Source organism: Chiloscyllium plagiosum, chromosome 6 (assembly GCF_004010195.1).
Source record: "Chiloscyllium plagiosum isolate BGI_BamShark_2017 chromosome 6, ASM401019v2, whole genome shotgun sequence".
Classification (NCBI taxonomy): Eukaryota; Metazoa; Chordata; class Chondrichthyes; order Orectolobiformes; family Hemiscylliidae; genus Chiloscyllium; species Chiloscyllium plagiosum.
Window position 1 is genome coordinate 58,265,808 of NC_057715.1, and position 67,576 is coordinate 58,333,383.

At 39.3% G+C, this 67,576-nt stretch overlaps 1 protein-coding gene across 4 annotated transcripts; it reads right to left on the reverse strand.

Annotated features, from left to right (window-relative positions):
- Positions 1-19,359: 19,359 nt before the first annotated feature.
- pcf11 (PCF11 cleavage and polyadenylation factor subunit) lies at positions 19,360-57,760 on the reverse strand. 4 transcript variants are annotated; one of them, XM_043691646.1, is made up of 16 exons: positions 57,371-57,760; positions 51,490-51,615; positions 48,188-48,376; positions 47,783-47,980; positions 39,824-41,022; positions 37,795-37,978; positions 35,081-35,267; positions 30,672-32,392; positions 29,982-30,084; positions 28,342-28,458; positions 28,124-28,244; positions 26,117-26,300; positions 23,926-24,081; positions 21,894-21,986; positions 20,279-20,314; positions 19,360-20,002 (listed from the first exon to the last, which is right to left on the reverse strand). In XM_043691646.1, exons 1-16 carry the CDS (start codon positions 57,539-57,541, stop codon positions 19,790-19,792), a joined length of 4,998 nt encoding a protein of 1,665 aa, XP_043547581.1. In that variant the 5' UTR covers positions 57,542-57,760; the 3' UTR covers positions 19,360-19,789. The 4 variants fall into 4 exon arrangements, with proteins under 4 accessions (XP_043547581.1, XP_043547580.1, XP_043547579.1 ...); XM_043691645.1 differs by having other exon boundaries at positions 30,672-32,395; XM_043691644.1 differs by having other exon boundaries at positions 34,385-35,267.
- Between the last annotated feature and the right edge of the window lie 9,816 nt (positions 57,761-67,576).

The following is a 67,576-nucleotide window of genomic DNA, read 5'->3' on the forward strand; positions in this document are numbered from 1 at the left end:
GTCTTTGAAGAAGGAGGCCATCTGGGTTGTTTGGTATTGGAATTGGTCCTCCTGGGAGCAGATATGGTGGAAGCGAAGGAATTGGGAATATGGGATGGTAATTTTACAGGGGGCAGGGTGGGAGGAGGTGTAGTCTAGGTAGCTGTGGGAGTCAGTCGGTTTATAGTAAATGTCCGTGTTGATTCGGTCGCCCAAGATAGAAATGGAGAGGTCTAGGAAGGGGAGGGAGGAGTCTGAGATGGTCCAGGTAAATTTGAGGTCAGGGTGGAAGGTCTTGATAAAGTGGATGAACTGTTCAACCTCCTCGTGGACATTGGTTGCCGAAAAATTAGGCTGCAGAAGTGATAACAGAAAATAAAGAAATTATTTGGTATTTGCATCAGTTTTCACAGCAGAAGATACCAGCCACATTGCAGAACTTCAAGAGAGTTGGGGGGCACATGTGAGTGTAGTGGTCACCTCTAAGGAGAAGGTGCTGGGGAAGCTGAAAAGTCTGAAGGCAATAAATCACTCAGACTGGATGGGCTACACCTCAGCATTTTGAAGAAAATAGGTGAGGAGGTGGTAAAGGCATTGGTGGTGATCTTTCAGCAATCACTGAAGTCAGGGAGGGTCCTAAAGAATGGGAAATGGATAATGTAACAGACCTGCTTAAGAAAGGAAGGAGGTAGAAGACAGAAGCTATAGGCCAGTTAGCCTGAGCTTGACCTTTGATAAGATTTTAGAGTCAATTAATAAGGATGAGATTGCAGAATACTTTGAAATGTATGGCAAAATAGGGCAAGTCAGCATAACTTTGTCAAGGGGAAATCATGCTTGTCAAATCTGTTAGAATTCTTTGAGAAGGTAACAAGCAAGGTAGAAAAAGAGAGCCAGTGGACATGATTTATTTGGATTGCCTGAAGGCTTTTGACAAGGTACCAGACAGGAGGCTGCTAAACAAGATAAGAACCTACGGCGCTTGGGGCAAGTTACTGGCATGTATAGAGGATTAGCTGATTAGCAGAAAGCAGAGAATAGAGATAAAAGGGTCTTTCTCAGGACGGCAACTAGTGACTAAAGGTGTTCCGCAGGGGTCAGTTTTGGGACCATAACTATTCACAACATACATTGACAATCTGGAGGAAAGAACTGAGGACATTGTTGTTAAGTTTGCAGGAATGCACAAAGATAGGTGGAGGTTCAGGTAGTATTGAGGAAGTGGAGAGGCTGCAGAAGGACTTGGACATGCTAGGTGAGTGGGCAAAGAGATGGCAGATGGAATATAATGTGGAAAAGTGTGAGGTTATGCACTTTGGGAGGAAGAATTAATACATGCACTATTTTCTGAATGGGAAAGGCTTCAGAAATCTGAAGCACAAAAGGACTTGGGAATCCTAATTCAGGATTCTTTTCGGTTTAACATGCAGGTTCAGTTACGTAGGAAGGCAAGTGAAATGTTAGCATTCATTTCAAGAGGGCTAGAATACAAGAGCAGAGATGTACTTCTGAGGTAGTATAAAGATCAACTAAGATCACATTTGTAATATTGTGATCAGTTTTGGGCCCCGAATCTAAGAAAGGACTTACTGGTGTTGGAGGGAATCCAGAGGAGGTTTAAAAGAATGATCCCATTGATGATAGGCTTGTCACCTGAGGAGCAGTTGAGCACTCTAGGTCTATACTCTATGCAGTTTAAAGGGGATCTGTTTGAAGCTTACAGAATACTGAGAGATTTGGGTACAGTGAATGTAGAAAAGATATTTTCATTATTAGGAGAGTCTAGAACCCAGGGGCACAGCCTCAGAGTGAAGGTACAAACCTTTTACACTGAGATAAAGAGGAATTTCTTCAACCAGAGGTGGTGAATCTGTGAAACTCATTGCTGCAGAAGGCTGTGGAGTATAAGTCATTGAGTGTATTTAAAACAGAGATAGATAGATTCTTGATTAGTAAGGAGATCATGGTTTTGGGGAGAAGGCATGAGACTGGGGTTAAGAAACATATCAGCCATGATTGAATGGCAGAGCAGGCTTGATGGGCTGAATGGCCTAACTCTGCTCCTATATCTTATGGTCTTCTGGTCTTATGGCAATAAATGGAAAAGAGGTTAATGTTGGAAATGAAAGTGAGGAAATGACAAACTTACAAGCACATAAAGAATGACATAAATATATATTGACTGCAAAAATTAAAAGGGAAAAATTAATGTAGAGGAGGAATTCATTGAATATTTTGGAACAATTTCTTAGGCCAGCATGTCATAGCACCAGCCATAGAGCAGACTCGACTTGGCCTGGTTTTGCCCAGTGAGATGAGATTAGTCACTAACCTAAGGAAATTGTCCCTGGGTAGCATTTTATGTACAGATTACAGGACAGCAGTATGGATCCAAGCTAACTATTTTGAATTTAAACAAAAGCAATTATGAGGACATGAAGGCAGAACTAGCGGAGGTTAACTGGAAATTTAGGTCAAGGGATAGTCAATAGAGATGCAGTGGCAAACATTTAAGGAGGTATCCCAGAAAAAGCAGATTAGATACATGCCAACAAATAAGAAATATTCTAAGGGACAGACCCCACCTCTTAAGTAAATAAAGTCAAAAATAGAATCAAACTCAAAGACAAGACATGTAATTATGCAAAGATAGGTGACAGGTCAGCAGATTGAACAGAATTTTTAAAATAGCAAAGAATCACTAAAAGATTAATAAGAAGGAAACATTACAGTGCAAGAGAATTTTAACCAAAAATATAAAAACAGATATGAAACATTTTCTCAGGATTTTAAAAAAAAGAGAGACTTAATAAAATAAATGTTGGTCCTAAGAAAATGAGTCCGGGGAATTAGTGATGGAAGATAAAGAGATGGCAGGCAAATCGAACAGGTATTTTAAATCAATGTTCACAAGTAGCATCCCGGAAATAACTGAAAACTGGGAATTGAAAAGAGTGAGGAATTCAAGAAAAATCATAGTTACCGATGAAAGAGTACTGAATAAACTGTTGAATCCGTGAATTGACAAGTTCTTGGATCCTAATCCTAGGGCCTTAAAATAAGTAGTTGGTGAAATAGTTGATGCATTGCTTTTAATTTTCCAAAATTCAGTGAAGATTCCTTTAGATTGGAAAATAATTAATGTAACTCCTTTATTCAAAAAGACAGAAAGCAGAAAACTAGAGGACAGCTAGCTGTCCTATGGAGAATGTTAGGAGCTATTTTTAAAGACATTATAACTTGGATAGTTTTGAGCTAATCAGACAGAGCCAACATGTTTTTTTCAAAGGGAAATCATGTTTCCTAATTTATTGACATTTTAAAAGAAGTAACTTGTGTTTTAGATAAGGGCAACCAGTGGGTGTATTGTATTTAGATTTTCAAAAAGCATTTGTTAAGGTGCCACATCGAAGATTATTGTGAAAAATAAAAGTTCATGACGTTGGTGGTAACAAATTGGCATGAAAATTGGTTGAATAGCAGGAAGCAGAGTCACTATAAATGGATCTTTTTCAAGCCGGCAGAATGTCACAAGTCATGTGTCAGGGGGTCAGTGCTGAGGCCTCATCTTTCACAATTTATATGAATGATTTGAATGAAAGGGTCAAAAGTATGATAATCAAATTTGTTGATGACACAAAGATACCTAGTTGTGAAGGGGACATAAGGAGCCTACAAAGGAATGTAGATGGGTCAAATGAGTGAGCAAAATTCTGGAAAATGGGAAAATACAAAATTGTCCATTTTGCCAGAAAGAATGAAAAAAAAACATATTATCGAAATGGTGAGAAGTTGTAGAGCTCTGAGATGCAGAGAGGTCTGAGTGTCCCACTGCATGAATCACAGAAGATTAGTATGCAGGTACTCATCAGGAAATCATGTAATCAAGAAAGCTAACAGACTGTCATGTTTTACTGCGATGGATTTCAATGCAAGAGTAGGGCAGTTATACAGGGAATTGGTGAGACCACATCTGAATATCATGTACAGTACTGGTAACCATGGTTATGGATGAATGTTAATGCATTGGAAGCAGAGAAGGTTTATTAAACTAATACCTAGAATGAACAGATTACTTTATGAAGACAGGAAAGGCCTCTGGAGTTTTGAGTAGTCTGAGGTGACTTAATTGAAACATAAGCCCCCTGTGGGGGCTTGGCTGGGTAGATGTCGAAAGGATTTTCCCTCTTGCCAGAGAATCCAGAACGAGGGATCATAGTTTAAAAATAAGGGTCTGCTCAACACAGATAGGAAACATATTGTCTTTCAGTTCTGTATGTCTTTGTAATTCCCTTCTTCAAAAGGCAATAGATGTAGAATCATTAAAGAATTTTAAGCCAGAGAGAGAGAGATTCTTGATTATCAATGGAACAAAAGATTATCAGGGATTTTCAGGAATATGGTATTGAGGTTAAAATCAGATCAGTCATTTGCTTGTTGAACAGCAAAGCAGGCACAAAGGGCCAAGGGGCTTACTCTTATTTCTTGATTGTATGTTTGTAATGATGGCTAGGTAAGGATGCTCTGGTCTGTACAATCTGTTTCACGTAATTGTAATATACTGTGTATCACAATTTGAACTATTAACCATCCAAAACCACATGATTTCACAGGTGGTATAATAAAGCAGATGAAAAAAAACATTATAATGTTAGGAAAGTGTCTTATGAAGTTTCTCTACTGTCAATCTTGTGGTGCAGTGGCAGTGTCCCTACCTCTGACGGGAAACCAGATTCCAGCCCCAGCTGCTTCAGAGCTGTCTAATAACTTCTCTGAACAGGTTGATTATAAAAATCTCTCAGAAGAATGAGAAAGAAAAGAAGGGATTAGCCATTCCAACAAAACCTGAGATATGTGATTCAGGGGTCTGCAACTGTGGATGAGCAAACGGTCTACTAAATGACAGGGTATCCAAGGTGTTGCAGCTTTTAAAAAATTCATTTATGGGATGTGGGTGTCACTGGCTGGTCAGCATTTATTGCGCGTCCCTAGTTGCCCTTGAGAAAGTGGTGATGAGCTGCCTTCTTGATCCACTGCAGTCCATCTGCTGTGGGTTTACCCCAATGCCATTATGGAGGGAATTCCAGGATTTTGATCCAGGGACAGTGAAGGAACCACAAAATATTCCCAAGTCAGAATGGTGAGTAGCTCGAAAGGGAGCTTTAGTTAGTGGTGTTCCCATATATCTGCTCCTCTTGTCTTTCTAGATGAAAGTGGTCATGGATTTGCAAGGTGCCGTCTAATGATCTTTGGTGAATTTCTGTAGCACATCTTGTAGATAGCACACACTGCTGCTACTAATTGTCGCTGGTGAGGGAGTGGATGTTTGTGGATGTGGTGCCAATCAAGCCGACTGCTTTGTCCTGGATGAGGTCAAGCCTCTTGAGTGTTTTTGGGGCTGCACTCATCCATGCAAGTGGGGGGTATTCCATCAACTTGTAGATGGTTGATGGGTTTTGGAGAGTCAGGAGGTGAGCTACTTGCTGCAGTATTCCTAGATGCTGACCTGCTCTTATAACCACCATGTTTATGTGGCAAGTCCAGTTGAGTTTCTGGTCAATGGTAAACCCAAGGATGTTGATATTGGAAGATTCAGTGATGGTAACACCATTAAATGGCAAGGGTATTTTATTTGAAATGGTATTGCCTGGCATTTTAATGGTGTGAATGTTACTTGCCACTTGTCAGCTCAAGCCTGGATATTGTCCAAATCTTGTTGCATTAGAACATGGACTTTTGACTATCTGAGTAGTCGTAAATGGTGCTGAACATTGTGCAGTCATCAGCGAACATCCTCACTTCTGACCTTATGATGGAGAGAAGGTAATTGATGAAGCAGCTGATGGCCTCAGATACTAGCCTGGGGAACTCCTGCAGAAATGTCCTGAAGCTGAGATGACTGACCTCCAACAACCACAATCATCTTCCTGTGTGTGAGGTATGACTCCAACCAGTGTTGACGTTTGCCCCCGGATACCCATTGACTCCAGTTTTTCCACAGCTGTTTGATGCTACACCAGGTCAAAGATGGCCTTGATATCAAGGACTGTCACTCTCATCTCACCTCTGGAATTCAGCTCTTCTGTCCATGTTTGAACCAAAGCTGGAATGAGGTCAGGAGCTGAATGACCCTGGTGGAACCCAAATTGAGCATCACTGAGCAGGTTATTGCTGAGCAGAGTTGATCACCTTCCATCACTTTACTGATGATTGTGAGTAGGCTGATGGGATGGTATTGGTTGTGTTAGATTGCTCCTGCTTATTACAACGCTGCCCGGTGACTCAGTGGTAATCACTGCTGCCTTACAGCACCAGGGTCCCAGGTTCGATTCCAGCCTTGGGTGACTGTCTGTGTGGAGTTTGCACATTCTCCCTGTGTCTATGCGGGTTTTCTTCGGGTATTCCGGTTTCCTCCCACAGTCCAAAGATGTGCAGGTCAGGTGAATTGGCCATGCTAAATAGGTGCATTTGTCAGAGGGACTGGGTGGGTTACTCTTCGGAGGGTCGGTGTGGACTTGTTAGGCCGTAGGGCCTGTTTCCACACTGTAGGGAATCTAGTCTAATCTTTATATACAGGAGGTACCTGGACAATTTTCTCCAATGTCAGGTACATGCCAACCACATGTAATTTCACTGAAACAACTTGGCAAGGGGAGCAACAAATTCTAGAGCACAAATCTTCATTACTATTGCTGGAATGTTGTCAGGGCCCATAGCCTTTGCAGTATCCAGTGCCTCCAACCATTTCTTAATATCACGTGGAGTGAAACAAATTGGCTGAAGACAGGTATCTGTAAAGCTGCATACCTCTGGGGGATACTGAGATAAATTATCCACTTAGCACTCCTGGCTGAAGATTGCTGCAAATGTTTCAACCTTTTCTTTTACACTGATGTATTTGTCTCTTCCATCATGGAGGATGGGGATATTGTGGAGCATCCTCCTCCTCCAGTGAGTTAAATATCCACACTATTCATGACTGGATGCAGCAGGACTGCAGAGTTTAGATCTTTTTTTAGATTAGATTACTTACAGTGTGGAAACAGGCCCTTCGGCCCAACAAGTCCATACTGCCCCGCCGAAGCGCAACCCACCCATACCCCTACATTTACCCCTTACCTAACACTACGGGCAATTTAGCATGGCCAATTCACCTGACCTGCACATCTTTGGACCGGAGCACCCGGAGGAAACCCACGCAGACACGGGGAGAATGTGCAAACTCCACACAGTCAGTCGCCTGAGGCGGGAATTGAACCTGGGTCTCTGGCGCTGTGAGGCAGCAGTGCTAACCACTGTGCCACCGTGCCGCCTTGATCTGTTGATTGTGGGATCTCTAAGATCTGCCTATCATATCCTGCTTATGCCATTTGGCATGGAAATAATTCTGTTTGGTATCTTCATCAGGGTTGACACGTCAGCTTAGGTCTCCCTGGCACTGCTCCTGGCATGCCCTCCTGCACTCTGCATTGAACCAGGGTTGATCCTCTGGCTTGATGGTAATGGTTAAGTGGGGATATGCCAGGCCATGAGGTTACAGATTGTACTGGAGTACAATTCTGCTGCTGTTGATGGCCCACAGTGCTTCATGGATGCCCAGTTTCAAGTTGCTAACTGAGTTCAAATGTCTGTTCCATTTAGCACAGTGATAGTGCCACGCATCATTTTGGAGGGTATTGTCAAGGTGAAAATGGGGCTTTGTCTCCACAAACACTGTGCAGTGGTCACTCTTACTGATACTGTCATGGATAGATGTATCTACAATCAGCAGATTGATATGGATGAGGTCAAGTATGTTTTTCCCTCATGTTGGTTCCCTCAGCACCTACCGCAGATCCAGTCTAACAGTTCCATCACGTAAGACCTGACCAGCTTGATCAGTGCCATCGAGCCATTCTTGGTGGCATAGTTAGAATCCCCCACCCAGAGTACATTTGCATCCTTGCCATCCTCTGTACTTCCTCAAAGTGTTGTTTAACATTGAGGAGTACCTGATTCATCAGCTGAGGAGTACAGTATGTGGTAATCAGTAGGAAGTGTCCTTGCACATATTTAACCTGAAACATGTTTAACCCATGCTTGACCTCATGGTGTCTGAAGGCAATGTTGAATATTCCCAGGGCAAGTCCCCTCTGACTGTATACTACTGTGTCATAACCTCTGCTGGGTCATAACCCAGTGAGACAGGACACATCCAGGGATAGGGATGGTGTGTTTGGTGTATTGACTGTAAAGTATGAATTCATGAATATGATGTCAGGCTGTTGCTTGTGATACAGTCCTTCCAATTTTGGCACCGGCCCCTAGATGTTAATAAAGTGGGCTCTGCAAGGTCGACAGGGCTATTTTGGCCATTGTCTTTTCCATTCCTAGGTTGATGCCAGGAGGTCTGTCCAAATCTATTTCCTTCATAGAGTCATTGAGACGTACAGCACGGAAACAGGCCCTTTGGTCCAACTCGTCCATACCGACCAGATATCCCAACCCAATCCAGTCACACCTGCCAGCACCTGGCCCATATCCCTCCAAACCCTTCCTATCCGGATGCCTTTTAAATGTTGCAATTGTACTAGCCTCCAACACTTCCTCTGGCAACTCATTCCATACACGTACACCCTCTGAGTGAAAATGTTGCCTCTTAGGTCTCTTTTGTATCTTTTCGCTCTCACCCTAAACCTATGCCCTCTAGTTCTGGATTCCCCCACTCTAAGGAAAAGACTTTGTCTATTTATCCTATCCATGCCCCTCATGATTTTGTAAACCTCTATAAGGTCACCCCTCAGCCTCCGACGCTCCAGGGAAAACAGCCCCAGCCTATTCAACCTCTCCCTATAGCTCAAATCCTCCAACCTTGGCAACATCCTTGTAAATATTTTCTGAACCCTTTCACAACATCCTTCCGATAGGAAGGAGAACAGAATTGCACGCAATATTCCAACAGTGGCCTAACCAATGTCCTGTACAGCCGCAACTTTCTGTACCTCCCAACTCCTGTACTCAATACTCTGACCAATAAAGGGAAGTGTAGAGAAAACAGCTAATCTTATTTCTATTTAAGTGAACAGAATTACAATTTCACATTTTGTTTGATTTAAGACGATAAGATTGGAGATCAGTGTGGTTTGTGGTTTCAAATTAACTCCATAATATGCTATTAAGATTAATTAATTTTATCCATCAGTTATGTCTGTAATGTAGAGGCATAATGAGTGACAAATTACCAAATGAAACTTTAAGACAGCACAATCTTCTTTGTTACTTCTTCAAAACACTCAATCAAGTTTGTGAGACATGATTTCCCACACACAAAGCCATGTTGGCTATCCCTAATCAGTCCTTGCCTTTCCAAATACATGTTCATCCTGTCCCTCAGGATTCCCTCAACAACTTGCCCACCTCCAAGGTCAGGCTCACCGGTCTATAGTTCCCTGACTTGTCCTTACTGCCCTTCTTAAACAGTGGCACCACGTTTGCCAACCTCCAGTCTTCCGACACCTCACCTGTGACTATCGATGACACAAATATCTCAGCAAGAGGCCCAGCAATCACTTCCCCAGCTTCCCACAGAGTTCTAGGGTACACCTGATCAGGTCCTGGGAATGTATCCATTTTTATGCGTTTGAAGACATCCAACAATTCCTCCTTTGTAATGTGGACATTTTTCAAGATGTCACCATCTATTTCCCTACATTCTAAATCTTCCATGTCCTTTTCCATAGTAAATACTGATGCAAAATACTCATTTAGTATCTGCCCCATCTCCTGCGGGTCCGCACAAAGGCCGCCTTGCTGATCTTTGAGGGGCCCTATACTCTCCCTAGTTACCCTTTTGCCCTTAACGTATTTGTAAATACCCTTTGGATTCTCATTTACTCTATTTGCCAAAGCTATCTCATGTCCCCTTATTTGCCCTCCTGATTTCTCTCTTAAGTATGCTCCTATTGCCTTTATACTCTTCTACCCTGTCTATACCAGACATATGCTTCCTGTTTTTTCCTATCCAAACCCTCAACTCTTTTAGTCATCCAGCATTCCCTATACCTACCAGCCTTTCCTTTCACCCTAACAGGAATATACTGTCTCTGGACTCTTGTTATCTCATTTCTGAAGGCTTCCCATTTTCCGGCTGTCCCTTTACCTGTGAACATCTGTGCCCAATCAGCTTTAGAAAGATCTTGCCTAATACCGTAAAAATTGACCTTCTTCCAATTTAGTACTTCAACTTTTAGATCTGGTCTATCCTTTCCCATCACTATTTTAAAACTAATAGAATTATGGTCGCTGGCCCCAAAGCGCTCCCCAACTCACACCTCAGTCACCTGCCCTGCCTTATTTCCCGAGAGTAGGTCAAATTTTGTACCTTTTCCAGTAGGTACATCCACATACTGAATCAGAAATTTTTCTTGTACACACTTAACAAATTCCTCTCCATCTAAACCCTTAACACTATGGCAGTCCCAGTCTATGTTTGGAAAGTTAAAATCCCCTACAATAACCACCCTATTATTCTTACTGATAACTGAGATCTCCTTACAAATTTGTTTCTCAATTTCCCTCTGACTATTAGGGGGTCTATAATCCAATCCCAAAAAGGTGATCATCCCATTCTTATTTCTCAGTTCCACCCAAATAATTTCCCTGGATGTATTTCCAGGAATATCCTCTCAAATTACAACTGTAATGCTATCCCTTATCAAAAACGCCATTCACCCTTCTCTCTTGCCTCACTTTCTGTCCTTCCTGTAGCATTTGCCCCCCCCTCCCGAGCAGCTCGAGCAAATCTCCCTGGCAGTTTATTAGTCCCCTTCCGATTCAGGTGCAATCTGTCCTTCTTGTACAGGTCACTTCTACCACAAAACAGCTTCCAATGATCCAAACACATGAATCCTTCTCCCATACACCAGCTCCTCAGCCATGTTGAGACTTTGATGTGATTGACATAACTGAGTGGCTTGCTAAGTCATTTCAGAGGGTAGTTGAGAGTCAATCAAATTGCTCTAAGTATGGAGTCCTTCTAGCCCAGATCAGGAAAGGATGGAACATTCACTGCATTAGTGAACTGGATGGTTTTTCCGACAGTCATTAGTAGTTTCTTAATTCCAGATATCTTTTATTAAAATTAAATTCCATCATCTGCCTTAGCAGGATTCTAACTCAGCTCCCAAATTAGCTGAATTTCTGAATTTTGGATTCTTGCGAAAATCACCTTCCTTTCAATCTCCCAGCAGTTTGCTGAAAGGCAATGCTGGAGGTGGCTTTGCATGACTAGAGAAGCTGTCATCTACATCTGTCACCTCTAGAAGGCAAAATGCTTGGGAGGCAGCACTATGTCTGTGGCGCTAAAGATCACAGCTATAATGAACTTGCTTGCCACTGGCTCCTTTCAAATCTCAACCAGTGACACATATGGAATCTCCCAATTAGCAGCCTTCAAGTGAATTAGTGAGTTCACTGATGCCCTTTATAGAAAAGTGATATAATTTGTCCAGTTCACCATGGATCATGACAGTCAAGGTGATTGAACTGTCAGATCTGTAGCTTTTGCTGGGTTTCCTCAAATGCCAGGGACCATTGACTGCACATATGATGTTCAGAGTCCTATGACATAATTCAGCTAAATTCCAAAACGAGAAGGAATTTCACTCAGTATCCAACTGGTTGTGACCACGTGCAACATTCCTATGGTTGTGTGCTCATTATCCAGAGAGCTGTCAACAAGTTTACATATTATCTCTAGGAAGCCCATGCAGGCAATGAAGATGCAGAGAAATCCAGGACTGTAATTAATTAAGGCAGATAGAACTTGGTAGTGGCTAGATTTGAAGGTAAATCACTTTAACTGAATGTTTGTAGACACTCAGAACTATGAACGAATTATGGTGTACAGTTGTTGTTGGAATGTTTAGTTTATAACTTTAAATATTGAGCTGATGTAATTGGCATAGATTGTAAGTGCATTAACTTCCTGTTCAGTTTTCTGCTCAGCCCATATGTATGGAGTTATGCAGGATGCTTAGGGCTTTGTTTTGTTTGCAAAGGGCATTCGTCTGTTACAGACATGTAGAGGGGCTAATCTACAATGATTGACTTTTAAAGCCATTGAGTTATAACCATCAAGCTATAAGTTCCCACTTGCTAGAGGTTATCTCCCTCCTTGAGGGCATCAGTGAATGAGAGCCTCAGCACTCTTTATATTCATGCACAAAATGTGCATGTGATCATTTAGGGTGATCATCATCCCTCAAGGTAGTCTATAAAGAAAACATACACAGTCATGTCTGAGCAGAATAGCAGAATCAAATCAATTTTTTAGACACAGCGTTCTGACGTTTGCAATCATAGGCTGGTTGGGCACAGTCAGCATGCAGTTCATTGGTGAAAGGGACATTTTATTTGGTACAGTCTGCCTATATAGGGCTTATATAAATGGCCTCACCCTGGTACTAAAACTCATATATTACATTCCTTATTTATGTAGTAGACAAAATCTCTTTCTGGCTTGACAGCATTATCTTGTGGAAAGTACCGCTTGTATTTTTAATATAGTTTGCTGCACCACTGTTCTCAAAAAAATCTTTCTGTGGATGTAGGTTTGCTCGCTGAGCTGGAAGGTTCGTTGAAAATCTGTCTCACTGGGATAAACCTTTTCTGAAAGCTATTTAATATCTTTAAATCTTAAATATCAAATATTGCATCACAACTGTTCTAACAGAGATTTACAGTTCATTCTTTGGTGGCCAGTTATCTTACGTTGGTTGGATGGTTGGTTTACAATGCAGACTGATTCCAACAGCATGGGTTCAATTCTTTGACCAGCTGAGGTTACCACGAGTCTCTCCTTCTCAATCTCTCCTCTCATCTGATGCAGGGTGACCCTCAGGCTAAACCATCACCAGTCATCTCTCTCTGAGAGTAGTGCTATGGTCTGGTTGGAGTATGGCAACTTTACAGGTCACTTCAGCAAAATTTGCATTCATAACCTTTTTTAGGTTTAAAATATTAATCTTAGACCAACATTTCTCACACTTAAAGCAAATGTGAAATTCCGTAATTGGTGTCACAGAGAACCTCCTTTACTATGACATTATTCATAGAATCCCTACAGTGAGGAAACAGGCCATTTGTCCAAGTCCACACCGTCCCTCTGAAGAGCATCTAATCCTATCCCTTTAACCTGACCCATCCTGTGGCTAATCCACCTAGCCTACACATCCCTGGACACTACAGGCAATTTAGAATGGCTGATCCACCTAACCTGCACATCTTTGGATGATGAGAAATCCAAATCTTTGGACTGTGGGAAGAAACAGAAGCAAACCCACACAGACACGAGGAGAATGTGCAAACTCCACACAGACGTCACACTGAAGGGTGGAATTGAACCTAAGTCTGTAGCACTGTGAGGCAGCAGTGCTAACCACTTAGCCATTGTGATTAATTGTATCTAATTGTCTATTACCAGGTCTAGAATAGCCTAAATAAAAGCAAAATACTGCTGATCCTGAAAATCTGAAAAACAAACTAAGTATTGGAGAAACTCAGCATATCTGTCAATATTTGTGGAGATAGAAAGTTAATGCTTCAAATCCACTATGAGTCTTCTTCAGAAATTATAGAATCGCTTGCTCCCTGATTGGCTCTTGAACATGAAGTTTGAGAAGTTGTCCCACTATACTCTACAGTCTCATTTCCCAGGCAATCTGATTCATTTAATGAATTGAAATCACTGATGATCATTGCAGTACCTCTTGCATATTCATTTCTTCACATGTATTCTGTTCTGTAGTGTAACCACTGAGTGAGCCTGTAAGCTACTTCTGCAAGCGACCTCTTACCTTTCCTATATTTCTTTATCAAAACTGAATTTACATCCTTGCTGATTCCAGCTAAGATCATCTCTGGTTATTATAGTAATTTCATCCTTAATTTACAGAATTACCTATCTGTCTATCCAAAATGTCAAATTGACTATAATATTTAGACTCCTAACCTGGTAACCTTGCTTGCAATCAAGTTTCCATAATGACTAGCAAGTCATACATATTCCTTTATAATTTGTCCAGGTATGTCTGATCTCATGTAGTACCTTGACGATGTCCATATCTTTGAGCCAGAAGGCCTAGGTTCAAGTTTTTTCAATCAGGACTCCTGCCCACCTGCCGAGGACCCCTTCACCTGCCTCCAACGCACTCCATCCACCTGGACACCCTGTGCTGGACTATTACCCGCCCTCGATCTCTTAATTTCTAACTGCTGCTGAAACATTAACCGTCTCAACCTGCCTACCTCCCTCCCCCATTTCAACTTCTCACCCTCACAACGCACAGCCCTCCACTCCCTCTGCTCTAATCCCAACCTCACCCTCAAACCAGCAGATAAAGAGGGTGCAGTGATAGTTTGGCGCACTGACCTCTATACCGCTGAAGCCAGATGCCAACTCGAAGACACCTCCTCCTACCGCCCCCTCGACCATGACCTCATCCCCCACCACCAAACCATCATCTCCCAGACCATGCAGAACTCATCACCTCAGGAGATGTCCCACCCACAGCTTCCAACCTCATAGTTTGGGAACCCCACACCGCCCGATTCTACCTCCTTCCCAAGATCGACGAGCCTGACCACCCCGGCAAACCCATTGTCTCAGCTTGCTCCTGCCCCGCCAAACTCATCTCCACCTACCTCGATACTGTCCTATCCCCCCAGTCCAGAAACTCCCCACATACATTCGAGACACAACCCACACTCTCCACCTCCTCCAAGACTTCCATTTCTCTGGCCCCAAGTCCACATCTTTACCGTGGACATCCAAACCCTCTACACCTCCATCCACTATGATGAGGGCCTCCAAGCCCTCTGTTTCTTCCTCTCCCGGCATCCCCACCAGTACCCTTCCACTGACACTCTCATTTGTTTCGCTGACCTGGTCCTCACCCTTAACAACTTCTCCTTCGAATCCTCCCACTTCCTCCAGACAAAAGGCGTAGCCATGGGCACCCGCATGGGCCCCAGCTATGCCTGTCTCTTTGTTGGCTACGTAGAACAGTCCATCTTCCATAGTTACACTGGCACCACTCCCCACCTCTTCCTCCGCTATATTGATGACTGCATCAGCGCCACCTCGTGCTACCTTGAGGAGGTTGAGCAGTTCATCAACTTCACCAACACATTCCACCCAACCTTAAATTCACCAGGATCATCTCTGACACCTCCCTCCCCTTCCTGGACCGCTCCATTTCCATCAATGACAACTGACTTAACACTGACATTTTTACAAACCCACTGACTCCCACAGCTACCTGGATTACACCTCTTCCCACCCTACCTCCTGCAAAAATGCTATCTCCTATTCTCAATTCCTCAGCCTCCGCCTTATCTGCTCTCAGGAGGACCAGTTCCACCACAGAACACACCAGAACATAATTTCCCTTCCCACGTGGTTGAAGATGCCCTCCAACACATTTCATCCATGTCCCGCACCTCCGCCCTCAAACCCCACCCCCTCCATCCGCAACAAGGACAGAACCTCCCTGGTCCTCACCTTCCACCCCACCAACCTTCGCATAAACCGCATCATCTGCTGACATTTCCGCCACCTACAAACAGACCCCACCACCAGGATTATTTTCCTCCCCACCCCTTTCCACTTTCCACAAAGACCGTTGCCTCCGTGATTACATGGTCAGGTCTATGACCCCTAACAACCCACCATCTCCTCCTGGCACCTTCCCCTGCCAACGCAGGAATTGCAAAACCTGTGCCCACACCTCCAAAGGAGCCTTCCACATCCATCAAAGTTTCACCTGCACATCCACAAATGTCATTTATTGTATCTATTGCTCCCAATGTGGTCTCCTTTAGATTGGGGAAACAGGACGCCTTCTCACAGAGTGCTTTAGGGAACATCTCCGAGACACCCGCACCAATCAACCCCACCGCCCTGTGGCCGAACATTTCAACTCCGCCTCCCATTTGCCAAGGACATACAGGTCCTGGGCCTCCTCCACCACCAGTCCATCACCACCCAATGCCTGGAGGAAGAACGCCTCATCTTCCACCTCGGAACACTTCAACCCAGGGGCATCAATGTGGACTTCACCAGTTTCATTTCCCATCCCCCTACCTTACCCAGTTTCAACCTGCTAGTTCAGCACCATTCTCATGACCTGTCCTACCTGCCAATCGTACTTCCCACCTATCCGATCCACCCTATTCTCCGACCTATCACCTTCATCCATACCTCCATCCACCTATTGTACTCTTAGCTACCTTCTCCCCAGTCCCACCCCCTCCCATTTATCTCTCCACACCAGAGGCTCCCTGCCTCATTCCTGAAGGGCTTTTGCCCGAAACATTGATTTTCCTGCTCCTCGGATGCTGCCTGACCTACTCTTTTCCAGCACCACTCTAATCTTGACTCTTGATCTCCAGCATCTGCAGTCTTCACTTTTGTCAAGTCCTACTTGCTTCAGAGATATGAACCATCACATCCAAACAGATTGAGTTAAACAAAAATCTCCAGTTATGTCCTGGCCACAAAAAGCAGAGCAAATCTAATTCATCCAATCACAACTTGACCAGTGTACTCTCAATCAGCAGCAATATAATGGCAGGTGTTCTCATCAGTGTTATAGGGTTGCACTTAACCAATAATTTGCTGAATACTTGTGGCTCAGTTTAAGTCAAACCCAACTGTCTGAAATTATGTTTTGCAGAAATGTTTTTTTGTCATTGCTAAAACTAAATTATCTCAGCCAAGTAGAGAGTATTTCTTTAGGACTTTATTGCTGTATCAAACTGTTCAAACATGTCTTGGGCAGGTGGGACTTGAACCTAGGTCATCTGGGCCAAAGGTAGGGATGTTACCATGGCAGCACAAAAACCCTGCTTTAAGATTTTGTCTTTTTTTCTATTGCTTTTTTCATATCCAGAAGTGCTCTAACACACAACCAAACTTCGTTTCTCCATAATTAAACCAGCATGGTATTTTCTCATCTATCGACATTTAGGAATTTGTCCTAAACTAAGTTGTTTTATCAATGACTTGCCCTCTGCAAGGTCAAAGGTGAGGACATTCACCGATGATTGCAATACAGGTCATTATAGCATAATGCATGTTTTGTCAACACGAATTAGCTATAACATGATTGACAAATTATGGATGCTGTTTGGATAACATGAACTTTCTACTGAAAGTGCATAGTGATTTTCTATAGCACAAAATTGCAGAGGAATGCAACTGTTGCATTATACCAGAATGCCTGTATTCAGTACCAATAGTGAATCTTAAGAAAATTAAGCAGTACGTGTTTGCTTGGATCAGGAGCTGGCATATATTCAGGTATTTGATCCTCACTATAGCTGATGCAAAGAAAATGCAGCAAACATCCAAGGAGGGCACATAAAAACCAAGTACCCATCAGCAAATGGGAGAAAGACATCAGCCATGAAATAAAGTTACCCTATCTACAGAGTTATGAAGTTCAGCCAGACACCAGCATCTCCTCCAAGTCCACATGTGTTGTGAACATTTTACTTCCCACCTGGCCCATTACAAGTTCAGCACCATCAGGTCTTCGGAAATCCAGACTGTCCAAGGAGCTAGTCAAGCACGAGGTGTTATTGCCCCCTCGAGGTAATGTTCGGTTTGTAACTTTAAATATTAAGCTAATGTAATGGCATAGATTGGAAATTAATTTGCTTTCCACCAATAAATTTTCAGCTGGCCAATCAGTGTCAGATAGGACCAAGACAGTATCCAAGTACACCATCTCAAAATAGTATATATTTTTTCCCTCAGTACTTAATCACAGATTTTGGAAAGTGAGACATACCCCATAAACAACAGGCAATGACGTTGTCCCCTTCACATTCCTAGATCATGAAAATCAGCATCTTGAAGCCTCACCAATCTTATTATAGAATAATTAAAACAGGTTTAGTTGATGGAATACCATGTGGGAAAATTTGAATGTTCACTTTGAAAGATATAGGAGCTAGGGTGGCCTTTGTACTTAAAATCAGCATAAAGGTACAGCAAGTAATTAGTCAAATTAAATAATACACTGGCCTTATAAATCTATTGTATTCCACATCTACCTTTATAGTTGACGGAACATTAATGGTTCCTGAAAGCCACATTACAGTTCATGGATTCAACTTCAAAAGCAGACAATTAAGGCTGTTAATCCATGGTAATCAGATGGTTATTAAATAATTCCAAAATTTCCAGGCTTTTCATTGAACCCTCAAAAAAAAAACCCTGAAGATGCTAACACTTCTGTAATGTCACAGAACAGCTTTGTAAAATATAATCAGACAGCTGCTTGGCTTTCACTTGTCCTATATCCCTCTGTAGATGCTTGTCATCTTCTGCACTTGCCTTCCCATCTATTTTTAATCATCTGCAAATTTAACCATACCACATTCTCTTCTCTCAAAGTCATTTATGTTGTAAATAATAATATAATCACTGATTCCTTTGGCACTCTTAATTACAGGTCACCATCCAGAAAATGACCATTGCCCAACTTGTCATCTGTTAAAAATCACACAACACCAGGTTATAGTCCAACAGGTTTAATTGGAAGCACACTAGCTTTCAGAGCGACTCTCCTTCATCAGGTGATATCACCCGATGAAGGAGCATTGCTCTGAAAACTAGTGCGCTTCCAATTAAGCCTGTTGGACTATAACCTGGTGTGTGATTTTTAACGTCGTACACCCCAGCCCAACACCGGCATCTCCAAATCATGTCATCCATTAGGTTTGCAAAACTTCTACTGTGCTAATATATATTGGCTTAAGCAGTAACACTCTCCCACAAAAAAAAGAGTATTAGGGTAAGTATATGAAAATACAGATCATCTAGCTAAATGGCAGGAACTTGGCTGAAACCCTATTCATTCCCATGGAACATATCAAATAAAATCTCAAAACCAGAAATACTTGTTGCTTAATTTAGTTAATACCAAACTTAAAATGTATGGTGGCTGGAATGCTGTGCATAATGTTGCCTGATAGAAAATCTGAATATTAGCTTCAATGTTGCTCAGATTGAGAATTATATAAATAAAAAACAGAAATTTTTTGTATGGAGATGGTTTATTTAGTTCAGTACATACAAGGTTAACTTCTAATGGTTTCAACACTGCATTTGTTTCAGGTGCATAGATCCTTTAGCTGTATGAAGATTTAGTAAATCAAAACTACGAATGCAGGAATAAAGTAACTTAGGTAAATATCAAGTTTTATTTTCAGTTTTCAATAGTTCAGATCCCATAGTTTTATAATAAATTTTATTTCCTAAATAAACTGACGCATTCAATTGCACCATAAATAAAAAATCAACTTAAATACTTTGCATCAACTGTACACAAACCATATTTCAAAAATATTTTATTGGTTTTAGAATTTACATTCTTACAAAAGTAACATTTTCATTCCCCAAGTGCATTCATTCATTTGCAGCACTCGGTAATACACACCTGAACTGCACATGCAGTTGAACATACAAATACCAAAATGTATTCAATATAACTTCTGCTGAGATCCCTGCCTCAAATAATAAAAAATATAAAACAAATGGTTTCAATTTGACATGTTCCTTGAAGGTAGCATGTACTATTGCTGCTTTGCAAGTTTCCCAATGATTTCAACATAGCAAGAGGTAGTATCACTTCAGTGTCATACGAAAGTCACCCTCATACAAAAGGATACATCAAATCCAACCAGTCATCTTGCATCTGATTCTTCTTCCAATACTCAAGTTTGTAATCGTGAAAAAAAATCATTTTTCTTCATCAAAGACCTAGACTGCTTCCACTTTAACAGTTGCACTATCTTTTTCAGTTTTATTATCATTTGTCAAGACACAGCTCCGCTCATTCCCAGTATCTTCACAGCTGTTCGTGGCATCAGAAGTCTTGCTACTACCAGTCAACTGTTCCTGTTTAAGGACTGAATGTAGTGGATTTTCTATCGGAGCTTCACTTGGAGATGGAGTTGTATCAGTAAATGAAGCCTTAAAAAGGTAATGAGAAATATGAACATCTAAAAGCAGTTTTCATAATGAATATTTGATAAAACAATTAAAATCTACTTTTATCTGAATTTTATATACTTAATTACATACTGCTCTTGTAAACAGTACAAAATCCACCTCAGAATTGCTGTAGGATTCTTGGCACTACATCCAAACCTTGCTGTTCAAAATGTTGTTAAACTCTACTTTGCATATCAACTATATTTCAACTTATTTATATAGTTTCTGATAAAAATATTTCATGTTCATACTCACATTTTTGTAATCTTCATAACATGCTGGATGATATGTCTAAAAGAAATGATAGAGATATCAGCTCATATGTCAAAGGTGAAAGTAATTAGAGACAATATCTATGCTGTTAAATAGATTTCAAATTCTGTTGGCTCTGCCAAACAAACTAGATTAGAAAAAAACATTAGGTCACAGCTTAGCACTTGCAGTTAGTATAGATGGGGCCAGATCTAACTGGAAAAGTAATGGCATGATAATGACAAACTGTTTAATGTGCAACATTCAGAAGGGATTAAGAGGTAATCTCCAAAACGTGATTGTTTTGCACTCCTCCACTGTTTATTTCACATGAATTATATATATTTAGACAAAGGATAGCCAGAAGATGTGATTTAATGGAAATTCCAGCAGACCTTTCACCAGGTGCCATACAGGATGCTGTGAACAACCCAGGGTGTTAGGTGCTGGCATTGATAGAGGATTGGCTGACTGACAGATGGCAGAGAGTAGGGGGATAAAAGGATCTCTTTCAGGAAGGCACCAGTGATGAATGGAGTTCTGCTGGGTTAGGAACATAACTTTGCACATTAACAAAGGAAACAAGGGCATTGTTGCAAAGTTGGCAGATGACAGGTGGAAGAACAGGTAGTGGTTGAGGAAGTGTAAGGCTGCACAAGGACTTGGACAAAAGTGGCAGATGGAAGACAATATAGGAAAGTATGAGGTTATGCACTTCAGTAGGAAGAGAAAACATACACTTTTTCCTAAATGGGCAAAGACTTAGCAAATTGAAAGAGAGGGATTTAGGAGTCCTAGTTTAGGATTCTCTTAAGGTTAACATGCAGACTTAGATGGCAGTTATGTAGGCAAATGTAACGTTAGTATTGTAGCCATCCTGACCTGAATACAAGAGTAGGGATGTACTACTGAAGATGTATATGGCTGTGGTCAAACTGCATATGAAATATTATAAGTAGCTTTGGGCCCCATATGTAAGGGACAACGTGTTGGCATTGTATGAGGTCAAGAGAAGGTTTACTGAATGATCCTGGGGATATGAGAAATGATTGAGGACTGTTGGCTTGTACTTGAGAGTTTAGGTTGAGGAGGAGACATCTCATTGAAATTTAGAATACTGAGACACCTGGATAGAATGGATGTAGAGAGGATATTTCCAATAGGAGAGACTAGGACTCAAGGGCAGAGCCTCAGAGGGAAGGTACAACCCTTTTAGAACTGAGAGAAGGTGGAATTTCTTTAGCCAGAGGACGGTAAATCTCTGGAACTCACTGCTGCAGAAGACTGTGAAAGCCAAGTCATTGAATGTCTTTAAGTCAGAGTTAGATAAGTTCTTGATTAGTAAGGGAATCAAAAGTTACAAGAAGGCAGAAAAATGTGATTGAGAAACATATCAGCCATGATCAAATGATGGAGCAGACCTGATAGGTCAAATGGTTTCATTCTGCTCCTCTACTTTATGGTCCAATAATCTACTGGGTTAACCACCAATGAGTTTTTGATAAGACCTCAGCCAAGCTATCTTTTTTCAAATAATGGCAAACAGTGACCATAGCTCTTTATAAGTGATAACTCTGAACATTCCAAAGCATTTAATAATTGGATTTACAATACTTACTCTACTATCCACACGAATTGCATTTTTTAGATGCCACTCCTCTTCATCTTCATCCCAATACTGCTCAAAAGCCTCTTGACAAATTTCACACACCTACCAGATGAAATTACAAATGTGTTTGTTAGAATTAGGGCAAATATTAATTTTTTGATAAGCATGAATATATTTTACTTGCAAATACAATGCAGCATACATCTAGATTTAGGGTAGGCTAAACTCAAAACTCTTTTGATGGGATGCTTCCCCATCCCCCAAAATATTGGAGGGGACTCCAGTGGAAGTGCAATTTTCTTTCTTTCCTCAGAACAAATTGTGAATTTGCATAGTACCTCAGGAATTGATAAATGATTTGTACACGTCTTTTAAGCTTCTGTGTTATTATGAATAATTGGTCATTATTCTTTAAAGTGATCAAAGAATTCTGAACATAAACACTTTAAAACGTTACTTATTACAGCCCTAGCATTGTATACTTGGGAATACTGTCTTTTGTTGTCTTTATTACTCCAAATGTAATCTTTTACACCTCAGGTGCAACTAGGTCTAGGTCAGCGTTAAAAGGTATTAAAACAGGATTCTGATATGCACATAAATTGTTGCAGATTAGGGTAATATCTTTCATGCTTAGTGTGACAATATTCCTCCTGACTTCTTGTGCTGCCTAAGTAAGAATGAAATATCCGTAACATATTGTCTTTTCTCATATTATGCCCCCTTGCAATCTGAGGTGTCCATGTTGTAATGCAAGATTCTGGTCATTCCACACTACAGTAGTCTTTTGCAAATGGTACTGCATTTACCATGTTTTGAGTGCTTTGGTATCAAGTTTAAAAGAAAAACATTCATAATAAAGATGTTGATTTTTAGGTTTAAACAATTCCCTCCTTAGTTTTTAAGAAACTATAACAACAAAAACATTGATCAGCAATTTCAGAAGTTTTATATCCTTTTACAAGTATTAAAGGAAAACAAAGCCAATTCAATTAATCAACTCCCACAGTCCAACTTCAGGGATGAGGGGTTCAATTTTCTGAAAAATACAAAACAAATTCCAACTCCCATAACAAAATCTAAGACAGCAACACAATCCCTCCCACTGGTCTGTTGGTGCTTCTCTCACTATACTCACCAGAGAGACCTATTACCTATTCTTCTTCAGGAAGGGCTTGTGCCCGAAACGTCCATTTTCCTGTTCCTTGGATGCTGCCTGACCTGCTGCGCTTTTCCAGCAACACATTTTCAGCTCTGATCTCCAGCATTTGCAGTCCTCACTTTTTCCCTTACACCTAACATACTTTTAAACATCTCTGGATTTTCCTTAATGTTGCCTGCCAGTGTTTTTCACATCTCTTCACTCATCTTACTTTTTTTTTTGAATCAACTCCTGCACTGATTACAATCCTCCAACAAATGGCTGTTTTGAACGTTGGGGATCTACCTTAAGCCCCCTTCAATCCAGATCTGCTTTCGCTTTCTCTCACATTTGATTACAACGACGTATACACAGCTAGATCAAACTCCATTGCTAATGTTCATGATAGACTGACATGCATAAAAATATTCCTACTGCTGTAACTGTTCAAAGGCAATCTGCAGAATTCTCTTAAGATCACAGTGAAGAAAAAAATTCTAATTGAGGATATTAGACTCAACTGTTATAGAGTCATAGAGATGTACAGCATGGATACAGACCCTTCGGTCCAACCCGTCCATGCCAACCAGATATCCCAACCCAATCTAGTCCCACCTGCCAGCACCCGGCCACATCCCTCCAAACCCTTCCTATTCATATACCCATTCCAACAAGTCAGCTCTTTAAATATTAGACCCAAAAGAGGAATGTCATCTCCAAACGTCAGGCTATTCTGCTCAGTATGTTGCACAGAAGAGTGGCCTGCAAGTACCTAATATCATCCCCTTAAGACTGGGCAACAAGCAACCTATTGGTACCTTCTGCATGCATACAAGTAAAGCTGTATGGAAATCTGATGAAACTGTCATACAATCATATGCACTTCATTAACAAACCTACTTCATGTACTCCAGCAGGCCCAGCAGGAACACTCTGAAATTCCTTTTCCTTTGCAGCTTCTTGCGTTCTCTGTACAACTTCTTCATGGACCTTCTCGAAGAACTGACTCTTTGCACGCTCTTCCAAGTCAGCAATTTCTTCAAATTCTATCCAGTCCTAAGAACATGCAAGCAAAAATGTTTCAAAACCCAACAGTTCATTTCTGTGTTGTTTTCAAAATTTAGAACCATTCTTAACAAATAGAATATCCAATGACACTCTTAGAAGAGCCTGTGATTATAATGGTAAAAATGTACTACCAATTTTCAACTTTCCAATTCTGAACTCTACATCTGGAACCTTTTGAGGATTAAAAATGGATTTTAAAAAGTTGCAAATGCCACCTTTGAATGGAGGATAAGGAACAGGTGCAGCAACAGTGCCGGAAAGATCCCCTCTGCAGACAGTGTGATGGCTGGAAAGGACTGTGCAGCAAGGGGAAGCCTCAGCTGGACAAAGGAGCAAGGAGGCATACATGGCAGACACCATCTGTGGAGGGGAAGCTCCGCATTGTCAGTCTCAGCCTCTTGCATCTTACCTCCAACCTGATGATTTCAATGAGCACATGCACAAACACATCCAGGCACGGTAACATCAATGGCACTTCCGACAGCGTGTCACAGCCAGGTGACCTCAAAGATAGTATGTGCGCTTGCACAGGGCTATTTTGCTGTTATGAATGAGGACTCAAAACAAAGGAAACCAGTGACTTAAGATGAACACGATCAAGTTTAACTAAGCTTATGAACACATCAAACAAGACCCAGTTTGAACTGAAGCTGATGAGTCTTCAAAATGACCAAGACCAGTCATTCAGATCTCACCTCCCATTTGATTTAAACTTGTTTAGATGTTTTACATACAGGGATGAAAAACTCCTACAGATTATCCATCTTGAAGAAAACAATTATTCCAGATGTGAAAACAGAAAAAGGAAAATATATTTCAAGCAGAGAGATGTATAATAGATTTGTAACAGCAGCCCTAGATCTACCTCTCCTAACCAGAGCTTTCTCTCAGTCTCTCAAAAACAACACCACCGATAAAATGAATTGGAAGAATATTCCTTTCATAGAAACTCAGTCATCTATAAATCTTGTGACTGAAGATGCAGGCATCCATTAACAAAACTCTCAGGATACTAAACATATGTTCCTGATTTTCCTTTTCATGCTAGAAATTGTCTGCTTTTTACATTTTATATCTGCTTAATCTCACTGTTATTTTCCTTAAGGTTAGTAAATAATACTCTTTCTTTCACTCAATAAAACCTTGTAATTGGCTGTTTCATCTTCATCAAGCAAACTGTTTTTAATTAAACAGTGATTCAACTGTGTGCAAAAACTTAGAACTCTATTGTGGTCAAGGACAATTTAAATTCAGCCTCCTCACCAGGTCATGTACATAGTGGGCTCAAACAGTACATAGGGAAGGAAATTGTTCCTTCAAGAGCTGTCTCACAAAAACAAAACCTGCAATAAAACATTTTCCTGGATTTGTATAATTAAATAATGGAAACATTTGGCTGGTAATAAAATGTGCCTCAACAGAAGATAGCCCAGGCTGGAAAAGCTGGAGAAAGCCAGAGGGTGGCAAAAAGGTACAGAACTAAAGTTGTATGTAAACTTCATAAAGGGGTAGTTAAATGAAGAAAGGATCACAACATCTCTAAATACCTTCAGCACAAAATATTTGTTCAAACTGAATATTGGTTTTGAAGGCAAGTCCCAAAGGCACCTAGATTCAGAGGATGATCTGATCAATTCTAAACATCACCATCTTGTAAATGCAATCATTTTAAAATTTAAAACGTAAACTTCAGTGGGAGGCATGGTTTTAAGTATCCAATTAGAACATAAATTAAAGGGAGTGTTTCACCTCATGTTACATTAATTGTCCCGAGTTGTAGAGAACCTCATTTATATTTTCTAATTTATAAAAATGTAATCTGACATTCTCTCTGTCAATGCCAGTTTAAAAAACTTTTCTAGTCCAATCCCCATTCTTCCCCTCACATTATATCTGCTTCTTCACAATCTGGTCCAATTATACTCTAATCAATTTTATTTGTCTCAGAGTAGTCTTACATGGCCTTCACTTGTTTCGTGCTACAAATCAGCTAGTACAAAAATCTTTGTACATTTAAACTTACAGTTAAACTGTAGTACCACTTTCTGTAAGTCACTTTCTTAGTGATATCCTTTTCCATTCTGTTCATACGATAATGCCAATCTAAATGGTCTGCATAAACATCAGTTTGTGACGCTGTGAACCTCATTCCACAGGAGTAACACTGAATTCCCGTGTATAGTCGACCGATAACACCATCGTATCTCCTGTTAAGATAAATTAACAGTACATCTAATGCTCAATAATGATGCAATACAAAAGTTATTTCAATTTCTGGACAAAACATTTAGAGGTCTTTGTTCATCCCAATTCTTTTATATGCTGGAGACTTCTCAGTACTTTCAAGCTCTTCATCATAAATCAGACACACGTTTGCTTTCTTCAACAGATATTTTACTTACGCTGAAACAAGAATTTAATATAAAGCATACATCCTTTACAGTTTCTGCATATGCACAAACTTAAGGACTGAACTAGGCAAATAATTTCCTCACTAATTCTTTGAATGCAATTAATGTTCACGTGCCAATAAATAATGATCTCCCATTTGTTTTTGAAAAAGAGACAAGGATTCTCCAAATTACATTAGGCTGTAACTTTCAGTTAGAATGTGTACACTGAGTTCAATTACATTTGATGACTAAATTTCAACTTAAGAGACAATCTACAGAAGTAGAACTATGAACATGCTAACTTTTCCCCACTCTGAACTGCAATGTAAACCTTCACAATGCAGATGGTTTGTTTTCTTAATGTAAGAAAGCCAATCCCACATGTCATTCTTAGAGAACAATTCTGCAGTGAAATCAAAAGTTAAAGATTGCACAGATAATTATCCAGAAGCAGGATGTGGTGTCAAACATCTCTAAGACCAAGCACATCTTTCTTCCTCAATTCTTCAAAAATATATAAATCTTATACCTAATTGGGACCATATAAAAACAGCCCTAAATTTATTTTGAAGTACCATTGAAGCAATTAATAAAGGTCCGGAAGCACATACGTTGGAAGTTAGCATGCAGACCCTATTGAGAGAAATTGATTGGTAACAACAGAACAAAATTAAGCAAGCCTCATTTATTTCAGATAATTTCAAACAGGTTGTGATCATGCTGACAACATTTCAGCTTTCACTTAAGCATTGTTGATTGTTTTCTGTATTTTGTGTTTGACTCTCTGACATGCAGTTATATATGGAATCCTAATTTTGTTACATGGGTATCAAATAAAGTCATTAACTTTTAAGGCTTTTCTTTTAATGAAACTTAAAACTTAGAGCAGTATTAGTTCAAAACAGCTTTGAGGTCACAAAAATACTCTTATGACAGTGGGTTGCAGAACTGCTCTTCAAGCACATAAGTCGAAAATCAAGATATCTAAACTAAGTCTGTTATCAATTGAACTGAAGGTGAGTTGATCAAGGCTACTCAAAAGTTAGGTTTACTTCAACCAACAGCTGTAAAGGTGGTTTGAAAAGACCAGCATGGCTGTAGAGAAAGAACAGTCAATCTAAGTGGGCTTTTTTTTCCAGGTATGATGGGTATATATTCATCTATGCTGCATGATGGCATGCAGTCAGCATTAACTGCTAAGTTAAAAACTCAACTGGTTTCATAATTTTAAAAATGTTTAACCATTCACAAAATGCTATGTAGAAATCAACAAAATGAAAGTTGAATAAATTATTTTTCTTTCCTGAATTAATCTAATTGTTATTCACTGCAAAAAAAAAAATGGTTTCCAAAGCAAACTGTGTGTTTATTGGGTAGTGAAGAGTACATGTCACCAATCTCAAAGATGTATTATGTTTCAACTATCTATTAAGTAAACAAATAAGGAAGAATAAATTTTGAACTATCATTAATTGAATCAATGTAACATATGGTCAGAATATTTGTTTTGAAAGCTGAACTGAAAATTAACCTATGATTGCTTTGATCAGATCTCCTTCAGCTTGACGAGAATTCAATCTTCAAATCAGTTTCTCTGAATGCGAAGCAGAGTCAGGAATTAGTTAGAAATTACTTACTGTTTTAATTCCTCAATTTGAAAGCCAGTAAGATCTGGAATGTTTTCCTCATTTTCTTCCTCCTCATCATCTTCGATTGCTGCTTGAACCTGAGAATCACCTTCTGGAACCACATCAGACTCTAAATTCATTGAAATAAAACAGTTACACCTTGATTTAAGCTTTCTAAAGACAAGATATAATGCATTGTTTAAAAAATTTCTACAAAAACATCTTACGTGTTGGAGCAGAGTCTACTGGATTTGGCTTTAGAATTCCAGTCGAAAGCAGCTTTGAAAACAATTCATTAACATCCAACTGCCCCAAATGATTATCCAAAGGTGCAAAAGATGATCCTGTGATGTTATAAAATACTTTGATTACAAAAAAGGCATGTTAATGCTCTTGACTGAATGGAGTCAAGCATTTTCCTTAAATACATCAATTTTAATGGCAGCAAAAATCCAACATAAGCTCAGTAGCAAGATACTTCATGACCACACTAATTTATCAGCACTAAAATGTTATTTGCTATTCAAAACCAAGACTTCAGACCATGAACATGAATTTTAAGAGAGTTCTTGAACAATAAATTGTTAATGCAATATTTACAATACGAACATCATTCTCATTATTACCATAAAAATTACATTCTGGAAAATTTCTAAACAAAACAACACTAAGGGCAAGTCAGACAGTTTGTGTATATTTGAAGTGCACAAACCCTCATGCTATAATGATTCAGACATTTCCCTCCATATATCTGTTCCACACAGCTGGCTTCTTTGAATACAAGTCCAAATAATCACCATCCACCAGCATTCTCCTGTTTGAGCTTATTCTTGCCACGAACGTTATGAGTCAACAACTAGGTAGTTGAAAGCATGGTTGCAAATGGTGAAATGATGAAACGTGAAAATTCAAAACAGAATGCAGAGGTCTCAGCAAATTGCAGCAGGGAGGTTAAAGAAATCAGAAAACACGTTTTGAAATACTTTGTAAGCACAAGTATAAGCATTTTCAACTGTGTTGCCACACCAGGAGCCAACATAGATAATCGGCATAGGGATGATAGAGGAAAAAAACTTTGTAGCAATTTTCAGATTTGTTCCAGTTTTTATACAGTGCACAAAATGAGGCTCGCTGGTAAAATAATTGCAATAGTTGAGCCTGCAAGAAACAAAGATGTAGTTGAGAGTTTCAGTGGATGAGCTGAGACAGAATAGGCCAATAGCACTGCAAAGGTGAAAATAAACAATCTTGGTAAAGAATACTGGTTTAGAAGTTCAGCTGAGAATTAAACAGAATACTACTGTTGCATAGTCAGTTTATTTCCAACAGTGACCACAAGGAGTCAGTGGCAAAGGAATTGAGTTTGTCGTGAACCACAGGATAATGTCACTTTGTTCCCAGTATCTAATTTGAGGAAATCCTGAATGTCTGACGAACATGACACAATCGTACAGTGAAAAGCTCTCAGCGTTGAACTGGATCTGACATGTTTTTGGCTGATACCACAGATGGATTTTGTGTATATAAATAGTCAGTGGGAGGCGAGCATAGATCGCTTTGGTAGGTAATGTCATAGTGTGAAGAAAAGCTGTGGCAGATTTTCAAACAATTACCAGATAAACAGTGAAAGTACAGCTTGTGGCAAGGGAAGAAACATGAATGGATGGATCAAACCAGTCAGTTATGAAAAATACTGGAATTTCAGAGGAAATAACATTCTACAGCACTGGAGGCAAAAGGATTTTGTAGATATTAACATATATTACCAGTCAAAGACGTGGCTGCCAATTACTATGAATGAAATCAATAAGCATAAATCAAAGCAGAAGAAATTAATTGGTTCAATTCATCAGCAGAAAAGCCATACCTTGCTGAATCTGTGAAACCGGAACAGAAGACTGGGGGGTTACGTACTGCTGGCTTTGACTAAAAGGAATTGGATTGTGAGAAAAACCAGTCATGGTATTAACCTGGAAAATAAATATAAAGTTATATCATGAAAATATCCGGAGATCACACCTTAAATTTATGCTGTTTCACCTAAGAGTCTGTTATTTTTCTTTCGATTTCTACCCTCCACTCCTGAGGGTATTGGATACAATTTCATTAGTTCTTCAATGCCTCATTTAAAAGATTAAATTGACATTAACTGCAAATTCCAGTAGTATTTTGATTGTGGAGAGCTTTGGGATGTCCATGAAAGAGCACCTTCCTACCCAAATCATAGGGGGGAAATCAGTTATGCTGATTTTAACAGGTCAGTAACGTGCCATTGAAACAAATCATTGAATTTCTTTAGTCGGCATGGGCTGGTTTCATCAAAGGGTCTGTTTCCATGCTGTCTGACTATGACTTTATGGCACAAAAGCATTTCAACTTAAATCTACTGGTTAAACAGTTCCCACAATTGCTGCAGTGCCCAGATTTGTAAGTTCTGGTAATGTGAAATTAATTTTACTCCTTCATATCCAAAATATTGAAACAAACAAATAATATTCTCAATTTGTTTTTGACAGAACATGTTCCCATATAAAAGAATTAATGTGTTAATACTTACAGGCTGCAATTGACGCATATTTTCAGGTAACGATGCAGGAAGGTTGTTGTTGTAAAAAGTTCCACATGCTGAATCATATTGGTCATTATTATGGGGTCCTGCCAACCGAGGTATTGATGTCTGACCTTCAAAACAAGGACCTGTGGGCCCATAGGCTGGGTTAGCCAACGTTGTTGCTCCATGTACAGCAGATTCATTATAATGAGATCCTTGAGGCACATTAAATCTGGGTCCAGGCTGTCCATCAAATACTCTCCCTTGATACTGTGAACTTGGTGGATGACCATTAAATAAGTGACCAGCAACACTGCATCTAGGATCAGGATTCATGGAAGTGCCTTCAAACTGCGGCCCACGAGAATTATCGAAGAACGTCCCAGGTTGTGTAGAAATAATGTCATAACGAGTTCCAGCGGGACCATCAAATCGAATTGCAGGTTGTCCAGGGTGATTGCCTGAACTATCAAAATGTGTGCCAGCTTGCCCAATCTGTGGGCCATCAAATCGCACTGCACACTGTGCTGGACGACCACCAAGACTGTCAAAGTGTGTATTGGGCTGCCCAGGATGTGGACCATCAAAGCATGTGACAGGCTGCCTTAGACGAGGACCTGGGCCATCAAAGCGCATATTGGGGTGCCCAGGTTGGGACCCATCAAATCGCATACAGGGCTGACCTAAACCATCTGGACTATCAAAGCGTGTACCAGGCTGTCGAGGATGAGGGCCATCAAAGTGAATGGCAGGCTGCCCGGGGTGTGGGTCAAAGCGAGCGTGCCCTCGATGATTTCCAGGATTATCTAATTGTGAGCCAAGCTGACCTGAATGTGGGCCAAAGCGTGTGCCAGTTTGACCTGGGTGGCCACCTGGACTATCATAGTGACCACATGGTTGCCCAGGGTGTGAACTATCAATGCGAGGACCAGATTGTGGACCCTCAAAGTGTATCCCAGACTGTCCAGGATGACCACATGGACTATCAAAACATGTACCAGGCTGTCCTGGGTGTGGACCACCAAAGCGCGTCCCAGGTTGTCCTGGATGTGGGCCTTCAAAGCGCAGTCCAGGCTGTCCTGGGCGAGGACCATCAAAGCGTAACCCCGGTTGTCCCATACGAGGACCATCAAAACGTGGTCCAGGCTGTCTAGGGCGAGAACTGTCGAAACGCAATCCAGAGCGAGGGCCACCTGGGCCATCAAAGCGCACACCAGGCTGTCCCAAATGTAAACTACCTGGACAATCAAAGCATACACCAGGCAGTCCTCGGTGTGGACCATCAAAGCATGCACCAGGCTGTCCAACACGGGAACCACCTGGACCATCAAAGTGTGCATTAGGTTGTCTGGGAATACCCTCAATCCAACGACATGGTTGTTCAGGGGCACCGTCAATTGGTTGGATAACCTGTTCAGGGGGTTCTTGTAACCTTACTCTCGATCCAGCAATGCATCCATCACAGCTTGGAGATCCATTTCTACTACGGAGCCATGTCCTATCCGGTTCAATAGGTTCTTCAGTTCTCAATTTTTCTAGATTTCTTCCAGAACCAGATTTTCCTTGCGCTGGTCTATCAGCAATTTCTCTAAATCTCTGAGGTATTTCATGTGCCCCAGATCTTAACCTTGTGTTTTCAACTAGTCCACTGCTTCTCTGGGTTGCATCATAAGGTCTTTCCTCTGAATGACGGTCACAATGAGATCTTGATTCTTCTCTTTTCATATCTGCTAAAAGAGAAATTACATTGAATCATTCATTTCTAGAGAAACACTCAGGCCAGATAGGATTCTGAGATTCAAATAGCGTCATGAATTCCTGCCCAGAAAGTATTCAAAGACTTTTTGCTACTTTACTATAATAGCAGTCAATTTTATTGCCACAATAAAACGATTCTATATGTTTTAACCTGATAGGCTTAATTTCAGTTACCCAGCTGTATCTGATCTTAGTATCTGCAACACTTAGTGAACTCATTAGCTTTAAAGTTTAGTAAGTTTATGAACCGATAAGAAAATTCATGAACTCACTTGTATAGTAGAACTCTGAAACCATTCTGGAAAGATGTCTCTGCATGACTGCACAATAACTATGAGAAAGTGAGGACTGCAGATCCTGAAGAAGGGCTTATGCCCAAAACGTCAATTCTCCTGCTCCTTGGATGCTGCCTGACCTGCTGCGCTTTTCCAGCAACACATTGTTCTCCACAATAACTATCCCAGCCTAACTAGGGGATCTACTGCCACACAAATTCAACTTAGGACAAACCAATGAGCATGCAAGTGATTTTGGTAATAATTATCCAATATTACCACCTCTAACTGTAATGGTGTTCAATTAAACTTCCTTATTAAGAATTTTATTGGATTCTTGCGGACAAAGACAGCTAAGCATTGGTGACATGATTGTTGGCTTCAATGCTCATTTCCTACAAAATGGACGGTGGTGGAGTGGGGGTTTGGGGGGAGAAGAGGTGAGAGAAAGTTGGCAAAATCTATGATTTGATATCTGATTCCTAGCCACTAAACGACCTTGAAAAATGCCTATGTAGGCATTAATCAAGCTCATCTGTGATACTTGAAAGGTGGACCAGACTGCAAATATTTACTCTAGTCTGACATACAAAGATTAGACATGGAAAAATCAACAGGTAGTACTCGCAGATAAAGCATTAGCACAAGCAAAAATAGCGTCATGAATTCCTGCCCAGAAACTCCAGTGCAAGTGGCCAACCACAAAACCTGAAAGTAGCAAAAAGTGGACCTATACAGATATGTATGAGAACGTATTGCAGCCTGTTGATGTGGAAAATAATTCCCATGGTTCAGTGAGTAAATTGACTTTACTTCAACATGGAGATACTTTACAAGGCCCTGTACCACTATCAATTTTCACAGAATCCTAGAATCTCTACTGTGTGGAAACACGTCATTCAGCCCAACAAGTCCACACCACCCTCAAGAATAAGCCACCCAGATCCATTCCCCATACTCTACATTTACCCCCTAACCAATGCACCAAACTACACCTCCCTGAATACTATGGGCAATTCACCATGGTCAATTCACCTAACCTGCACATTTTTGGATTGTGGGAGGAAACCGGAAAACACTGAGGAAACCTGCGCAAACACGGAGAGAATGTGCAAATTCCACACAGACTGTCGCCCGATACTAGGATCAAACCTGGGTCCCTGGCACTGAGGCAGCAGTGCTAACCACCGTGCCGCCCCAATTATATGGTTAGCTGATCTTAGCTGGAGCTCTAGTAGTACTTTGAGAATTTAGGATCTGTAGTAAATCAAGAATACTCTATTTTCAGTCAGATTCTCACTCCTAATCACTCATAACATTTTGAACTGCACACACATCAGAAGACAATGACTGCTGGTAGTATTTCCTCTGGGTCTACTACTGTCAATTGAATAAAGAACAGCTACAACTGGTGTTAGCGCTTCAATACAAATTAAAAATTGCAAAAGCTATACTTGTTAAACTGGTGGATAAAACCTTAAATACTGAAGAAAAAAATGTACTGAGCACACACACTTTAGTTTGAACAGCATATTTTTTATTCTTTTCACAGACAATAGAGGCATTCATAAACCTCTGGGGAAGATACTGATTTGCTAGTGACTGGTAATTGTATATTGTGACCCAGAGAAAGAATAATTTTATCAAGTGCATTGAGAAAACTATCAATTATTTTTCTAAATTTACCTTGTCCATCTCTTGGACCAAACTCCTGAAGGTCTCTTTCAACCACAGGCTGATGTTTCGACCCCTGTCGCTGATCTTTAAGGTGTTCGTTCCTGGGTTCTATCCAGTTGTTACACAACTTTCCATGATTAGAATCTATTTTGTATCGTTCTTCAGGATTTGGAGAACTTTTCACTTGTTTAATTAACTTCTCATCTACATGTTTTTTGCTATCCCGTACGTTACTTTGGTTTCTCTCCTCATCTACTAAAGGATTCATACGTTGACGAAGCGGTGATACATGATCACAATGTTTTTCATGCAACTGTCTATTATCACCAGCAGGAGATCGTCTTGCAGGCTTGACGTCACACAATTTTCTTCTTTCAGAATGCCTTCCTTCACTGTAATGTCCACGTCCACTCTCACTTGTTTCTCTTTTCTCTCCAAGTTTCCTTTCCTGACAAGTACCTCTTGTATCATGCCTTTCAGTTAATGAATATGAAGGGCTGGCCACATTTGGAGACTTACTGCCCTGGTCACCATCTTCTCTGTTACTAAGCGAGAGATCACCTGATACATCTTTATTATGAGCCTCTCTTGTTTTCCAACGGGGTTCTATTTCATGTGATTGTTCTAACTGAACCCTGGTTCTTTTTAATTTAGACATGTGCTCAAGATAGCTCATTTCTGCTTCAGATAATGGTGTACCTTTACCTTGGGTTCTAGCTAATGGAGATTCTCCTTTCAGTTCAGTTTTAAAACCTCTGGGAGTAACATGGGTTCCTTGCCAGTCACTAGATCTACTCTTTTCCTCTTGATACTGGAACAGCTGATTGATTTGATGAGCAACAACAAGAAATTCATCGTAACTTATTTCTCCAGCTGCCAGTCGCTGATTTGCCTACAAAAACACAATATTATAAACTTGAATAAATGAAAAGCCAAGCACAAATAAAACACATATTTTGCCATAACTAACTATAGTTTCAAAATAGAACTTGAAACAAAACAGCAAGTGAATTTGAACTTTGCATTGCCTGGACACTGAAGAAAATGGGTTAGTTCTCTTTTAATTCACAGCACATTCACTGATATAAAATGTAAAATTACACCATGATGTCTCCACACTGATAACTGATTGCTCAAAAAGCCTATACTAATTAAAAATGCAGTGCTGTTACTGCCCATGATGACAACTAAACAGGAGTCATCACAAGAGAAAGGGAAAATAGTTCTGAGCATCAAGAGCAGACCAGCAAGGTACGGATACAAATATGGAATATTCTTTCCAAAACATAACCAATTGCATTAATCTTAAACATTAAGCCAATGACTTGTCAAGTTTTCAGCAAAACACTGAGATGCCAACTGACTTGATGATACACTACATTTCCTAACAAAAAGTTGCTTTCCTCATTCTACTGAGGTTTATCTTTCTAATATGAGCATTTTAGAATCACAATGTCTATATTTTTAACGGTCATCAACCACTCTTCCCATAAGAAAGCAATGCTCATTTCAGAGCAAGACTTCTGTAACCTATATCTTCCTCAGTCCAAAGCAAAAGTTCTTCGTGACTCATCAATGTCTGACCTTACACCAAACATCACATATCTTGTTAGGTTATATTCCCTCAATAATCTGGTCCTCCTATAAAGAGCGTAGTTTACATACATTTATCACATTCTTGCTCAGGTGATATTAACTAGAGTAGCTTTCAATATTTCTCAACTTTATGTAAAACACCCAGCGTCTTCATTCCTTAACTAGAGCTTCACAGTTCTTACACAAAAAGATTGCTGATTTCATTCATCCCAACATTTTAGATGGGTTTAGCAAAAATATATTAATTTATTTCATGCTCTGAATAAAACAACAATTTAAGTATATTGGAATGTAAACTTACCATTGACTAGGTTCCCTATATTTTAATGCCCTTGCTTAATTAAAGGTCCATTAATCTGTTGAAACTTTCAGCAGGCGTAGGCCACAACAGCTTTTTAGAATGCGTTCTAAATTTCTTCTCACCTTTTATATGAAGTGAATTTTTTCACATTACCTAAATGTTACAACTCTCATTTTAAGATCATGCCCACTGTTCTAGACTGACCCACTGATCTTGTATAATCATTACTAGCTCATCATTTACAAAATACTTTATCTTCCTTCGGCTCACTTCATACTACCTCATGTTCAACTCCAATCTATTCCGATTTACTGCATTAAGCTAGCTACAAGAATCATCAAGAAAGTTGGATGTGCAGAATTGTACAATCAAGGTCTGCTATATATGACCATGTAAAATGCTTGATAAACTGGTAATGTAACTATTGCTTAAAAACAAAACAGAACAAGCTCCTTGCCGGAAATGGTTAATCTCCAAGTGATTGTACAAGGCAGGTTACCTAATAATGCACACTATTCAAAGGTCAGACTACAAATTGCTGTACAGGTACAGGTACTTCTTCTATAACATGCTAGTCATGTTCTTGTACAACCTCGCATTATAGAAAAATCAAACTTTAGAAACAGCGCTTAATGTAATTGGCAATGTAATTGCCTGACAGCCAACACATTTTACAAATTTAAGCTTTAGAAAGTGCCCCCAATCGTGTTACAGCAAATTCACGTTAACAAAACACACATTATAGCAGAATGACCTGTACAAGGTTTCCTGATATTCATTTAGACATCAACTAAATAGAGGTGACCTTATAGAGGTTTATAAAATCATGGGGGACCCAGATAGGATAAATAGATAACATGTCTTCCCTATGGTGGGGGTGCCCAGAACTAGAGGGCATAGGTTTAAGGTGAGAGGGGAATGATAGAAGAGACCTAAGTGGTAACCTTTTCACGCAGAGGGTGGTATGCGTATGGAATGAGCTGCCAGAGGAAGTCGTGGCGGTTAGTAGGACTGCAACATTTAAAAGCCATCTGGATGAGCATATGAATAGGAAGGGTTTGGAAGGATATGGGCCAGGTGCTGGCAGTTGGGACTAGATTGGGTTGGGATTTCTGGTCGGCATGAATGAGTTGGACCGATGGGTCTGTTTCCGTGCTGTACATCTCTATGACTCTAAATAAGCCATTTACTGGAAACTGGAAATCAACATTCTTTTTTCAGAAGTTTTATCAAGAAACACTGGATGAGGCATGGAAATTTTCCACCTCCTTTCAACTGTTCACTCACCCCTTCTGTAACATAACTATGTGACGGAGAACAAGGGGGACACTTTTTACAAACTGATGAAGGGCTTTTGCCTGAAATGTCGACTCTCCTGCTCCTCAGATGCTGCCTGACCTGCTGTGCTCTTCTAGCATGACACACTACTTTTCACAAACTGGCTAACTTTATTTTTTGTTAAACATTTGACGTGTACCAACTTAACAGGTGACCAAGACATAGTTAATACATTTCTACTTACTTTTTTCAATAAATCTCTCTTGTTAGCAGATGTCAATTCTTTTGGGATTTGTAAATTTGCATCAACACTCATCCTTTGCTGTCTTGGTGTTCGAGGTGACAGAATACCTTTACTTCCAGAATATACTTCCTTCGGTTGATGAGGAAACTTTCCATGTGAAGGAGTTTCTTGTTTCTGTTTCAAGCTATAAAACAAATATTGACATATTTGTTTGTTAATTTGACATGTAACATTTTGGTTGCAGTGATTCCTTTAGAGCACTAGAGATAAAATAACCTCGAAGTTTATTTCATTAAGCACATCCCCAAAAAACAAATAATCTTCCTCCTTTTCTAGCTTTCAACCATATATTTACAGACTTCTTGGAAACCAACTAAAATGGCTTGTACACAACTGACAGTACTATTACTTCATAATATGGCAGTAGCCATTATCAGAAGCCCCAATTCCTGAAGACAGTTCACAAACATACTATATAGAGAAGTTGTATCATGCAGTAATAAAGAGTGAAGGTGAAGGCTTTCTCAAGGGTAGTTAGAACAATTACAATTTCAATTCTTGATAGATAATGTTGGGAGGAATCAACTAAATTAAAAGAAAATGACTTGGAGATGTCAGTGTTGGACTGGAGTGGACAAAGTTAAAAATCAGAACACCAGGTTACATCCAACAGGTTTATTTGGAAGCACTAGCTTTGGGAGCGCCACTCCATCAGGGTGGTTGTGGAGGTCAAGATCACACTCAGAATGTATAGCCTTTGGAAGCTAGTGCTTCCAAATAAACCTGTTGGACTATAACCTAGAGTTGTGCAATTTTTAACTAAAAGAAAATGATGCACTTGCAGGAACTCAAATAGACACAGCTGGAAATACTCAGCAGGTCTGGCAACATTTATAAAGAAACACTGTTAAATGCGACTTTCTCTTTAGATGTAAACATCTAGCATTTTGTTTACACTAACTATACAGCAAACTGTTTTAATTGGGTTCTTATGAACTCAAACCATGAAAGATTATATAACTCGAATACTGGAGGCTGGGAATGAGAAGGCTCTTTGCCTTAAATAAAACTTATTGGCAAAGTTGCAATAAGACATTTAAGCTGTAAACAAAGTATAACAGTAATGTGCATACCCCATGCATTAGTTTCTCTGTCTTATTGTGCATCTTCAAATTGATTATGTGAACCACTTGATCAACCAGTAAACTCCTCATCCCATAGGTGCCCGTTAATGTTAGGTGCATATTCTAATAACTCAAAATACAAGTGTGGGTGATGGAGATTTAAGAAACAAACTGGGTCGAACTGTAGATTAATTAAGTGGAATTGGGATGAACTGACTGATAAATGGCAGATATAATGAAACATGAGGTAATAAAACCTAGTAAATGTATATACATTCCACACACACACACACAATAACACAAAAGCTGCATCACTGCATTAAGGAGGATCCCAGGACTGACATGAACACCACAATTTCTTGGCTGTAAAGATGAAGAAATAAAACAAACTTCAGAAGCTAATTCTGGGCACATTTGACTTTGAAGTATAAGACTGGTAATATATTAAGAGGCAACATAATTAAAGAGCGAATAGGTGGGATAAACTAGATAGTTCATTAGAAGGGCAGCATATCAGCAGCCAAATGCTGTCTGCATTCTTCTGCAAGATTCTATGATCTGAACTACCAGGAGAGAATGAAGTGGAAAGTGTGGCTCGGTAAACGCCCCACTCCATTAAGGAATATTGATATAGTGAACTGTCTCAATTAACTAACCTAGCAAAGGAAACCTGATTCCTGAGTAGTAGTAAACAAATCAAGTGTGGGAAGAAATGAACAGCTTTAGACTTAGTTACTTCATACCAATGACACTCAGCGCAGAACTATGTAGAGTACAATACTTCGAAAACATTCAAGGTGAAGTTGGCTATTTTCCTGTTAAGTACATGACCAATGGATGTCAAGAGATTAGTAACAACCATTTGTAACAGTAATCTGTTCTGGTCCTGTACATTCATAACTTACCTTTTAGCTTCCTCCCACCCAGACTTCCATCTTTTTGCAGATGGCTGGTCATGCCAGTTTTCTACATTTTCTTTTGGCTCAGGAGACGATCTTGGAGAATTTCTGTTTTCAGGCCGTGCAACCTGTTGTTCTTGACATCTATCCTCCCGAGTTCTCTTCAATTTCCTTGGGTCTCTTACTTCTGGTTTGGTATTGCCTTTTTTCCTAACATCTCGACGTTCCCAGTTATTAGTATTCTGTTTATACTCATCAGAAAGGGGTCTCTTTACAGACTTCTCTTTGTCCTGGGTTTTAGAAAGTGGTGAAACACTTGCACGCCGCCTCTTTGGTGACAATCGGCCTCTTTGTCTGGCAGAGCGTGACACAGGTGATCGCGATATTGGTGAGTGAGATCTTGGGGACCGTGATCTTGGAGACCGTGACCTTGAAGATCTCGAATGTGTTCTAAAATTGAATCCTCCAGATTTAGAAGCATCTTTTCCAACTTCTTTTCCATCCTTTTCATTTTTCAACAGAATGCCATTAATTGCTTTATTTCTTATTGCTGAAGGCTTACGTTCAGCTCCTTTACTTTGATCATCCTCTTTTTTTTCAACATTTGTCCTCTTCTCTTTTGTTTCTACTTTATCAGTCTTGTCTTGAGAAGACTTGCGCAATCTTGGATCTCTTTTACTGACTTCCACTTTTACTTTCTCTGTATCTGTTTTTTTGGTATTTTTAACAGGCAACTTATTTTTCGCTGGTGATACCAATTTAGATTTTCCTTCTGAACCTTTGGACTCCTTCCTTACCAACTTCTCACTGGTTTTATCTTTTTCTTGTTTTGACGAACTAATTTGACTTTCTGCCCTTTCAGAAGATCCTCCAGCTGGGCTATTTCTTTTGCTTCCTGCTTTCTCTAATTTCTCAGTTTGGAGTTGGCTTTCTTTTTTAACAGGATCTTTTGAATGAGTTGACTGTTGACTTAGCCTATTTATCCGAGGGTCTCTATTTGACGCTTTGGTATCACTGACATTTGGTGCCTGGAGTTTTTCTAACTCTGTTGATTCTTGTTGCAAGGGTCTGACTGTAGCTGGAGTTGGCTTTCCTGTTCCTATTGAAAGCATAGGTGAAACCTTTGTGATTGGCACATGTAATTTGGCATGTCCAAGGTTTACTGCTGAATCAGGGGTTGTATGTTGTGAAGCAAGTGAGGCCATCTAGAGGAAAAAGAACATAAAAATGTTACAAAATAAAATACTTCGAACCATTTAACATTCGAATTTAGAATGGAAACATGCATTAAGCCTTTGTGGAAATATATTTTCTCATAATTCCTTTTTGCACTCATTAAATCTTTAGCATTCAAACAATAAACAGTTTTTAACCATCTGTCAGAAGTTGATACCAAGAACCATTGAAAATGCTGAAATATATAGACCACTTTGGATGTAAAGTTGTATTTTAACTTGTTTTCCATAGATGCTATCAGACCTGCATACTTTAGAAGTCTACTTTTATTCCCAATATTTGCAGTTTATTTCATGGTGCTTTTGAATGATGGTTACGTTTTATAATTCAATCTTTTCAAAACACTCAACCAGGATTTATTCATAATCTCAATCAAGATATCACCCACTTGATAGAATTTTACAGCATAGAATTTTAGAGGAGTAGGCAAGAGGAGAACCTTGGAATAGGCAATAGCTGTCAGAAGGACAAGAGACAAGCTGCTTGCTGAAAATTGTTTCGTGCAGTGTGAACAGTGACTTCACAGGAAAACTGGTGAATGCTTGCCTGGTGCATAACTGCTCTTTAAGGGATGTGTGTAAATAGTAGGAAATTAGAGGGCGAAAAAAAGTTTTGAATTGCTTTTTAAATAGTAAAAGTTTATTCTATTTACTAAGTTGTATTGGTAGTAACGGTAATAAGATGCACTATCCAAGTAAAATTTGTAAAAGGAGAATAGCTAAATAGAATAAATTATCAATTATTTAAAACACATTAAAGAAGGCAGGGAACGTGAAGTACCACATTTGCAGGATGACAGCATTTCTGGTTGCCAATGTGATCCAGAACAAATGTTTGTATTACTGACTGTAGCTCAGTAATTTAGCTGGACAGTGAGCTACAAACATCGACATTAGACCGATGGAAAGTTAGCTGAATACTTTGATTTGGGAGGCAATCGTACTTCTTAATATAATGTTTTCTAATTTGGTCAGTGGGCATGAATAGGAAAATGAGATTGCAAGTCAGGCAGTTCAAGGAATAGAAGGCAAGAGTATAGGAACCTCAGACCTCAATTGTCCAACAGGATTTTGAGGTCATGCTACCTTTTTTAGATGAGGACAAAAGTAACAAGGTGCACGAGCTAAATGACCAACGAAAATGACACAGAAAATCACTCAAGGAGGGGGAAAGAATAGTGGTGTAATGGTGGGAGAGGTTAGATGTATGTGTCTGTAGGTAAGGATCCAGATGGCGTGTGCAATTAAAAGACTGGTGTGGGAGAAATCAGGTTTGATTCATAGGGCACAGGTACTGTGAAAGAGGGAGCTGCATAGACAGTGACATGGATAAAAGGTGATCAATGTTGACGAGTATTTGATACAGCAGAATGACAAGAAGCAACTAAGTGAACGCAGAGCAGCTCTGTTAATTAACTATGACATGAATACCACACAGAGAAATGGCCTTAAATTCAAACAAGATGTTTACCAGTGCAGATATGTTGGGCTCAAAGAATCTGAATTATGGTGTAAAAAAGATGCAAAGATGTAGAACCAATTGGCAGAGTTTAAAAAAAGGCAAGAGGTCACTTCTAATACTAGTTTACAGGGATGACCGACTCCCCCCACCCACCCTAAATAGTCACATTGAAGAACACAGCACACATGGTATATAAGAAATGCAGAGTGATGAGGTGCAGGTTAGGAGAATCAAACTGATAAAGATAATATGAAAAACAAGTTAATACAAGGCCTTCTGTACAATCTAGAGCCAACCAGGAAACAGGCTCTCCTAGACCTGGCAATTTGCAATGAGATAGAATTTATCAATAGCCTCATGATAAAAGAGGTTCTAGGTGGATAGTAATCATATGAGGGATTTGGTTAGGTTGGCAAGGAAGGACTGTGGATCCATTACAAGTGCTTTCAAACCTAAATAAAAGGTGACTATGAGTAGAAGACAGCAAAGCTAGCTACAGTCGACTGTAAAATTATGTTCAAAGGTATGACAGAAGAATTGGAATGGCAGACTTGAGAGGGGACATTTAATACACTCAGCAAGGATGTAGCCTATTGTGAGAGAATGGTTAAATATGACAGTTAACGATGAATCTAAGATTAGTGAAAAGTCAGAGAACTGGACAGACTAAGAGCCAAAGAATGGCTCAAATGCTAAGGAGGTACAAAGCAGAAAAAGCTAGTTACCAACATAAACAGTATTAAGAATTTCTACAAGCTATTGAATAAAAGAGAAGCAACCAAAGCCAATACTGGCCCTCTTATCACAAGTGGGGGAATTGAAATTTCAAAATGTGAAGATGTATTTTGCTAGGAACTTAGATGCAGCTTAAATGAAGTGGCAGAAATGATAGATGGACAGATTCTAAACTTCTAAAATTCCTAAACTTCTCCGAAGGTCCCAATGGGTTGCAAAACAGCAAATGTAATACCTTTATTCAAAGAAAAAAGGAAGCAGAATGCAGGAAACTATAGTTCAAATAGCCTAGCGTGTCTCAAACAGAAGCCGCTTGCATCTACTATGGTGGTGGTTATAGCAAAATACTTAAAAAAGAGAAATGTGATCAGAGAGAGTCTGGCTTTACGAAAGGGAAATAAGTTTTACTATTTGAAGTAGCATACACATGGGTAATGGGGAATCAGAAGATGTGGTGTATTTCAATTATCAAACAGCATTTTTTTCTGGTTTTATTTATTTTTGATATAGGCATTGCTGGCTGGGTCAATATTTATTGCGCATTCCCAATTTCTCCTTGATCTGATGGCTGAGTGGATCATTTCACAGGTACAGTTAAGAGTCAACCATACTGCTGTGGGTTTAGAGTCACATGTAGGTAAGGACATCAGACTTTCTTCCCTAATGAAGATAAGTAACAATGATCACATGATCAACATTAGACTAGCTTTTAATAGGAATTCATTTACTGAATTCAAATATTATCTGGATTCGAGCCCTTCGAGCAATGGCTTGATTCTTTAGCTTACTAGACCAGTGACATTACGTATTCTCCACATTTACTGTCATACCCATCATACATGATTACAACTGCTGGAGGCAATCATCTCAGTTTAGGACAATGGTAGGAGTTTAACTAGCTTCAACTGTTTTATCAGCCTTCGATATCATTTGTCCACAATTGTGATGGTCACTGATTGCAAATTATACCAAACGTGACAATGGGTCAGGTGCCAAAGCAGTCTGTGACCACATTCGTAATTCCTTAATATCAATGCACAAGTTGTGTGTGAAAGGCCATGACCACCTACAATATAGAAAGTAAATATCGCGGCCATTCTTGGCATTACTGTCAAGAAGAAACTTAACTGACTATCCATAGATACAGCAGTGCAAAGTCATCTCCTGACTCCCAAAACCTACCCACCACCTATATGACAAATCTGATATGCGATGGACTGCTCTATTTGCCTAATTTGAGTTTAATATCCAATAACAGAAGATTAATGAAATCCAGGCCAAAACAGCCTGCCCTACATTGGCAACTTTAGACATTCAATTCCTCAACCGTTGACAGTGGCAACATGTACCATGCAGGATTAATGGTAGGAACATACCCAAGATTACCTCAATGCACCTTACGAACTCAAAAGGATAAAAACTGCAGATGGACAGGAACTCGAAGTCACACATCACCCTGACCCAAAATTATACTGCTTTTCCTTGTCAAAAAAGCAAAGCCTGAAAAAAAAGTCCATCCCAAACAGCACTGACAACACACTTACAACAGCAGACTGCAATGCTTTAAGTGTCTTAACACCACCTTGAATGCAATAGAGTACAGACAATAAATGCTCATCATACCAGCAAAATTTATCCAAAAACTAAAATGAATAAAAACCACTAACATTACTTTCGCTTCGTCGCCAGTCATTCCAAAAATAGCCAACATTCAAATTGCCGTATAAACATCTCCGACATCACAAGAATGGCTGCCCCTTGGACTGACAGGGGACTAGAAGGCAACAACTACTGAATTGCAGCCTAGCCCGACACATTCCAGCAATCTTCAAAGAAAAGAGTTTAAGTTATAAGGAAGCGGACTAGGATGGAACTTCATTTCATAGGAGTGTAGGAGATTGAGGGGTTACCTTATAAATGTTTATAAAATAATGAGGGGTATAGATAAAGTAAATGGCAGGTCTTTTTTTCCCCCTAGGGTGGAGGATTTCAAGACTGAGGAGAGAAATATTTTAAAGACGACAAGGGACAACTTTTTTTTTAAAACAGTGTGGTTTAATGTATGGAACAAACTTTCAGAGGAAGTAGTGGATGGGGTAGTTGCATTTAAAAGACATTTCGACAACTAAATAAATGTTTGGAGCGATATGGGCCAAGTGCAGGCAGACGGGATTAGTTTAGTTTGGAATTATGGTCGCGATGGACTGGCTGGACTGAAGGGTCTGTATCCATATCATAGGACTCTAAATATGGAGGTAAATTAAAAACAAATCCAAAATAATAATGCTTTAACTTGAAAGTTAATGCGCAATTATTTTAGGATCTTCCTTGCTTTAAAATAAGCCAAATGATGGAGCTATGATAATACACTAATTCTAAGAGTATCAGTCATAGCAAAAACTCTCCTGACACTTGGAGCATCCAGTAAACCCTAACTGGAATAAAGTGCAGAAACAGTCAACGGATCTGGCACAATCTATGGAGAGAGCGAGACAGCGAGTGAGTGTGTGTTGAGTCAAGCGTGACTCCTCTTCAGAAATGTAAGGGAATCAAAAATATGTCCAATTCAACAATTCCAATACATTTCTACATCCATTCAGTTGTCCAATATCATATTGAATTCTAAATGTTAACTTTGTCTCTTGACACATTTATTAGCCAGTAAACTCTAATATTTCCAACACTTGACTTTGTTAGCTATAGTCAGTTGAGACTGAAAATAAAAGTAAAATATTGTGCATGTTGAAAATACAAGACACCTCTGCTCGTAACAATTTATTTTTCACCGATGCTTAAAGTTGAAGACTCTTTAGAACAAAAGCGAAGCAGAAATGTTGGGTTATACCAAACCCAACTCTATAATAACACAAGAACGGAGGATGTTGGTAATCTAAAACAAAGAAAAACAGAGTTAATTTTGAGTGCAGTGATCCTTCTCCAGAATTTTCTGACAAAGGGTTACTGGACTATTACATTAACTCTTTTCTCTCCTCAGACGCTGTTGGACCTGCTGTGTTTCCTCAACTATTTGCAACTCTCTTCAGGTTAGAAAAGGTGTATTGAAATCTACATGTTTATTTTGTAGAAACACTACTTTATTTCAAACTTCAACTGAGCATAGCCAACAAAATCAGCCTTCCAAAATGTTTCAGGGATTGCAGTAAAATCTTAAATATAACTGAAATCTCAACGTACCCACAATCTTCTACTTGCCAAGTAGCATTTTCATTTCGCTGTACAAATGTAAGGTGTTTAAATAACTGGTATTAACTAAAACTGCCACCTACCACAATGAAAAGTTCATAGACGTGAATGGTGCACAACAACATACTTCACATCTTACAGGTTATTGGTAAGATTTCTTCTGTGATTGCTTCATAGTGCTGATGGAAGCACAACAGAGTGAAAACTTTCGTGACAACGGATCAGCACCAATCCATTCTCAATTTCAAATTTGAATGTGTAATGCTATTCATATTTGCCTGCTTTAAACATCTACTCTCTCTCCTTATCTAAAGTCTATTTGGTCTGGAAATGGAAACGCATCCATAGGTCAACTTCGAAAGTCGTGAAGGATTGATCCTTTGTTGAGGTGATGACACATTTACATCCAAATCAGAATCCCTACAGTGTGGAAGCAAGCCATCTGGCCCACTGAGTCCACACCAACCCACTATACAGCATCACACCCTGACCTACCTCATCCCTGTGACCGCACATTTACTAGGGCCAATCCACCTAGCCTGCACATCTTTGGACTGGGAGAAAACTGGAGCACGCAGAGGAAACCCTCAAGGACATCTGGAGAACATACAATGGTGAAAACGAACCTGGTCCCTTGCACTGTGAGGCAGCAGTGCTAGCCACTAAGCCACCATGGTGTAACTGCAAAGCACAGTCTTATATTGATGTAATGGTACTATTTCTCCTTTATATTCTGCATATTACTTCCTCAAAGCACTCCAATCAACTGGTTAAAAATGATTTCCCTCTCAAAACCAAGTTGTTCAGAAAAGCAAAAAAATGTTTGGTTCTCACAAAATGGTATTGTATCAAATTTTATTAATAAGAGTACACCTTCTCAAATCCAACACCCTCAGGACTAAGGCCATGCCAAATTTCTGATTGAATTGCCAGTTACCGATCACGTACAAACCCAGAACACATTCCTGGTCTGTGCTTAAACCTCACGTTTTCAGGGCCAATCCACCACTCCTCAAATGAGATGGATCATGAAAAGAACAGTCCAAGACAGCTGCTAAATGCAAACAATGAATACAAATGGACACTGCAAATTAAATAAATGGTGCAAGTGCTGTGATGCAACTGAAGCAGCAAAATGGGCTTTTTTTTGCACAACTGCATTTTCTGGACAAATTTGGGGTGCAGTAGCGTTACCTTTATATCACAATTAAATATTATCGGAAATAAAACTTAGTGAGGAGCACTGTTACCTCAAACCCATTAGACCTCAATCACTACAGAAATTGCCTCTAACGTTATGACATTTAGTGATTAGGACTTTGAACTTACCAGTTGTGCCTTTGTCTGCTCTAATTCCAGTTCCAACTTCTTCTGTTGCAACTCAAGTAACTGTTTTTGTTTTGCTAACAGCTGTTGTCTTATAAACTGCTCTTGCTCCTGTGTTACGTTTTTCTGTGACTCAGCAATGTTTTGTTTAGCTGAGTTAATAGGAGCAACTGTGGAACTTGAGGTGGTAGGTTCTTCAAGCTACGAGTAATGAGAAAGTGAAGTTATGACCAGGATATTCTACAATTCTCCGAGGAAACTGGCTCAAGAAATGCCAAATAAAAGGAGGACCACAACATTTTGCAAATTTTCTTTATTTACACTCAAAAGTTATTGCAACCACATTAATTCATCTTGGAAGAGTAACATTTTCCTTATGTTATAGTTGAGAATTCCTGTAATACTTACCGATCTATTTAAAAACTTGGGATTTACATGAATGCTTGAACTATTCACATTTGGTGGCAAAGGCTTAATAGGCCATGCAGGATCTAGTTTGTTGATTTTGACGTCTAAGGCATAAAGTTTCGTCAGTTGAAACATTTCATCCCATGTGGAACGCAATTTAAACAAACTTTTTCTAGTGCTCTCATCCACCTAAGAACAAAACAATTATCCAGCTTTATGCAATGTTAAATGCCTCTTACATATTCTTACAAGCATACCTATAATCCAGAAAGAATACATCTATTCATTAAGTAACATAGCTTTAAATTTGCTTTGACAACTTATTTCGTAGTCAAACATATGGAGAGGTTTTTTTGACCAGATCTCATTCAGTTACTAGAAGATTACAGAGTATGGGTAACTATTTTCATTTTTGTTCTATAACCTATCTGTATTTGGGAAGTAACTGCACTTAAAGCATGTAGTTCCCCAAACACATTAGATTAACAGAATAAATCTCAAATAGGTTCAGTTGGAATATGAAGTTATCCCTCAAAGCTCTATCAACAAGGAGTTTCCTTGTGGTCACACAGAGGAATGCTTTAAGTACTGAATTGGAAATTTTATTTGTTACAAGATTCAGTTTGTAAAGCCATGATTACAATTCAACACATCACTGTCATTTTACGGATATAACTGAACTTTGCTTTTTAAATTAAAATTTCACCAAGCAAAATAGCCTGGAAAGGCAACAGGGTAGTGTGCTGAGTTTAGCCTGTTTGTTTTTTGCCTCTGGTACTCAAGTTTAAAATCCAATCTTAACTGATTAAAGACAGACAAGCTTTGAACAAAGCTTCAAATAATTAGGATGATCTCAGTTCTGCAATTCAGAATTACCTAACAACCCACAATAATTGATGAAAGGCAAGTACATAATAATGCTGGTTCAGAAGTATTTGAGGCAAAATATGTTGCTGTGGCAAAGCAAGAGTTTGTACATCTTGTTGTGCAATATACACTAACAGTGTGCTGGATTCTGGTAGCAAGTCTCAAACTGGAAATAATTTAATACCCGAATTACTGGTTTTTGATGAGCAAGAAAAAAGCATTTAAATGAAAAAAGGTGACAATAAGTTGACAAACGAAACAAACAATTGATAAAATATGTACAATAATTTGAATTAGAACTGAGCACAAAGTTAGCCAATTGCATCTGTGGAAGGCTGACAATGCAAATCTGAGACTGTTTACAATAATGTACTCTTCACTAGAATCATAACTGTTGCCTATATGCTCCCATTGCACGGACATTTTTTAAGCGCAAATTATCAACATTGTGATGTAGATTATTCATGTTATTCAGTTACAAGAGGATTGCAGTGTAGTTTAAAAAGTAACGCATATGGTTAAGTCACATTTCCAATTAAAAAGTATAAGAAAAATAGAATAAGATTGAGTACATAACTGAAACCATACTTTGAAGTTCAGTTTTTATTATGCAAATTTCAAACGTCATAAGTATCAGGCAGAGAATGACCAAGTCAGTGTTCAAATGCTGCATTGTGGAATTGCAGACATGCATTAACATTCACCATTCCAAAGTGCTGACTTTCTCCATTTGCTATTACCTGGTCTTATTCAATAGTATCAACTGAACTGAACAAAAAGTCCAAGGGGGTACAGGTTCATAATTCCTTGAAAGCGGAGTCACAGGTAGATAGGATAGTGATGGCAGCATTTGGTAGGCTTTCCTTTATTGGTCAGAGCATTGGGTTATAGGAGTTGGGAGGTCATGTTGAGTTGGTACAGGATGTTGGTTAGGCCACTTTTGGAATAGTGCACGCAATCCTGGTGTCTCTTCTATCAGGAGGATGCTGTGAAATTTGAAAGGGTTCAGAAAACACTTACAAGGATGTTGCCAAGATTGGAGGATTTCAGCTATACGGGGAGGCTGTTTTCCCTGGAGCATCGGAGGCTGAGGGATGGCCTTATAAAGGTTTATAAAATAATGAGGGGCATTGATAAGGTAAATAGACAAAGCCTTTTTCCTTGGGGTGGGAGAGGCCAGGACTAGAGGGCATTGGTTTAGGGTGAGGGGAGAAAATCTAAAAAGGGACCTAAGGGGCAAGGTTTTCACGCAGAGCTGGTGCGTATATGGGATGAATTGCCAGATAAAGGCGTGGAGGCTGGTACAATTACATTTATTAGGCAACTGGACGGGTATATAAACAGGATGGGTATATAAACAGGAAGGGTTTAGAGGGATATGGGCTAAATGCTGGCAAATGGGATGAGATTAGGTTAGGATATCTGATGTCTGGATAAGTTGGACTGAAGGGACTGTTTCTGTGCTATACATCTCCATGAATCTATGAACAAATGCATATAATGTTCAAAAAGTAAATTCTCAACACAGAGAACTCGGCATGTATACAAGACGTATCTGAAATTAATTTTGGAACAGTCTTCTTGTTGATCCATTTGACACGTGGGTATAACCAGTAAGTTTCCAATACTGGTCCATTAGAAACTGGTCTAAAATTAGTTCTTTACTTAAAAATGCAATTTTGTAGCTTTCTATATAATGCAATAGGAACATCTAGACATGTACATTCCACATATGGTCCAGTTAAGATAGCATGCTTAACTTTTATTTAATCCAGCAGTTTATTTGAGAGAAAAATTCTGAAATTTACCTAAAAAAAAATGAAGTGTGACCTCAGCCACAGATTACAGGAATGCAAATAAAAAGATGCAAAAAAGTCACCTGGCAACTAAAATGTATCAAATCCTTCCAATAATAAGTGATGCATTTGCTTACTTATACATTTTGGTTCTTCTAACCAATGGCTAAAATGGGATCAAGGAATACTATACGCAATTCCAGTGAGTGTGAATATTAGGTTTACTTGGAGTACAATTTACACAAGCCGAAGTGGAGGTTTGTTTGTCAAAATTAAATCACCAACATAAATGGGTCATAACTTTTCAATTGTAAATTAATACGCTGTCAAATGAACAATCATTTTAGCTAAGATACTAAACTCCACTGGAGTCAACCAATACAATCTTTAGCAGTGAGATCACTGTTCAAAAATTAACTTGATTGTATTCAATATAAAATGCCATTAGAAACACAATTGGAAGTGTTTCAATATTTCAAACCAACTATTGAAGCACAGAGAATGAGAATTTCACCCACGTAACTCCATAATAAAATGCACAAATCTCCCACTAAGAGGTTATAATACCTAATTAAAACATTCAAATAAGTGTACAAAAATATACATTCACATTTACTCTAGTGATTAAAGTATAGATACCTTTTCAAAAACACTAGAAAATATAGGACTTAAGTTTTGAGCAAAGAGTGAAATATAGCTTCCTCCGACATTCTTCACAATGGAATCCATGAGGTACATTACTGGAAGCTTCTCTGAAGCTGGGGCCTGCAGCAACAGGAAAACTCAGAACATTAGGAAATTAGATAAACAAACAAAACAAAGCAATTCTTGTTAAATCATATATTAAAACATTTAGAGTGGGAATAACTTGCCACGACTTGCAGGAATTTCCTTGAATTCTGTAATTCTTCAAATAATCTTAGGTGATTAGAGACTAGCAGTGTAAGCAGCTTCAGAATTTGGTCTATTAAACAAAATCTCAATCTCAAATGACTGAAACCTATATTTACAAATTACAAAAGCTTATAACAGTTTACTTCCACATATAGAACTTCAAAGCAAGTCTTCCACATTCTCTGAAAAATTTGCAATTATTCTTTATTTGAGTTACAGCAGTAAAGATGCATTGTTTTTCAAACATTGAATCAAAGACAAGTAAAATCTGTTTTAACTTGATGTAATTTGTAAACTGCTCTTTCACAGCAAAGGATTGTGTTCAAGTTATTACAGCCTCTACCTTTGCAGTTGCATTCAGTTATTTTCTCAACAGATATAATTTGGGATAAATTGTATATTGACCCCAATCACAGTAATTCTATAATTTGGCTTGATGCTGATAACCCCTACAAGAGCGCAGACTATATCACTGTATTTAAAATGTAATGGATTTTCACATTGCCAATTTTGAATGCAATATAAATTTGATAGAAAGTAATCAAATTCTGTGTCACTAAACAGAAAACGATGGTACTTCATAACTGGATGCTTCTAATCACCTCATTCAGTTTACAATGAAACTTTAATCTACCCATTTGTTACCTAACTTAGTGCAAACGTGTTGTTAGTTTTCCTCTAAATTTCTATTTCCAATAGAAGCTAGACTTGCATGTATTTGACATCCCTTTGATCTTCATATTTTCACTAAGAAAATTCCAATTCCGCCTTTATCCAAAAGCTTATTAACTTAGTGTTGACACACCAATACCATCACCAATTTCATTCCCAACAACAATTTTTTTTCATGTTCTGATCTTTCCTTCTTTAGTCTGAGGAGATCAACTGGAGCACGCTACTCCAGGCCAATTTTATCACCATCGACCAGAGAGCAGATCTCATTGGTCTTTGCTCCAGTCAATTCCTGAAGCTCACTTCAGTGTGGAACACTTTCAAATCTCAATGTACAAACCAAGTTACAAACCAAACTTCCTGTAGATTCTGCACACACAATTCCCTTCCATAGAAGGAGAAGGATGTCTGGAAGTCTTTAATTATTTGCATTTGGTAAAATGGAGCTCTGTATTAGAATGTTCGATTTTGAAAAACAAAACTATAAAGTACCACCTGCAAAACACACAATGTATTGTTGACATTAATCCTCAAAGAGGCTATGCACTAAGATAACCTTAATATTTCTGTACCTAGAAATATTGATCGCACAACTTGCACACAAAATTTAAATTAGCTGCAAAATATTGCAAACAGATTCATTCAATAAAGTTCAAGAAAATGTAGGTTACCTAAAATGGCCTTCAGACTTTGATCACATGGTAGGCTAGATATTAATTATGTAACAGTAAACAAAACATTGCAAAATGAACACCTTTGGATCTGTAGGAATCATGTGATCACATGAATCTACTTCAGTTCGAAAACAGCATTTCTCTGGCAAAGAGGGGCATCAATGCACATCAGCCTACAGATTCACAATGCCAGGGAACAGTTATACAACCGCTTCGTCCAGATTTCACTTCATGGCTGCCAAGTAAATGTTGGAAGTTGACCATGTGATGCTCACCTCAGTCCAAGATAGCACTGCATATTGAACATTTGACATTGGGAAGAGGCTGCAGGATAACAATGTGGGTTAATAGTCCAGAATCAAATCACATCGGACATTAATCTTCATGTATTTTTCAGTCTTGTTAACAAAGACATTGGCGATCCTCCAGACTAGCCTATATCCATTCCAACCCAGCAATTTAATTTTCAAATACTGTATTTTAACACCTTCAGCTTAAAATTCCTTGCATCAAGATGCATCAAATCAAAAAATTACAACTAGAGTTGAAATTTCATCTGTTTACACCTGTATGTTGAAGTACATCATTTGAGAAAGAACCACAAGGTTTATAATGAAGCATCTTCAAAATCGCATTTACGATCTGCTTCCATCAAAAGCGATATAGATTTAATTCACTATGAAAAATTAAATTAATATCTTCCCCAAGGAAGTCCATGGCTTTCTAGAAGCTAGCATGTGGCACTGCATTTGTGGAGTGAATGAGACAAACCGAACCCAATGCTGTATGGTGTAACTTTTTTTTTTTAAAAATCATGCACATCAGCAATTTCCAAATTACTTATAATTCCACCTGGCTTTCAGACCTTAAGTATCAGGGTTAGATACTTCCATGGCACATGATTACAAATCATGTTTAATAGCTTAAGCAGTGCTGTAAATAACATGAGAATCACATTCTGGGTTGCAAGTATAAACCATGTAGTAATATCTTGGAAACCTAACAAGTATTTGCAAGTCATGCAAAAGGCCCCTATCACTAGTTTGTCAGCACTGCTGAATGAGTGTGTCCTTCACATTCAGTTTCCGTTTTGAACAATTACTCCAGAATTTGCATTAATGACACTATTGTTTCAAAACATCTGCTGTTTAAGTCAAGGAACTGGCTGCAATAGGGTGACCTTGAAATGACTGAAATTTATAACTTACAATTTCATGTTGCCTGTCACAACTTTACCCGAATGAAGTTTACTCAGGAATGGTTTAGGGTGTAGCGTCAATGACCTACAAAATTTGCTTTTTTGTAATATTACAGAAATCCTTGTTTAATCAAAGCTTTTATTTAAATCCTGCCGCATGATTTGTCTGCTTCATTTTTTTTCCCTTGTACACCAAAACCATTATTGAAAATGATCTCCAATACATCCATGAGGCGCACATTGAGGTGAAATAACATCAGGCAATGCCTGAAATGAGTCAGTACCAAAGTGGTTTGGTATTTGCAATTAATGTCCCATTTAATATGCAAATTTGTGCATCACCATGATCAGATGCCAAGTGCGAACAGATTTATGCCATGAGTAGTGTTACAAAATCATGTCTACCCAATTGTAAACCTTTTATTTTAATCCTTTCGTTAGATGTGGGGCAGCAGTGTTTGCCCTTGAAAAAAGGTGCTGAGCCACCATCTTCAAGTGTTGCAAGCCAAGTGGCATAGGTACACCCACATTGCTGTTAGGAAGGTAAATATCAATTTCAAAAATTTTGTTGTAACTTCCTTCCAACTCAGATTGCTGGAACTATAAAACATTTCACCAGTTATATCCTCAATCCAGCTAAATGGGGCTACAGGTAATTGAGCAATGTCAAAAGTTTCAGTGCAGGGAGAGGTGTACTTCCTGCTCTTAAAAAATGCCCACTTACTCTCAACAATCTGTCAACTTTTAAACGATAAGCTGAGATGCTGATGAGCAGCATTAAATTGAAGCTAGTGGGCACTATAACTTCAGATTTTGAGGGCAAATTCACAACCAGTCTGAGGTTCCAGGCTTAGGCAATGCCATGTTGTTACTTTACTAAATCCAGTTCCCACTGGAACAATCCACACCAATTCAGCAATCTACTGGCAGAATGGTTGAGCCATACTATTTGGAATCTTCCGGAAACAAACTTGAAGATAGTATTTATTTTCTTGAGTAATGTCACAATCAGCTTCATGGGTAAATTAACTGGAACTGAAATTATGGAATCCATATAATTTTAGTGAATTCTTTTGATTAAGTGGATTTTTTTTAAAAAGGAAGCCAAGAACAGCAGCTAGGTCACAAGGACAAAACTTATGTCAATGTTATAAACCATTGCCAGCAAAAATAACCAGCAGTTGTGCAATTTAAGTCCTAAGGAACCATGCGCCATAGCAGTGAGGCAGTATGCAACAGCATCAGTTGCAGCACCCCAACTTGATCCAGCACATTGGTCAAAAATCAAGAACACTTTCAACAGACATGAACAAAACTGAACACAAGTGACTCAAGGCTTTGAGAGCCAAGTGCAACATTGGTTGAAATCAGCAACTGCAGACACGTGCTTGTGATTTTGCCCAATATCAAATGTTAAGTGCAAGCATGATGTACTGGAAGCAATCCTGCTCGACTCGAGGTAAGACAGGTCCCAAAGTTCACAAACACACTGGAACCAAACAAAAATATTTGCTCTCATGAAGTAGTGTCTTTAATTTCAAAATATGGCATTGAAATAAAAGTTGCTACAAAAAAAAGTTGTGCTCTTTAATGAAATAAAACTAAATTATAAAACCGGCCTCACTCTCTGGCTTTGTAAGGGAAAAACACTTGTGAACTGAAACAGAAGTGGCAGATAAGACTTACTTTGCAAAACCCATGAAATAAAGTCAAATTAAAGCATTGTATAGTGTAATCAAAATTACACTTGTGTTTGGTCCCATGTGTTATAAGTCAGTTGGCGCAAGGCAATATTAAAAGCTCATACTAAAATGCCTGTGCTAATAATAACGATTACTGGGGTCAGATTTTTAAAGTTACATTGCTGTCTGGTAAAAGGCCTATAGAATTGAGTCTTATTTAGAATTTGCAAGGAACTTTAAGCAAAACCCATGGGCAAATACAGAAAAACATCTGGATATCTAAAATTCTAACTTGACATCTAGATTTTCTTTTTACGGGTACATTTTAGTATTAATCATATTGCTTTTAAGATCTAAAAGAATTGTCAACTTTCTTTCCTAAAAGACACGAGCTGTTACCTCACCACAAGCATTCAGCTTTGTGACATGTGCTCTTGAAAGAAAAAAATGAAACACTAATGAAAACCTTGTAAGTCTGTGAAAGAAATAAGACAAAAGAACGTATTTCATTTTCTTTATTAACATTTTTTCAAAGAACCATTTAAACAAATTACCATTTAAAACACGTTAAATTAAAAATCTAAACGCAATTTAAAAGGAAACTTAATTTGCTGACCCAGTTACAAAGTGAAAAACCCAACTACACGTTTATATTCAATTATTGTCAAATTACGTTAGAAATGTATTCAAACAAAGGCGAAGGAAACGGGTGTAACTAAGAAATAAGAGCGAATGGCAAAGGCTCAAAGGGGGAACAATTTGTCTTAATTCACCCTGGGGAATTCAAAAATTTAAGCTATTAGTAAGTCTAAGTCAACACTAGACAATGCCCGACTTGAAACACGCGAAACTTAACGAAAGGCTTTAGTGAACTACGAAGCAACTCGAACACTCAACATGGCGTCTCTTGCGGTCTGGGTCGGGGCGGCTGTTCTCGCACGAACTGCGAACAAGCCGCTGGCGCCGGAGTGATTAGAAGCGGAGTTACTCCGTCCGGAGTGAGGGGGCAAAAAAAAAAGCTCGTAAACCTCGCTGACTGTAAAATCATACACAAGTGCCCGCTCCACACCTAGATCTAAAAACCTTGGCTAGTATCTGACCGTGGGCGTGTTTGAGAGAAAAATGGAGATTAAAAAAAATATTCTAAGGAAGAAAGGCAACGCACGATGAGAGGCGGCGCGGCCGTGGCGCCGGGCAGCCTGATCGTTGGTCGGTCTTTGTGCGCCAGCCCTGGGGCCCCCGCCGCCATCTTGATTAACATTACAACACCGACAGCAAGGGTGTGGGACAGCAGAAACACGGCGGATCAGTCGATCAAACAAAGGCTCGACTTTTCTTTTTTAAAAAAATTCCGAATTTTCAATTCAAATAAAATAAAAACAAAAACAGATTTTAAAAACCTTGGTTATTTGTGCTTCGATTAACTTGACGATTTCCGGCGAATACTTCAGGTTCTCTTCGGCCAGGATGGTCAGGTTGTTGATATGGGGTTTACTGTTGAAAGTCAAGTCTTCAAGCGACGACTGATATTCTTTACAGGCATCCGCCTTGGCCGTATCTTCCGCCGCCATCGTTGCGTTTAAAAAAAAATTAAACTCGATTCGCTGTTAGCGCTTAAATAGTAAAATAATGTTTGCCTTTAAATATAAGTAGTTATTCCCTAAACATATACATGATACGGAAGTCCTTTCTCAAAAGCAAGGAGGGGGGGGGGAAAAAACAATGCTAAACCGCTCCGCACAGCTCAGCACTTCTGTCCTCTCTCCTTTCCTAATACAAAATGGCGGCTGCATCAGGATAAACGATTCAAGAGCGTCACAATGGGGTGTGATTACAGTCAAAGCCCATTGGATGGTCGTCGTAATGCACACAATCCACTTGCTTCCCATTTGTGGCTTTGGGCGGTGTTAGTCAAGGCATTGTGACGTTCCATGAAGTACGACAGCTGATTGGTGCTTCCTGTTGTAGTTTCCCGTCTCGCTGTTTTCCTCCATTAGGGCGGGGCGGCGGTTGGTGTCGTGTGCATACACACACTTTCTGGTGTTGTGTGGGCTGGAGGAGTTACGTCATCTGGACACGTGGATTCCCATCCAGGCTGGGATGTGGACATGTGACCGGCTCAAAGTTGCACACGGTTGTGGTTAGAGGGTTCGTTCTGAAGAATTGGGGAAGACATTTTGTAATCTTCTTTGATATATTTCATCATTGCTGTCGATTATATTTTGTAAGCACAGCTTTTTGTTAAATATACGATCGCTCGATACATAGCTTGAATTCCTTTATCAATTTCATCTTCCCATTCCCTGGTTTTCTTGTAAAATATTCTAAAGGGACATTACTGATGTTACACAGATATAACCACTGAGGAAATTCCCAAATGACACAATGTGGTTTGTTAGGGAAAATACAGTCAGTATAGTGAGCGATTTTTTTGTTTATGTGCCAGTATTTTCCATACTTGTTAAACAATAAGTCGCGTTGCTATGATGAAGGGCTTTTGCCCGAAACGTCGATTTTGCTGCTCGTCGGATGCTGCCTGATTTGCTGTGCTCTTCCAGCGCCACTGATCCAGAATCTGGTTTCCAGCATCTGCAGTCATTGTTTTTACCATGTTTTGAATACTGTTGACTCAAGGGGAAAAATTTCTGGAAACATTCTTAGATTTAAAACATACATTTAAACAGGATATTCATTTTTTAAAAAGTGTACATACTAATTAGGAGCAGCAGCAGGCTACTCAGTCCCTTGAATCCATCAAATTAAATAAGTGATCCCTTATTTTAAAACTGATGCCTAGTGCTAGAGAGTTAAAAATCACACAATACCAGGTTATAGTCCAACAGGTTTATTTGGAAGTACAGTACTAGCTTTCGGAGTGCTTCTCCTTCATAGGTAACTAGTGGGGTAGGATCATAAAACTCAGGATTTATAGCAAAAGAATATATTGAACAAACCTCGATTGCTATTAAGTCTTTCACCTTTTAGAATAGTTTGCAGGTTTTGGTTTATTAACATGTAAGTCTCAGAACTTTTAAGCTGCATTCTCAAAATAACTTAAGGTTTTATATTAAAAAAATGACAGCTCAGATATTCTATTAAAGGTGTTAGATTAGAATCTGGATAATTGGGGCTCCTTCTGACTTAGGTGGGACCTCTACAAACACAATGGTCTTCACCTGAACCAGAGGGTACCAATTTCCGGTGGGTGAAATTTGCAAATGCTCTTTGGGTGGGTTTAAACTAATTCAGCAGGGGGATGGGAACCAAGATTGTAGTTTGAGTATACGGGAGGTTGAGCTTCGTAAAGTCAGAACTAAGATTTCAAGATCACAAAAAGTTGCTTTGAAGTGTGTCTACTTCAGTGCCAAGAGCATCCGGAATAAGGTGGGTGAACTTGCAGCAGGGGTTGGTACCTGAGATTTTGATATTGTGGCCATTTCAGAGACGTGTAGAGCAGGGACAGGAATGGGTATTGTGGGTTTAGGGATTTAGATGTTTCAGTAAGAACAGAGAAAATGATAAAGAGTGGCTGTGTGTGGCACTGTCAGTCAAGGACACTATTATGGTTCCAGAAAGGATGTTTGAGGACTTGTTTAATGAGGTAGTATGGGCTGAGATTAGAAACAGGAAAGGAGAGGTTACCCTGTTGGGAGTTTTCTGCAGGCCTCCAAATAGTTCCAGAGATGTAGAGAATAGGATAGCAAAAATGTTTCTCGAAAGGAGAGAGAGTGACAGGGTAATTGTTATGAGGGACTTTAACTTTCCAAATATTGACTGGGAATATTATAGTTTAAGTACTTTTGATGGGTCAGTTTTTGTCCTATGTGTGCAGGAGGGATTCCTGACACAGTATGTAGACAGGCCAACAAGGGGCAAGGCCACATTAGATTTAGTACAGGATAATGAACCTGGCCAGGTGTTAGATTTGGAGGTCGGTAAGCACTTTGGTGATAGTGACCACAATTAGGTTATGTGATGGAAACGGCAGGGCAAGAGTTATATACTGGGGGGAAAGGCAATTATGATACAATTAGGCAAGATTCAGGATGCATAGAATGGGGAAGGAAACTGCAGGGGATAGGCACAATTGAAATGTGGGGCTTATTAAAGTCCCAGCTACTGCGAGTCCTTGATAAGTATGTACCAGTAAGGCAGGGGGGAAGTTGTCGAGTGCAGGAGCTCTGGTTTACTAAGGAAGTTGAATCTCTTGTCAAGAGGAAGAAGAAGGCTTATGTTAAGATGAGATGTGATGGCTCAGTTAAAGCATTTGAGAGTTACAAGTTAGCCAGGAAAGACCTAAAGAGAGAGCTAAGAAGAGCCAGGAGTGGAAATGAGAAGTCGTTGGCAGATAGGATCAAGGAAAACCCTAAGGTTTTCTATAGGTATATCAGGAATAAAGAATGACGAGAGTAAGATTAGGGCCAATCAAGCAGAGTAGTGGAAAGTTGTGCGTAGAGTCAGAGGAGATTGGGAAAGCACTAAATGAATACTTTGCATCAGTATTAGAAACAGGAAAGGAGAGGTTACCGTGTTGGGAGTTTTCTGCAGGCCTCCAAATAGTTCCAGAGATGTAGAGTTACAGGCTGCTAGACTAAATGGGATTGAGGTCCATAAGATGGAGGTGTTAATAATTCTGGGAAGTGTGAAAATAGATATGTCCCCTGTGCCAGATAGGATTTATCCTAGGATTCTCTGGGAAGTCAGGGAGGAGATTACTTTGCCTTTGGCTTTGACTTTTGTGTCATCATTGTCTACAGGAACAGTGCCAGAAGACTGGACAATAGCAAATGTTCCCTTGTTCAAGAAGAGGAGTACAGATGACCCTGGAACTGATAGACCTATGAGCTTTCGGTTGTGGGTAAAGTGTTGGATAGGGTTATAAGAGATAGGATTTATAATCATCTAGAGAGGAATAAGTTGATTAGGGATTGTGAACATGGTTTTGTGAAGGGTAGGCCGTGCCCTATAAACCTTATTGAGTTTATTTAGAAGGTGACCAAACAGATGGATGAGGGTAAAGCGGTTGATGTATATATGGATTTCATTAAGGCATTTGATAAGGTTCCCCACGGTTGGCTATTGCACAAAGTACGGAGGCATGGGATTAAGGGGGATTTAGCGGTTTGGATCAGAATTTGGCTAGCAGAAAGAAGACAGAGGGGGTGGTTGATGGGAAATATTCATCCTGGAGTTCAGTTCCTGGTGGGGTACTGTAAGGATCTGTTTTGGGTCGACTGTTGTTTGTCATTTTTATAAATGATCTAGATGAGGGCATAGAAGGATGGGTTAGTAAATTTGCGGATGACAATAAGGTCAGTAAAGTTGTGGATAGTGCTGAAGGATGTTGTAGGTTACAGAGAGACATAGGTAAGCTGCAGAGCTGGGCTGAGAAGTGGCAAATGGAGTTTAATGTGGAAAAATGTGGGGATTCACTTTGGAAGGAGCAACAGGAATGCAGAGTACTGGGCAAATGGTAAGATTCTTGGTCGTGTCGATGAGCAGAGAGATCTCTGTGTCCAGGTACATGGATCCTTGAAAGTTGCCACCTATGTTTATAGGGTTGTTAAGAAAGCATAAGGTGTATTAGCTTTTCTTGGTAGAGGGATTGAGTTTCAGAACCATGAGATCATGCTGCAGCTGGACAAAACTCTGGTGCGGCCACATTTGGAATATTGCATACAAGTTCTGGTCATCGCATTATAGGAAGGATGTGGAAGCTTTGGAAAGGGTTCAGAGGAGATTTACTAGGACGTTGCCTGGTGTGGAGGGAAGGTCTTATGAGGAAAGGCTGAGGGACTTGAGGCTGTTTTCATTACAAAAGAAGAGGTGACTTAAGTGAGACATATAAGATAATCAGAGGGTTAGATAAGGTGGACAGTGAGAGCCTTTTTCCTTAGTTGGTGATGGCTAGCATGAGGGGACATAGCATTAAATTGAGGGGTGATAGATATCGGACAGATGACAGAGGTAGTTTCTTTATTCAGAGAGTAGTTAGAGTGTGGAACGCACTGCCTGCAACAGTAGTAGATTTGTCAACTTTAAGGGCATTTAAATGTTCATTGAATAAACATATGGATCAGAATGGAATAGTGTAGGTTAAATGGACTTCAGATTGGTTCCATAGGTCAGCACAATATCGAGGGCCGAAGGTCCTGTACTGCGCTGCAACGTTCTGTGTAATGTTCCATGTTCTGTGTGGAGTCTGTTTGCCTTCTGACTGTCTGTCATGATTCATTCTGGCTCTATTTCCAAAGTAGGAATTTATAAAATGTCGTATGGATTGACTGCCTGCAGGTTGTGTGTTTTTTGACCAAAAACAGAATGTATCTGCAAATATAATTCTGCAAATGAAAATTCACTCCATATACTTATTTGTGTTTGTGTGTGAGTGCGCGTGAGAGAGTGTGTGTTCATGTGCTTGATAGAGTGTGTGTGTGTGTGAGTGTGACACACACTTTGACCTTACTGAGGTTGATAAAATCATGAGGGGTATGTATAAGGTGAATGGCAGGTGTTTTTCCCTGGGTTGGTGCATTTCAATACTAGGAGGCACAATTTTAAGGAGAAAGATTTCAAGATGACATGAAAGGCAATTTTGTTTACACATAATGGTTCTTGTGAGGAATGAGTTTCCAGAGGAAGTGGTGGATGTGGTTACAATTACAACATTTAAAAGATATTTAGATAAGTACACGAATAAGAAATGTTTGGAGGGATATAGGCCACGTGTAGGCAGGTGGAACTAGTTTAATTTGGGATTATGGTCAGCATGGACTGGCTGGATCGACGGGTCTGTTTCCATGCTGTATGATTCAATAGCATCTCACCAAGTTACTTAAGTTGCTCAAATATATTTCTTTAATAGAAATATAAAATGAAATTTGTTCTGTTAAAAGATCTCTGGTCATGGTTGGTAAATTTTCTGCAGATGGTCAGATTTGGATTGTTACTTTTAAGAAATAACAGGGAACAAAGAAGGTAAGTTGATGTTAATCAGTAATGAATTCATATTTCTTGAAGTCAGGGCTATGAGCATTCAGGCAAAACTTCAGTAAAATAATTGCCAAATAAATGGCTGCATTGTTTGTATAGCTGAAAAATATCTGCTTTACTCTGACCCATTTGCTCAACTGTCAAAGGCGAATGATTCAAGGAAAACTGAAGCTCTCCTTGAAATATAGTGTCAACATAGTGCTGGGAGGAGATTATCACCAATCTCTCAGAATGACAATTTGTCCATTAAGCCGCATCATTATTTGAAACACATGGCTTTATTGATGTGATAGACCAATGGCAGAGAAAGACACAAAGCCTGAATTCTGGATTGCATCACTTTGTGGAGTATTCCTCATGTACTTAAAAATAAAAATCAATCCGTTCAGTCACATGAAGGTCCATGGCAGAAACTTAGAACCCTAAGTAAACATTAGTCCTAAAGCAAGGAGGTAGGGGGCAGTCAGCAGAAAGACTAAAAATAATAGAATCCAAATAGATGTGATTAAATTAAGTGAATCTGATCAAAACTGGTGCTCTGTAGATTCATTTACAATGAAAGATAACATAGAAAGCTAATACATATTTGTCAAATGTTACCAATGTTTTCTTGATCAGAAATATTTGACAAGATATACGAAGGCACCTGCAAAACACATAAATAACCAGTTCAGAATACATTATTGGTGCACACCTTAGTTATGTAATTGTTTCAATATTTAATAGGCTTATGGGGGAGTCCTCCAGCATGTAAATGTCATGTAAAACATTTACCAAGGTGACTAATCATGGAAGAGGATAGCACAGGCCATTTAGAACAACATATCTGCTGACTCTTTCAAAGAGTTATCTAGTTAGTTCAATTTCCATGAAACAAAAAATAACAAAGAACTGCGAATGCTGGAAATCAGAAACAAAAACAAATTGCTGGAAAAATACAGCAGGTCTGGCAGTGTCTGTGGAGGGAAAGCAGAGTTAACATTTTGATCCAATTCTGAAGAAGGCTCACTGGACCTGAAATGTTAACTTTGTTTTCTCTCCCCCCAGATGCTGCCACTAATTCCTGTTTTTGAATCCCATTTCCATGTTTTTGAATCCCATTACCTTTAATCTTGCAATTGTTTTTGCTTCAAGAATTTACGCAATTATGTTGAAGGGATACTGTTGACTTTGAATCTGCTATTCTACCATCCCTCACAATACAAATTTTAACTGCTCATTGCATAAAGCTTTTTCTTCATGTTCCTTCTGATGCTTTTGACAATCATGTTAAACTGGTGTCTTTGGTTAGTGAACCTTTGATAATTTAGAAACATGTTCCCTTATTTATTTCATCCAAACCCTTAATGATTTAAAACATTTCTATCAAATTGCCTGTTAGACTTTTCTGTTTGAAGGAAAACAACTTAATCTTCTCCTCTTGATCCACGTAACTTAATCCAGGTGTCTCTGGAAGCACTATTGTGACCCTCTTCTGTACCCGCTTCACGTTTTAACGTTTTAAAGCTTCTCTCCTAAAATGTAGTTGCCAGAATTGATAAAAGCAGAGTATATTGCCCTTTTGATCTTACTGTGCCATTATTTAAGATCATGGATGAATTCTTACATAAACTTTCATGGTAACTCACCTTCTCAGGGGCACCTAGGGACAAGCACTAATTGCTGGCCCAACCAATGCCACCTCTGTCCCTCAAGTGAATAAAAATAAATTTTACTTTCCATTGTATGTCCTTGGCAGTGTTGTTGTTGTTGCTTTCCTTACTGCCAAAATGTTATTGATTTCAGTCTTGAATACACTCATTGACTATACAACCTTTTAAGGTTGATTGCTCCAAAGGTTAAAAATGCTTCGTGATAATATTTATCACCTAAGTCCTAAATGACCAAAGCCTTATTCTGCACCTGGATGTCTTTACTCTGTATTGTAACACGCAAGACAAAGGATTTGTCCCAAGAATATTTGGTACTGCCTAACCAATTTTTGCTATAAATAAATATGCCAGAGATCTTCAAGTATATGGAATCAATTTACCTCATTTATTGTTACATTTAGATACCACAATGTACTAGGATATATTGGCAATGGTGGTATCTTTATACTTGCTCCTGTGTCAATCTGTGTGTTTTCCCGTTTTTCTTTGGGCAAATGTTGTTGATGTGGCAAAAGGTTCTGGTTGCAAGACCTTGTCTATAATGTATTATATTCACAATGTAAAACACCTGCATGGGTTTTCTGGATGGAATTTGTTCCTATTTGCTTTGGGTCAGTCTTGCTGTGAACTTTATAAATCAGCTTATGTTTATGCAAGTCTAATGCACTCTTTGTTGCTGTTGTGATGCTGTTTGGTGCACCTGCTTTCTGCTTGGTTGTATTCTGTTGCAGCTTCTGGGCCAGAATTCTTTCCTTTAAATGTTTAAATAGCTATCAAATAACATGATTTTGAATTGGTTATCTCCCTGTCTGGCTTTTCTCAGCTCAGAGGTATTCACAGTTGGTAAAAAAAGCCTTGTTCCCTACTGTTTTCTTTACTCATTCAATTTTCTGTTCTCTGGGAACTTCTGACTTCTGTTGTAACTTGATGGCTGCTTCTCCTCTTCGTCTTCAAGTCTGTACTGCTGCTTCTTTGTTCTGCTTTTTAGCTTGAAACACAACAATGGAATCAATCTTACCTCCACTAAATTAACTGCCAATTAAAGGATCATCCATCCTTACATTGGTACAATAATGATGCAATGCAACTGTGAAAATTCAGCATAGAAACCAAATATTTAAGCAAGAGAGCCAGTGAAGCAGGGTGACCAACAGGGGGTTGTGACTATACAGAGGGTCAAAAATGTATCAATGATAGCAGAAAAGAACAAGAATACTTACATTGAGTCAATCCAGGATTTGCAGCATTTGTATTTGGATAGGCTGAATATCATAAAAATATTGTACCCAGAGAAGATGCAATTCCATCAATGCACCCTCCCAGAAAATGCAGCTTTCATATAGAAGAAATGCTTAAGTGTTCGTTGGATGACACGAAATGCAGTGACATCATCCATTGTGTTCATTACCACACAGAACCATGTTGTTCAATGCTGTGTATACTTAAAAAAGGACTGAGATGGTTAGATCTTTCTTCAAAGAGTTTCCCACAAAGGACTCAATTCCTTCAGTTTTGAAATCCAAATTCATTGGAGTGATATTTTTCTCAAACTGAGGGGAAGCTTATTCTCAAATATGGATAATGGTTGGTACATTTAGCTAGGGAATCACATGAAGCCAGTACTTAAGAATACCATTTGGAAGACATTGCTTCCAGATGTTACCGTTTGTTTTTTTGTCAGGTCAAAATCTGTCTCAGCAGTACACGGACAGATTATAGAAAATGTACCTGACTATGTATATATTGTCAATGATATTATGGGAATGGGCAAAACCAAATAAGAATATGATCAGAATCTTCATTCATTGATTGAAAGGACTATGTTCAACAGCAAAAAGTGCCAGGTGAATCTAAGTCAGAACAATTTTTTTAGACTCTATATACCAAAGTTGTGAAATCTGACCCTACCCTTGGAAAGTTGAAGATGTAAGACAAGACAAAAAAAATACTCACAGGATGCACTGGATTCTTCAACTTCTTGGCACCAAACAATTCAAATTATTCAACAAAGCACCACTATTGAGTGAACTTAGAAAGAAATGCATACCTTATGTATGAAAGAAGTACCATTAAGATATGTTTGAATCTCTCAAACAAATGTTGTCAGAAGAAAACTGAATGCCACAGCATTACGACCAAAGACAATCCTGGAAATCGACACTTCGAAGAAAGGGCGGGAACATTCATCATATAATGTGGCAAACCCATTGCATTCAGATCCAAAACTCTATCTCAAACACAATCCAGTTACCCCAATGTAGTTTCTGAAATACTTGCTTTTGAATTTTTGATCACAAGATTGCTCTGCTACCTGTTTGGCAACTAATTATTCACTATAGAAGCCGATCACAAGCCACTGGAGATGAGTTGATATAAATCGTTGGCATTTGCACCGCCCCGGTTGCATCTACTGCCAGTAAAAGTACAGACTTCAATGTCTGCTACAATGTCGGGAGGTGTAATTTAAAAAAAAAAGAACAAGTGATTGTGCTTGAAGTTCTCTGCCTGTGTACATTGTCAGAACTATACCATGACCATATGGACATAAAACAGACAGAGTAACTGACACACACTATGAGACACGCTGAGTGCCATTTTCAGGTTGCCAAGTGCACGTGAAGAAATCCTTTCTGACAATGAGTCACAGGTGAGGTGCCGGAAGACTGGAGGTTGGCAAACGTGGTGCCACTGTTTAAGAAGGGTGGTAAGGACAAGCCAGGGAATTATAGACCAGTGAGCCTGACCTCGGTGGTGGGCAAGTTGTTGGAGGGAATCCTGAGGGAAAGGATGTACGTGTATTTGGAAAGGCAAGGACTGATTCAGGATAGTCAACATGGCTTTGTGCGTGGGAAATCATGTCTCACAACTTGATTGAGTTTTTTGAAGAAGTAACAAAGAAGATTGATGAGGGCAGAGCAGTAGATGTGATCTATATGGACTTCAGTAAGGAGTTCGACAAGG

Coding starts and splice junctions, on each gene's coding strand:
- pcf11 (XM_043691643.1), bottom strand. CDS start 57,541: ATGGCGGCGGAAGATACGGCCAAGGCGGATGCCTGTAAAGAATATCAG. Junction 21,987..23,925: donor GGCCTGCTGGAGTACATGAA/GTAGGTTTGTTA, acceptor TTCATCTGGTAG/GTGTGTGAAATTTGTCAAGA. Junction 20,315..21,893: donor CAATTCGTGTGGATAGTAGA/GTAAGTATTGTA, acceptor CATTTCTTTTAG/ACATATCATCCAGCATGTTA.